The 72,089-nt window shown below is 43.3% G+C and overlaps 1 protein-coding gene across 1 annotated transcript; it reads left to right on the forward strand.

The window, feature by feature from the left end:
* The first annotated feature begins 23,835 nt into the window (after window positions 1–23,835).
* Window positions 23,836–53,759, forward strand: LOC134558131 (E3 ubiquitin-protein ligase PDZRN3-like). Its single transcript, XM_063411697.1, has 8 exons — window positions 23,836–23,948; window positions 36,265–36,506; window positions 39,461–39,548; window positions 46,672–46,770; window positions 47,308–47,370; window positions 47,625–47,726; window positions 48,792–48,908; window positions 49,811–53,759. The coding sequence occupies exons 1-8, from the start codon at window positions 23,880–23,882 to the stop codon at window positions 51,359–51,361; spliced, it is 2,331 nt and encodes a 776-aa protein (XP_063267767.1). The 5' UTR covers window positions 23,836–23,879; the 3' UTR covers window positions 51,362–53,759.
* The last annotated feature ends 18,330 nt before the right edge of the window (window positions 53,760–72,089 follow it).

Raw genomic sequence — 72,089 nt, forward strand, 5'->3', positions numbered from 1 at the left:
TGCTGTATCCTCAAACATCCCTCCCAGTCCAGAGAATCACAGCACTACAGAGCTGACTCAGCACAGAGGTGACACTTGATGACAACATAATCAGGACATCTGTGCCAGCATCTCCCAGACACCGGTGGGTGTGTGGTTTTTTACCAAATAAAAGCAGTGTCAGGCACTCAGGTGACACTTGGATGTGTTTGCAGCCAGCACAGCGTGTTACTCCCAGCACTGTGCCCGGATGATTTAGGTGTCTGACGAGGCACAGCTCCCCAGCAACACCCACAGAAAATCTCAAACACTGTGGTGATTCTTGCTCAGTAGCAGCTGGTGAACTCAGGGAATGGATTTATCCTCCTCCATAAACACTTGGACATTTATGAGTGAAGGCTGGATTCGCTCTCTGAGACACCCAGTGCTGCTGTGAGATTATTGCAGTTATTATTGTGCTGCCAACTCAAACACACCCAGCTGAAATGTTTTCCATTAGCTTTACTGTTCCCCATTATACTCTTTATTTCTCCGTAAATAAACAAAAACAGAAGAACTACCAGGGGGAAGTGTAGAGAGCTGAACTCAAACATCTTTACTTGTTTGAGTTCTGACTGTTCCCAGTATCCCCAAGCCTGTGGTGTTCACCCTCCAGCAGCTGCTCCTTACAGCCACACCACGAGGGATGTGTGGCTGTTTCAGGAACCATTTCAAAGTGTTTTTCTTGCAAGGGGGCAGGAAGGACCATGTCCTGTGAGCTGATAACAGCCTGGCCATGCCTGGTGCAGGGTTCCCATCTGCTGCCCATTACCCCGCGGCTCTGGCAGCGCGAAGCTGGGCGGGATGTACGTCAGTAGCGGCTCTTAAAAGTGTCTGCAAAAGCTAAACAAAGCTCAGCAAAGTTAAACATTTGAGAAGATGCCCGGTCATTGTCACTCCTAACCAAGCTCAGCTGTCTGTCCAAGCTTCAGGCATCCTGAGACTGAAGGAAAAGTCCAAGTGGACGTGACTTGGTGTTAGAGAGCCTTCAGTCAGAGGTTAAATAACACATGTTATTCCAGGGACTGGGCTCAGCTTTAATTCTTCAGTCCTGGCTGCAGCAGCTTTGCAATCTTCATTTAAAAGGAGTTGTCTGCTCCTCACTGGCTGTTTTCAATGCCTGAATTACTGATGCCATGATATTCTGGGATTTATAACATCTGCTAAATATTTTGGTCAAAATAAAGATTCAGAACTTCAGATCCAAGCCTCATGTATGAAGTTGGATGCAAAGCACAGGTGTATGACCTAAATAGTTTATTTGTACATGGAATACAGGATCAGGCTTAGGTAATTAACCCAGAAATACCTGTTTGCAACAGGATTCAAAACCTCTGGACTACAGACAGTGATGTGGGAATTAGTTCAGACTACCAACAGAATCCTAAATTTATATTCAAGCCTGTTAATGCAAATACACCTCATTAGGCTATCAAAAGATGTGTTTTACATATTCTGGTTAAGATCTTATTTTGAAAAATAATGAAAACAGACTTTGTCGCACCAGGGTTTGAGATGTCAGCCCTGGGACGTGATCTGCCTAGGCTGGGGCACTGGTGATGTCAGCCATGCCCTACACAAATTACATTTATATCACTCACAGAGATAATCTCTGATGCAGTGTGGTGTGGTCATAAAATAAACTTAACTGCAAGCATCTGAATTTCGAGTCTCTTTGATACTTTCTCCAGGTTCCCATGGGACACGTGTGCTCCCCAGAGCTTGATGTGAACATGTTTGAAGTCTACAGAATTCCTTCTGTTGACTTCAGACACTTTGGGACTTGGCTTTTAAAGCTGTGGGTGTAGAAATGTGCTTCATCCCTCTGGATCAGTGTCATCAGCTTTCCTTGCCTTTTAAGGGCAAGCTCTGTTTTTAGAGGAACACTGTGGGATATGAGAGCCAGAAACAAAACAAACTTCCTCCCCCATTACTTCAATATGACTTGTAAGCCTGTGTATTTGGAGCAATAGGCTAATTCTTTATTTTTTAGCATCTTGGCTGTGTTTGAAGGATACTGATTGCTGTAGGATCTTAATGAGATTCCCCAGATCCTGATCCAGGCCCACCCAGCTCCTTCCCATGGGACAGTGACGCTCACTCAGCTGGAACAAATTTCAGCAGCCACTGACCTGGGATAAATTGAACCAGTAGCCTTGAGATAAAACACCTTTGCCAGTTCCCAGCCCACAATCAATCCATGGTTTAATATTGTTACAGTTAACATGTGTGACTTCACTGCTGATTATCAGAACTGGCTGGTAAGAGGAGCAGAACTTCCCAAAATCAGATTTGTGGAAGTTTAATGACAGCCCTGTTGTGCACTGAACATCCATGGAACACACGTTTCTCTGCCTGGGAAAAGGGCTTTATGTATTTCACATTAATGACTGAGATGTGTTTGGTGACAATTCATACCAAACTTCACTTTAGCTGTTCAAAATATGCTGTATTTTTTCTAAATACTCTTTGGAAATATTCTAAATCTAAACATTTTACTGGAATAATGTATCTCTCAGATAATGGAAGGAGCTGGTCTAGGGCTAATTCGGTACACACAAAATGTAATGTTAATACTGAATTTCAATGAGGCAAATATTTCACTTTGAGATCTGCTGTATTAACATCCAAATGTTAGGACATAAACTTATATTTTAGATTAGTGATCCACAGACCAAATGGATCTGTGTAATAGCTAGCCTGGGTGACTTTTTAAAGTTATTTTAGCAGTAAGGGAAGCTTCCAAAATGAACAGAATGGTTTGCCCAGTTTGGATCCTCGTGGGAAGGTCAGGCTTTGACAAAGATGGTAGGAAAATTGAGTAAGGGAATTTTAAAGGACTTTGGAAGTTGTTTTAAAATAATTCAAATAATTATATAAAACATCTTGTACTGAAAGAGGAAAAGGGGACCCTCTCCTGCATGTCTAAAGGAGCAGGTGGAACTAGAAACCCTCTGAACTTCGGGCAAAGGATGAGAGTGTGGAGCCCATGGGAGAACCTGGGATTTGGGCTGGCTGTAAAGAAGTGTTTCTCGTGTTTGAGGAGGATGGAGGGGTGACCTGTTGTTCAGCTCTAGCCCTTAGGCTGCTGGCTCTGCCACTAAATTAGACCTTTTAAATGAGTTCAATGTTAGATACCAACTGGGAGATTCTTATTGGGCTTTTAAAATTTTTCAGTCTTGAAGTGGCCCCAAAGTTCAGAATTTACAACCTGCTAATAATGCCACAATATATGTATTTTTATTAGACTTCCTATTGTACACTAGTCTAATACCTTTGCTGTCTTTATTTATGAGGAGATTGTTTCCAGCTACTGTTAATGTATTTTACACAGCCCATGATGTAATTGTTAAGCAGTTGTAATGAAGATTGAAGGTTTAATAATGCCAAGTGTTACAAATTTCTATTTAATCATTCCTAAATCGATTATTCACTTTCACCCAAATGCCGGGCCATCGAAACAGAGAGAGCTAAAGATCTGAACTGCTGTGGCCAGGCTTTGATAAATGGTATTTTGGTGCAGTGGTAATTGGGTTATTGAATTTACTCATCTTCCAAATGATGTTTGCATTGTCTCAGCATATGTGTTTAGGGCCAGGGGAAAGTCATTAGGCGCTTCAGACCGGGGGCATGTTTGGGTTAAAGTGATTTTGAACAGCCAGAGTTGAGGTTAGTCAATTAAAGGAAATAGCACGGAGAAATGCTACAGAAGGCCATGTTACAGGCTGGTCACCAGGGAGGTCCCAAAGGCCTGGTTAAAGTAGTCTAAAGATTCTTTAAGTAAATGTCTACCCCCTGCCCCGGGCTCTTTAGACACAGACAAATTGCTGTGAGAAATGCCCTTCACTTAAAACACGTTTTACCTGTAAACAAATGTCACACTTTGAGAGGCCAAGCCTACAAAGGCCAAGGAAAAACATGAAATGATGGTAGCTTTTGTGTATGCAAACACAGCCTTGAATGAGCTTCCATAAGGGCTGGGACACAGGAATGTGCCCAGGCTGCCCCCCTGGGCTGGGGTTTGAGGCAGGGACACCCTGTGCTGGTTGGGGATGTCCTCACTGAGCCCTGCCCAAAGATCAGCTCCACCTTCAGGCCATGATTCCTTTGATGTCATTAAGCTGTTCCACAGACATAGTTCAGCAGGTAATTTGTTCAGATCCCCATCCTGCACAGAGCTTGTCTTGGCTTTGTCCTGCCAGGGAGCTCAGCATTTCTGTGCCAGCACCTCTGCTGAGTGACCAGCCAGCAGCTCCAGTAGAGTCCAAATACCCAACCCGTGACTGTTGTCTGCATTTCCAATGAAAACCAAAGGAGTTTTGTCAATTTTCTGACTAATTGGACTGTTAGAACAAAAGAGGAAGAAGCAGGAGAAGAAGCCTTTCAAGATTTCTATGTTCTCACATTAATTCCAGAGATTTTCAGAATATTTCAGATATTCTCTAATACTCTGAACAGAGTCACAGGGAGGAGCACCCTTGACATGAAAAATGAGCCCTGTATTTTTAATACTTGGCTAATTGTGTATGGAGATCATTCTCTAGTTTCAAAGCACTGGAAGGAGGCTCCTGTTCTACAATATTTCTGTTGTGCAATTTTATAAAAGCCTGTCATTTTATAAACACACTGGTTTATATTTGATTTCTGTCCTCTAAACACTATTTAAATCACAAGTAATAATTTCTAATCTTGTAAAATGCCCAAAGCTTAAATCAATAACCATTTGATGAATACATAACCCGAGGACATTCTGTTTGGCTGATAAATGATAATTGTGGGAGTGCCTGGCAGCTTTTGTGGTTAAACCTTTGCTTTCATACGATTAAACAGCCGATTCCTTCAAACACTTGTCACACTCTTAATGATAATTGCACAAGGAGCTTAGTGGGGACAAGTGAGACAAAGACCTTTCTCCTGGTGCCTGGAAAGCCAGGGTGGTCTGGCACTTCTGGATGACTTTTTGGGTCACTGCTCGTGCTCTGTTCCCTCTGCTGGCCTGCCCTGCTGCTCTGCCAAGGGTCCTGTCCCTCAGCCACCCTCAGTTCCTGCTGCTGCCTCAAGTTCTGCCCTGGCCTGGAGCTTCTCCAGCTGCCCCAAGGCCAGGCCAGTGTTCCCTGGCAGAGCTCAGCCGTGTCAGGGGACACAGCAAACGGGCCAGGACACTTCTGTACCAGTGGTTCAGTGATGACAGTGGAATCTCTGCAGTCCTTCAGGGTCAGTTTATACATTTTGTGAGATCTGAGCCCAGTAAAGGGACTTTAAGAAGACTGCAACAGTGTGCAAACCACAGCGTTGCCTCCTGGAGGCACAATGTCTGACCTGGGAATGTCTCTCAGTCATGTGTTAATACAAAAAAACCATTCCCATCCCTCCCTGTAATGGTCCTCATCTCCAGCAAATTCACTCTGGAGCAGAGGCAGTTCCTTCCTCCCCAGTTCTAAACCCAACCTGATGTGCAGGATGCCCAGGTACAGAAGGAGTTTCATTATGTTCAGAATGATGTTCTTCCCTGTTCTTTATAACTGCTGAGCCACTTCCAGCCTCTGCAGTTGCTCTGCCATATGCCAGATTTGTAAAATCTTGTTCACATTTCTTTCCTTGCCTTCACCAGAGAGCAGCTCTTCAGGGGAAGGACATGGAGCTGACAATTACAGCACTTCCCGCTGTGAAGGACCTGTAGGACATCCCTGGCCATCAGGCTTTACAGGGACTCTCAGGAAGTATCTTTAGCCTCTCTTCCCTGTGCTGATGAAGTTACAAAGTGAGGCACGAGCAGTTTGACTGTAAAATTAGAGATCAGCCAGGAAAATGGTTTAATGTACTGCCATTCCTTTATGTTGACTCCTGCATCAGTCAGAAGTGTGGGGGGAAAAAAAAGGGAGAGAATAAAACACTAATTATTTTTTCTTTAGCGATCACTGGCAAAATAAACAGAGCATTTTAGAGATTCTGGCATGGAAGAGATAGTGAGCATTTATTTTCTGTATTATCCTAGCCACAGTGTCACCCAGGACCACATCTCACATGACAAGGAGCAATTAAAGGAAAATGTGTCCAGGCTATGCCCCTGCCAAACTGAATCATGACCCTTCTTTTGGCAGCCTCATGCATGAATCCCTCCCCTTGGGGAGCACCAGGCAGGAGCTGATTTGCCAACTGCCATGAGCTGTACATTTTTTTGTGCATGGATGTCATGTTAGTGACATTACACAGTGGTTGAGAACAGGGTTTATACATCAGCATAAAGGGCTTTTTTAAACTGTGCTCAGATACTCAGAGAGGAACAGCAGCATCCAAGGAGGGAGGCAGTGTCCCTTCACAGGGTGTTTGCTTTGTTCCAAGTCAAAATTCACAGCTATTTGATTTTAAAAGACACTCTACAATATATACAGATAAAAGTGTATTAAATTACCTAGTTTGAATATAAGCAACTGTGGATATGGTAGCTGAGAGCACCTGGGGAGTTGTATACCACAGACACAGGATTTTCTGTGCAATTTATTCAATTAAAGTGTGAAAAGTGTCTAAAAGAGTTATTTGAAGGGCTTTTGTTCTTCTGCACAATCTCTGCCTCCCACTCCTTTCTTTTGTATGGGTCCCAGAATACAGCTCAGGAAGGAAATAATGAAGGGAGAAGTATCTGGGAAGGACACACAGCTCCTCAGCAGGGCTGGTTTAGCAGCATCACTCCCAGTGTGTCTGCTTCACAGGGGAGATTTGAATAACTGTCCTGTATATTTAACATAAACCTACTCATTAGAATTCCACATGCTTACATTGCCTCCATGGCACACACTGTTTTTATTTCAAACAAAGACATCTCACCAGCTAAAAGAACAGTGCCATGTCTTACAGACCAAAGCACAATAAACAGAGTGAGAAACCTTATACAGAATAGCATCTAATCTGTGTAAATGTGTGTTTAATTCATCTGGATGTAGCTACAACTCACCTTGTTCCAACAGCCTGATCAGCTTGGCAGTAGCATTCATACCATGCCAGAACTGGGATTTTGCTGCCTCAGCATCCAAGTTTAGTGGCATTTTAGGCACTGTGGAATGTCAGGACTGGACTCAAGATACTGCAGGTCCTCCTGACCCCTGCATGCCACCTGCCAGGTGCATGGATGTCTGAAGGAATCTTGGATGACTCTGGGTTTCTGTATCTGCATTTCCATTTTAACACTATGCTAGGAGAAATGTGGTATTTCTTTACAACAGAAAGCAGCTTTGTTAATCTGAGTTTGTCAACACAAATCACCCAGAACTCTCTTCATATCAAGTCTGCTGAAAAAGGAGAAGATCAAAACAGAGCTGGAGATGCTGTTCCAGACACATTAGAAAGCCCTGATGCTTTCTCTTAGTGCTCTTAGGAGCTGAATAAGGTTTTGGGGATCCCATCCTCAGTTCTTCATTTCTTATACATCTGTCACATCACTGAGGTTCAGGTTGTGAACCTCTTCCTTATTTAAAAACCATCTCAGATCCCTGTCCTGTGCTGCCCTCAGAGAGAAAAACCTTCTGAACCCAGCCCTGGTGCAGTGTCCTTGTAGGTGTCCTGTTCCTGTCCTTGCTAAAGACTGTGGTACAGAATTACACAAGTACAGCCAATAAATGCTATTGTAAAATGTTTCACACATGAGAGGAATCCTAATATACCCTTAAATTTATAATTGGTCATTATAGTCATTAAAGTCTGATAAAATTCCCTTAACCTAATCCACCCATTTTTAAATTGTATTAATCAGTAAGAGAGATTCATTAATTAGCTGGGATCATCCTGTGAACATGAAAACTCCTCCTGGTGATTAAAGTTTACTGTAAGAATTCCCAAGCTCAAGTACTTCTATAATCAAAAGCTCCATTAGTATTTGGAAAAATTTGCAATTTTTCCAGAGTAACCTTGATACAGTGAGTGAGACTGTGTCTCAATTTTACCAGAATCTTAATACCCAAAGTGAAAGAACAGAGCAGACACAACTGATAAATACTTTCTAATGATAGAAAGTAAAGCATGAACCAGGTCCTATACTCATGAAACTCAGCCTCCTTATAATTACCAGAAAGCAGAGAAAATGGAAAAAATTCCAGACTTTCAGAGATGACAGCTTTTCCAGAATTGTACTTTTCATTTCCAGCAGTGCTTGGTGCTATCATCACAGCTGGAGAGAGAAAGGATTGGTTTGTACTCCCTGCAGGCTCCCAGTGCAGGAATTCCTCCCCTCTGTGTTCATCCCTCCAGGAAAGGTTTCCCCTGATGTTTTTTTTTTTGCTTTGGTGATGTGTATTTTCCACATCTCAGCACGTTCCTGGAATTTCTCACTGCCTGATCCGTGTGCAGAGCTACCAGCAGCACTGGAAGTGCTCAGATCCTCAGCACCCCTGGGAAGGGCAGGGGGGCATTTCAGACACCTGACAGAAGGGCAGAAATGTTTCTTCTTTTCAGCACAAGTTCATCACTGCGGATCAGGGCTTTTCAGGATAAACTCACTCAAAGTTGAACAGCTTTTCAGAGCCAACACATCATTCAAAGACATTTACTACAAGCAGTTGTCCAATTTATCACATCTTGGAGTGCCAACATTTTTGACAAAATTAACAAATAGGCACCTCATGGCAAGCAGGGTGAAATTACTCTTTTTTTGTAATTAGACTTCAGACAATATTGTATTGTGTAGTTAAGGGAAAAGAACTTTGCCTCAAATTTCAAAGTGGCGAATTCCAGTTTAATTCTGCTAATGGCACTTAACACAGATGGCTAAAAAGAGTAATTATCTTCTTTAAGTCTCTGCCACCTGCCACAAACGAACTGTTTTCTTTAATTGCTCAGAATTACTCTTAATCACACATAACAGTTACTTAAACTCTAGTCACATATTGCAACTCAAGAGCAAGACTTTAACCCCAAACACAGGACTTAAGAAATTACCCCCCTGACCAAGAGCACAATGCCAGGGTGTGCTGTGACAGTGGGAAAGATTAAAAAGATTAATCTTTTCTCTTCCAGGTCAGAGCAAAGTTTGCAGGCTAATCACACAAGTCCTGTTGTCTGATCCCAGTAATTACCAGAGCAGCCAAAAGGCTACATCCACAGCAGCAGGAAAAAATTCACACCATTTCTTCCTGTTCATTCACTTTCTCCAGCAAATGGTCAAATTTAAAAGCCACACAGTCAGACTGATCTGAAAAATGACTTACTGAAGAAGTGAAAGGTGTAACATTAACTATACCTGATTGATGAGTCAAAGCTTTTTAGATTCCTGGAGATAAGTTAACAGATAAAATAATCCCATTTTCCATTGGGACATAATTTTGAATTAAATTGATGTTAGACATTTAAAAAATCCCAACATGACACCTTTTGGAAATTTCTGGCTGCATTATATTTTATAACAGCAATTCTTGCCTCCCACCACTCAGAAGCCATGTGTTTGTTGGAAGAACAGTAATTCTTCCCTTCTTATTTACCACTGTTCTTGATGTCTGAAGCACACGTTCAGATTGCATGCAATAATTCAGAAGCCTTCCCATTAGTTCTGCCTCCTGATCACCACAGTGAATTGAAAACCACTGCTGCCAATCCTGAGTTTTAGCTAGATCTCTGTGCTTAAGAGAAATGAAAAAGCACCAACCTTAGTGTTCCATGAATTATCAAGTCAGTAACTCTGTCACCATTTTCCCAAGTTTGTTAGAGAAAGTTCACAATAGAATTCCTACACAAGGGGGTATGAGGAAAATTAGGGTGGACACTACTAAGAAGGGCTCTTTAAGTGAAAACAAACACCCAGCAGTTTCCCTTCTCGATATAAAACAGTCTGCAGCAGAATTGATCTGTATTAGAACCTTTCAAAAACACACAGTGGTTTTGAAAAATTACTCTGTTCTTTTGAAATTAGATGAACTTATGAATACTGCAGTTTAGCATTTTTTTAATGCTACACTTCATATTTTTAAATGTGTGAGTGGCAGAGAGAAAGGAAATCATTCAGAAGCACAGACCTGGAAAACAGCTTTAAGAAGCTTGTATGTGTTCACCAATCTCAGGATAAACAGAGCTCTAAACCATGAAATGAGCAATGACTCAGAAACTCCACAGAAAAAAAAATCCTGAACTTGATCTTTAAGGAAATTAATTATCTATGACACTAATATTGTACACCAGGGCTTTGTACTGTGCTCCAACTTGGTGAGAGTTTCTATTTCATAAATTCCTTGAACCAGCCTGATTAACACTTCTAAGAGAGTCTCAGCTGTACAAAAAGTCCCTGAGTAGGTGTGAGAAAGAAAAGGTCTGACAGCACTGTTGCCCCTGTGTTTTCCAATACATCAGGGAAGGTTGGTCTACCAACAGTATTTACCTTTGTTTCTTGGTAAATAGCAAACTATTATTGAACAATTAGACTAAAGGTCAAGATCCATTTTTTTTTCCCCCTTTAATAAACATTTTTACTCCTTATTTAGGTTCAGCTAAAAAGTGCTTTTTGTAGAGTAATATAGTGCAGCATCATTTGAATGCATCAGACCTTCTGACACTGACTTAATTTAATGGTGGAAGATAAGAATTTTCAGTGGAGCCTGCTCAGGTGTCCTTATTGCCATCCCGCTCCAGCTTCCATCTGGGTTTGTGACAATAATAACAATAATAATGACTCATAAAATGTGGCTGTTTTCATATAAACATTGTCCAAGTGACAATAGATTTTTATAATCAGCTCTGTTGGCGGCCGGTGAATGCCCTGCTGGTGTGTTGGTGCTGGGAGGGCACAGGGCTGCAGGAAATGAAAACAACTTCAGAAGGAGGAGAGATTAAATACAATCAATCCATCACAGCACGATAAGTAATGGGCTCACAGAGTTTTAATGGACTAAAGAGTGTAATGTGTTTGGGTTGGGAACCGCAGAGTTTAATCAAGTATTTTTACATTTTTAAACAGGAAATGGCCCTTTCTGCAAAGGATATACACATTTGCAGTGCATAAATCAGTTCCTGAGTCCCAGGATTCTGATCTCATGGTCTTTACCATGCAATTAACTTTAACTCTTTCTCTGAGGAAGGCCTGCTCATTCTGGCAGTGTAATGTGATGTGATGAGTTTTTGCTGTTGTTTTTCCCTGTATCCCAGCCTGGCTGCTGGGAATGGGAGCAGGGAGGCTCATGCAGAGGGCTGGGCCCAGTGTGGGGTTTCTTTAGCACTGCACAAATGTCAGGTTTATTTAACACTGCCCAGGTTTCCTGCAGGACAGCAGGTAGCTGTGACAGCTGTCTTTTAAATTATGCACAAAAATAAGCTGAGGACAAATACAACCGAGCAGTGGCTCGTTAAAGGAATCTCCTGGATACAGCCATGGGTATTGCTTCAGAAAATCATCACTTTGCAATAAAATCAGGTGAAACTGAGGGTGCATGTGCTTCCTGACATGCTTGCTAGGTACCATGGTATAAGTAGCTGTTGCCAACATAAAATATGCACAGCCCCTCACACAGAAATATCTCTCATCTGAGATTACTGATAACTTATCTGGACCCAAATGAGATGGAAAATTGACAGAACATCTATAGTTAATACACCCCCTCACAGACAACTTTGGAGAAACCTAGCTCATGCATTATACATTAATTTAGCCAACTTCACATGCATGGACAGGATATTATGATGATGAAGGTGGCCACCTTGTCAAAACATAGGGGACACATTAAAATAACTCTGAATGACACCAGGACTGGGAGCCCTGCAGCAGAGCTCAACCACAGACTCTCCTGGAAGCTAAAATCCCATGCTCACCAGAAAATCCAGTGGCCCTGAGTATAATCTGTGCACAGATCCCCCAATTTGCAAGCAGGGGATCCTCACAGACCACTGGCTTTGCTACCTCCTGCACAAGAAATATTTTCAGCATTAAAGCTTGGATTTAGGGAAGTCTCATTTTCCTAAGTTGGTTTTTTCCCCCTTTCTAATTAAAAACTAAATGCTACAGTGAGGAAGAAGATATGAATGCAGAGAAAGCAAATGTTTGAAACACTTTCAAACAAACACTGGAACTAAACAGAAAATGTTTGAAGTAAGTGTTCCTTTGTAAGTTATGGGAAAGGTGTTCTGAAGTGTTCTTTAAGGAAGACATACCAGATAAAGGGATGTGCCCATGCCTGTGATACTGAATGGAAAAATACTTAGAAATACTATAAAAGAAGAAGTCTTCCTCTGCTTTCAAGTAGATTTTAAGAAGTGTGTGTTCTACTTCAACACCTCAGTTGAAGGATTGCAGTAAAACTGCACATGAACAAGACACTGCTCTGCTAAACTGCTTGGCAGAAATGCAAAATAAACCAACAAACTACTGGAGAAAATGCATTGCTGTGATTCCAGGTTCCTGCTCCCTCGTGATGTACCAATGTGAATAGACAGCCTCATCCAGACAACTTCCACAAGAAAAATTATGGACTGCTTGGACTGATATAAAATTATATCAATAAAATGATAGCAGGGAAATAGATAGAAATTCATATCTGTCCCAAAACCTTGAGAACTTCATTTTTTAAAAAATGGGAAATGCATTAAGAAACCGCATCCATGGGTGAAAGCTTTTGGCTGTTATTTTAGATTGCAACCCCCTTTTCCCTCTTTTCTTTCTTTCACTGGCATTTGTTTTGTATTCATGTGCTTCCTTAGCCCTGTCTTGTGTGGTATCATGGCACCATGACCAAAGTGACAGACTTTTGTCTCTGCTGGATTAATCAGTGTGTTCTTTGATCCATAACATATGCTCCTCGTAGGCATTTAGCGTCAACATATTCAAGATTTGTGGTCTGGCAGTTCAGTGCCTGATGTTAACCCGGCTGATAGACACTTTGGAGTATTTAATTTTATTTTTTTTCTTTAATGGAGCCCGCCTTTCATCCATAACAGAGCTTAAACAGCAGAGTTAAATATGTGATGTTAAATATTTGGGTTGAAAGCTTTGCTTGAAGATAAATTTTTTTGGTGGGGTGAGAAAGCGCTGAGCAGTTCCCAGACAAATCCCAGCTCTCCATAGGCACGGTGGGGATGTTTAGATGCAGATCTTGCCCCAGGGTTTGTGTGTGCATGGCCAGGGAAGAAGACAAGAACTCCACAGCACCAGTTCTGATGTCTATCCCAGAATACTCTGACATTGCTCCAGGGGCAGAGCCAGCCTCCACAGCCAGTGGAAAACCAGGGAAAGTTACTTCAGCTACCAAAAACTGGGCTGCTGTGACCCAGGGCTTTGTGGTGAGAACCCAAAATCCATTTTCAGGGAATGCCACTCCTCACCCAGCAGATCCCCAGGAACAGGGACCCACTCAAGCTCTGCAGTGGGTGGCTGAGGTGGAAATATGGCCTTTATTTCCTCTGTGTGCTGTGTCAAACTGCAAAAAGTTACATCAGAAGAAACTGGCAAGGGCAGGGAAAGGAACAGAAGAAATAGGGGGTAAACCAAGATATTTTTCCTTTACTGTATCAATTAAATAAAGGATATCAATTAATGAGATTCCAACAATTTAATTATTTTTCATTGAGAGGTGCAGCATGTGATTTATGGCTCATCTACTCCTTTACTGATCATGCTGCTATAAAGAGCTGCATAATATATTGCTTTCTACTATGCCATGCACAGCTAGAAATGGCAAATATAAAACGGGATTAACTGCCCTCAAAATAGTCTGGGCTTGAAATTAATTGTAAAAGGCTGATGTTGAAACTCCTTTTGACTTCAGAAGGTGCTGAATTACCTCTTCATCCCCATCTCCTAGTGCACACAGGCACATCCCTGTCTGTGGCAGACTGGGCCCCAAAATAGTCCATGTAATTCAGAGCAGAGAGGATTTTTATTATTTTTTTAAAGCATTGTCCTGCCATGAAGAATTAAACAGAAAATGAATGGAGAAACCAAATGTCAGCTGCTCCCTTAGACTTCAAGGTTCAGGAAACTGCTTAGTGGGAGTAGGAAGAGACTGGCAGGCTGAAATGTAAGAGAATAATTGCATTATAAGAAGATTATGGAAGATTATTTTTCTTGCGGGCCCCAGATTTCTGCAAAAACAATCCTGAATTGCATCCTACATGGCAAAATGAATTCCCCCCTTCCTCCAAACAACCAGGGTTTATTAACTGCATATTCCTTTGGTGTGGGCAAAATTAAAAATGGGCTTATACTGCAGAACATTCCATGCATCTTTCTTTCCTTTGACAACGTGGAGCTTAATGTGATTAACAATGTGGCAGCTCGTAGCAAGAGGAGAAATAATTGTGGGGGTTTTTTCATATAGGACCCCCCCTAATAATTCAGGAATCAATTTGCAGCCTGGGAGGGTTCCCCCAGCAGAGGGTTGGGGAGCAGGGTGGCCTGACTTCATTTCCCTATCAATGTGAAGCTCCTGCAGCCCTGGATAGCCAGGCTTTCTTTTTTTTTTTTTTTTAATGTTTAACTATAACCACTGGGACTGGAATCAGAGCTTCTCGTGGCCCAGTATGAATATTAATAAGACACTGGGCCATGGAGTTCCTGGCTGATTTTGACAGTTTAAAGGATCAGTTAGTTAATTAGAGGATGACATGGCACATCGCATCCCTTGGCTCCGTCCTGCCTTCTGTCTCCTCTTTTCATTTTCTTTTTTGACATGTTAGATTACATCATTACTTGTAGTTTCACTTGTTAGCCACACCATGAAATGAGACTATTTTAAGCTGTAATTATTGTGATTTCTCTCCTCCGCTAAGAACATGAAACTCAAAGAAAGCAGAGAGCAACTTGGATTTCAAAGACTTAGGAATACATGCCTGGCAGTTTATAACCTCCTAACTACAGCCAAGAAACAGAAAAAAAATTAAATAGCACAGAAAATTGTGTTGATGATCATACTGGCAGCCACTGTGGTGTTTGAAGTAGGCAGCCCCATCATCTGGGCTTCCTCTGTGACTTAATGAATGTTTTCATAGGTGTATTTCTCAGAAATCCAGAGTCTCTTCCCCCCAGCCATGTGATTCTAGATATGTATGTGCAGTCCAGTGCATTTGTGTCCTAAACAGAGTCTGAGTTTTCTGTCATCATCATGGTCAGAACAGACACAAATAAATTGAAAAGGAAACTCTGCAGAACCCTCTTGTCTGGGGAAACAACAGAAGAGAGCAAAGATAGGCAGGGAATAAGAAATATCATGAAATCTTATTTCCCATCTCTACCTGATACCCTAAAACAGTCAGACTGCAACCCAAACCATAAAAATATTTACAATAAATACAGTCACACCCTAAATCACACAAATATTCAAGTTCTGCATCCAAGGTTCGTGCTGCAGTCAGCCACCAGGGTGAAAATTCTGAACACATAATACAACTTTGAAAGAAACACAACCACTTATTTTGTTTGTTACTAGGTGATCTCATTAATTAATATTTGTGTTCTAACTTCCATTCTGTAGGTAAAATCCTTATCAAGGACATTGGTCTGTTTCTGCAGAGAAGTGCAAAGAAACACCAGGAAAACTGCAGTTTCTGGATTAGGGAAAACCAACAGCTCTGAGGCTTCACTGGAAATTACAAGATTAGTGGGTGGATGTGTCTTCTGATAGGAATTATCATTTCTAGGTTATGGTTCCCTGTGTACTTTGCCTTTTCTTTTATCAAATATTTATATCTATGTGTTCATTTCAATAATTCCTGATCAATACTGCTTATCAGAATGTGTATTTTAAAGCAAGAAATGGCAGAGGGAGCCCAGCTGTGGGATAACTCCATGCAGTTGGCCAATACAAGAGCCAATGTGGGTAATTTATGTCTTTCATTAAGGTAGACATTGATTCACAGGGCTTCCCAGAAAATACAGTGCTAATAACAGGTGGAAATCACTCCCATTGCCACTGAAGATAAAGCCAGGTGATGTGACCTAGAGAAGGAACAAAACTGGGAGTTATGTGCCCTCCAACAGGGATTAATGCTTGGATTTGACCTCAGAGGTCTTTTCCAGCCTAAATGCTTCTGTGACTTTCCCCATTAAACCAGAATTTCTTGTTCATGACGAGCCAGGTTAAGCATAAAAAGTGTCCTTCTTGTGTCAGAGAGGCATTAATACTTAGAGTGTCCTTTATCCAGTCAATGTTTTTGCAATAGGATTGATTTTATAACAGAATGAGACATGAACCAGCACTGCTGAAATTCCATAGGCTGCTGAGATTACATTGCAAAGAGGATAAAGAGGAAGCAAATATTGTTGTGTATTTTTGGTGTGTTTCATGAGCTAAACAATGGAAATCTGCACTGGGTCGGACCTGAGCCACCTTCTGTATCCTCCCATAGTTCCAAGATTGGTGGTGCTGGGAGAGCAGAGGTGAATTCCCAGCACAGGCACAGCCTGGCTCTGGGATTTTCCCCATTTCTGCCCCTCTCCTCTCACCCCACACCCCTGATCTGCTGTTGCCGTACTTTTCCTGCAGCACCGACTCTGCTGCTGCCTCACGTCCCCAGCAGAGTCACTGCTGTCCCCTCTGAGAGCCCTCAGTGGGATTAATCACACACACCAGCTCTGGAGCTAATGCCAGTCTCCTTCAGCGAGAACACATCTTTCCCAACTTCAAAGACAGAAATGAACACTTACATTTCCTTTGTTCCTAAAAGACTCAAATCCCGTCTCACTGAAGGTCTGCTCGTCTCCAGGGTCTTCCCTGCACAGGAGCTCTAGCTGAGAATTAGCAATCAAACCCCTCATTGTCCACCTGAACCTGGAAATGAAAACAAAGGCAAACATATGAGCAAGTCCTTTCATTCTGACTGCCACTTACCATTAATACTTAATATTCCCACATATTCTTTTCATCGGGTGGTTAATATAAAACCTAATGAAGCATAGATGGCATTCCTGTTTTGCTCTGTTTCATATTAAGTGTGGAGCAGTAAAAACTGAGAAATGAAAGATAATATCTTTTCAAATAGAAATGGCTTAAAATTCTTAATATGAACAGAAGCTAAAACACAAAAGTGAAGACTGTGATCCTTAGCAGGTCTTGGCAGTTTCTGGCCATAGGTTATTAAGCATTATTCAGCTGACCCTAAGGGGAGTTCATCTGGAGACATTAAGGTCAGAGAGTAGAAGCACTTGGACACAGTCAAATGGATTTTACACCTTTGTATCTCTCTGACATTACTGTTTTGCTTCAGCAAACTGCCTAATATCAGATATATCCTACTGGGTACCTTTCTAAATCACTTCAATTTTCTTTGTCCCTGGGCTACAGTTATATGATCAGGAGCCAAAGCTATCACAGGCTATGATATACTATTTTACTTCCTCGTTTGTATTAGAATGAACTTTATTAGCTTTTGGGGCACGTGTCTATCAGTTTTAAAGATGAAGCACTATGTCAATAGTTTTTATGCAGCATCCACGTCCACCGAATCGTTTGGCGTGCTCTGAGATTATTAAAAGTGCATTATCACTTTCACAGAAAACGTTCTTATTTTGAAATAGCCATCACTCAGAGCAGCCTGTGCTTACCAATACTGTCTCTCTAAAGTGATATTTCACAGCGAAATCAAAATGAGGATTGAAGCTCTGTAAGTAATTTCAGATTTCAGAGCATGTGAACCTCATAAACACAAGTGTAGAACTAACATTTGACTCCACACTCCTGTACTTTCATTATCCACTTTCTTCCTTTAAATCTTCCTAATTTGCTGTTGTATACTGTTGTAACTGCTAACAGTAACCATAGCACTTTCACCATGCAAAAAGTGACAATTTGTGCGAGCTTAAATTTAGCATTCTTCTTAAATAGTTAAATAACCTGTAAAAAATCACTGAGATTAGTTTGGCTGTTGCAGCATCAACCAGGAAATCAAAGATGCTTTTTTGTGAGGAAGCTGCGGTTTCAGCTAACAGGGAAGAAGCTTTTAGAACACAAATCCAGCCTATAATCAGATTTTCTCATTTCCTTGCCAGCCTTCCGTACTTTTGGTTTTGTGGTTCACAGTGGCTGCTTCCATTGTGTCATGGATGGAAAAGGGACGAGGGATTCGAGCTGAAGGATGAGGAGTGTGATCTGCCTCCCAGTCCTTCCCTCAGCTGGGCATTGCTAGGCTGGAAGTGTCGCTGCTGCCAGAGGGTGATTTTGGAGCTGGTTATGCTTAGGTGAAAGAGCACTCCCTTTTTGATGAGTTCATTCTCTGGTCTCCACTGCTCAAACGCTGTTTTTCCATCACAGTGTCATCACTGTAAATCCAGCCTGAACATCCTCAGGTTCAGGGATCACCTCCTGCCTTCAGCTTTGACCAAGACCTCTTGGCACTGCTGTAATCAACACCCAGACAGGCAGCTCAGGGGAGGAGGAGTTTCTTGGTGCACAGGTCAGCTCTCCTGGTTCTCCCCATCACAAGGTCTCAGGGGCATGTTAAACAGTTATTTACCCTATTCTGACCTCATCGTTCTGCTTCATGGAAGGCTGAATTAACCCAATAGTGCTGTATTTGCTGGCCCTGCAGTGCTTACAGGGATGGTGCTGTGATGCTCCTGAAGCATCATTGCCTTCCTCAAGTGGCATAAATTACAGAGATATTGCACTGTTAAAGAGCTTCAAGGACAGAACAGTTCCTTCGGCGGTTTAACAATAAGTATCATTTCATTTAAGTTACTTCTGAGGATTGGAACTCTTTCAGAGATGCTAAGTGGAGCAAATAAGGATCTCAAGACTTCAGCATTAACTGATGGGAATAAAGCCAAAGTTTTACATTTGCTTTCACATCCTCTCTTGTGGTATGTTTTAGTTTAAATATTTTGGCTCAGTCTTGAAGCTTCCAATGCATAGGCAGATTGCTATGCCCAAATGCAAAAAAAACCCACCAGAATTGAGATCTTTTTGCTGTTATATTTAGAGTATGTATTTAATTATTGTGCCTGCACGATGCCATAGAAAATCCTGGTTTGCTTTCACATATTCAACAAAGAACTTTTCAGAAGGGTGTTTTTAAATTAGATCCACACTAATTACATGTATTATTGGGAACCCAACGCTTCACAGCTATCAGTGGGTTGTATTATTGAACATTTTCAAATAAACACAGGGAAGCAGAACTCAGACTGAACACATTCCCAACAGAGGCACTCGAGCTTTAATAAAGGTAACCCAATGGTTATAATTAAAAAACACCTTCTCACACTTTGAAAAATCCCAGATACTTCACTTTGAAGTATGGTTGTGTAACACAGTTCTCTTTCACAGCACTCTGGGTAACCATCATTTGTACAGTTCCATGACTTCTGTTTATTTAACACACCAAAGCAAGAATTATTTATAAAGTCACAGCTGCTCTTTTTCCTAGCTTTTGTTTCTCACAAGCCTTAAATATTTGTAAAAACAAGAAAAGTAATTAAAGTATTGATACATTAAGCAAACGCTTCCCTAATCACGCTGCTTAAATAGGAATCACTTGTTTAAACAGAACCCGCTAAGTATATGTACAGAAATACAATGTTAAGTAGTTACTGCAGAGTAGGAAAGCCAACTTGCATTTAAAGAAACAAAATAAACAATGCCAAGCCATCACTGGTCTCGCAGGCAGGCATTTATAGGAACTCCCGGCCCCGAGCTGGGTTTGGTGTGTGGCCAGCTCTGTGCAGGAGCTGTGTGCCATCTGCTCTCACACAAAGGACACGAGTTTATTCTTGCTGGTGGGAACTGCTGTCCAAGAGCCAACCCTTGGCAGCGCCCGTCCCTACCCTTGAAAAGCTGGCAGAGAGCGCTTTTTAGCCTCTGCGTTCCCTAATAATGATCCTCTCCAGGGTGCAGGTCCCTCATGAGTGCTTCATTTCCCCCTTTATTCTGATTCACCATCCCGTGCAGACAGGCAGGACACCTGAAGTGCATCAGTCTCCTGTGGATTCCTCTTACCTGCCGGCACCTGGCAGACTTAATCAGGAAATAAATCAAACGTTTAAACAGCAAAATTTATATTAGGTTTGTAGTTGCAAGCTGAGAGGTTGCAGATTGAACCTAAGACACATGCAAAAAGCAAAACCAGCCTGTGGTCTGTGGCACCATTCCCTCCTTGTCCATCCAGGACCTCCAGCTTCCCGGGGACAGGAGCAGCAGCCTCCCCTTTGTGGTGGCAGTCTGGCTGCTTGTCACCTTCTTCTGTTCCCTGGGAATTAGCTTTTGGACACAAAAGCGAATGCCTGCTAGCCGGAGCCAGGTATTGTGGTGCAGGGGATTTTGCGGCTGCGGTCGCACGCAGGCGGGTAGGCAGTGAGTAATCTAGATAAAAGCTAATGAAAGCTCTTGCTGGCACCTTGTGTATTCAAAGGCCATTTCCTATTGTTCGCAGTCAGCTGGCTCGCTGACTTCCCATTCAGCCCGCATTGCTCACATTCAGCTGGGACCACTCTAACATCCCCATTACTCGTGATAAAACCCCGCACTGCTGTCCATTTGGTTAAACTCATTATCTGTGGCCCTGGCGGGACCACACAGGGCTCGTTGTTACAGCCGATCCCAAAATGAGCTCCCTGATCGGGACAGCCAAGGGTTACCTGCCCCAGGTACGGCGGGTGGGGATGAGGGTTCCTGTAGGGCACTTCCTTGGTCAGTGTGTTATAAAATAAATCATAATTAACATCCAGCCCATCCCCGCATGGGTCCAGCAGTGAGGAGCACAGAGAGCATCCCTTTGTTTGGTATCCCTCCTCCCACCTCACAAAGAGCCACCAGGAAACGGAGCTGGCCTCCCAGACCTGGCATCACTCACTGAACTCGTTTAAAGCCTCCCAGGAATTAAACTGGAAGCTTGTGCTGAGAACACACAAATTGCAATAGCTTAGGAGGAGCTGACCAAATTTAGCAGATTTCACAGGGACAACGCAAACCATCCCGGTGCCAAACTCCAAATTCTTGTTTCAGATTCTGTTGGTACTAAAACTCTCTTAAAGAAAGCATCCAGAATTTCAGAACATAGGCAAACTTTTTTTTCTCCCTGTAATCTTACTCTTGGAAATGACTGAAACTTCAGCTCAGGTGTACCATTAAAGGCAGAAATCAGCACTGGACAAAGCCCAGAACACAAGTTTACAGCCCAAATGTTTAAAGTTAGCCAAAGTGCTGTAAAAAGCAGTCTGTACTGACCCGAGGCAGTAGTACCATTTTTGCCTATGAGAGGAATAGGGGAGATGCAAGTTATATTTCAATAATGGAAACATCTCCAGTGAGATGGGCACTGGCGTGGCTCTAGGAGCAGCTCATTTACCAGCTTGAGCTTTTCCTCTGCTGAGGCAGTGGCATCTGGAGAATCCCAAATATCACATTTATGGGACCCTCCACTCACACATCATAACAAGTCTTTTGCTGGGCTTACTCTCCTGGCCTGACTTAGGGATTATCTCTCAGAATCAGATGAAACATTATCTCCTGCAGTCTATCATATTGCTATAGGGAAATAACAAATAGGTGTGTTTCCGTTGAAACTGGAAATTAAATATCCCGCATGTTTCTGGTTTATTTCTAAGCAGATCCAGCTGCGTGCTATTCCTAAAAAAAGAAAATTCCGAACTGACCTCAGCCACCTGAACAGAACACTAACATTTATTTAAATGGCATCTAGTGTTTGAGAAGAAACTTAATTGCATTTAAGAAGAAAACCAAAATCACAAACAACATTTTTGGAAGCTTTACCTTAACTTCTTTAATCAAATTACATAACCAAAAAATTATGTAATCAAAGCCACAAACTTTTTTACAATTTCCATAGAGTCTGAGGTTTTTTCATTTAATTCACTTATCATCATCATCGTTTTCTGCTTTTAGGGAACACTAGTCCCATCATGCAAGAATTTTCCAGTTGTTCAAGATCCACAGCTTTGCAAAAGCTGCAGTATGTGAGGGCATATGTGAGCAGGGATAGCCTGAATCATTCCTGGAGGGCAGCAGTAAAATCCAGGCTTCCTCTGCCTTGCCCCAACCTTGCAATTTCTGCAGCAGTTCTCTCAACAGGGAAGCAGCACAGTCACAGCTCAGGGGTGAAGTTCCCACTTGATTTGGGGTATTTGGCAGGGATTTCAGTCACAGGTGGGATTGGAAGGGACCCCTGGAGTCCATCCAGTCCAACCCCCCTGCCATGGCAGGTTGAACAGGATGATGTCCAGGTGGGTTTTGAATAACCTCAGAGGAGAGTCCACAGCTTCTCTGGACACTGCTCCAGGGCTCTGCCACCCTCACAATAAAGACGTTTTTTCTCATATTCAGATAGAACTTCCTGTGTTTCGATTTGTGCCCGTTGTCCCTTGCTGGACACTTTGTGGTCTCCTTTGTTTCTGTTCTTTGTTTCTTTGTGTAGGCAGGCAAATTTTGCTACCAAAATAAAGCCTCAGAGTCAAGGGACCCCTTCTTGTCATTCTCTGTTAACTAAAGTTGTACTAAAGCATGAACTGCATTGCAGTAACTGAACATTTTAATGCAAACCATGAGTCAGTGCCATTGTAGCAAGAGCTGAGTATTCTACAAGATCCCACAGCAAGCACCTGTGTACAGAGTTTGGACAGAAAAGATGGTCCTTGCACAGCATTTCCCTTGTGATCCACAGAAACTCACTGAGAAATAGCCAAAACCAGTTAGATAACCATGGCCCAGCATCTATCCAGGCTCTCCATGCAGTGGCACCCTTGGTCTCACTCCTGGCTGCTCTGTCCTCTTCTCTTCTTCATGGCACAATGAGTTGCAGTGAGGTTATAAAAAGGCACCCCCTTCTGAATGCTTAAACAACCAGGAAAATTACAGTCAATCCACACTCCCAACACAAGGCAGAGCTTCTCCCAGACTGGAAAAGATCCATAAAGCCTGTGAGTTACGAGTACTTTTCTAGCTCATTGGGCAGTTCACTGCTGTCTTATCCTTTACATCTGTGGTACAGGTTTAATGCAGATCTACGCACTCAAATGTTGAGTACTCATAAATGCCATACTGATTTTATTGTACTTATTTTTATAATCTCATAAAGTTTATATTTTTAATATCACAGATAATATGTGGACCTGCCATTTACACCACTCAAATACACAATGGGAGTCGGTAGCATAAATGGCCATTTTTCACTTGGAATACATATTAATCTAAAACTAATCTATATTAATACAAGACACTTTTTTGTTGGGTTCTTTTTTTTCTGTAAATCCACATGCATTCACATATATCTTCTTTGCTTTGCAGCCAGGTCCTAAGGCTGTGGAGGCTTTCAGGGACAGGGATGCCTTTCTCTGCTGTGCTTGTGAACACCCAGTTCAGTCAGCTGCTGCTGTAAAACTGAGGCTCTCAAATAGCACCACAGTCCAGGAGGGAACTAAATGCTGCTGAGCATATTCAACTTCACCATGGCTGAGTTCTGTACCATGGCACTCATTTCTTTGTGCCTTACATTTAAACCCCTGCTCCCAGCCTGCCGAAATGTGGGAAGAATTATCCTGAGGGACCGTAGTAAAACGCAGTCGTGTTTATTTGTAATTGCTACAAAATGGTTTACAAAATTGTTAGTGTCCTTTATTATGCCTGCTACTGAAGCACTTGCCTGTTAATTAGAGAAATTTCAGCTGTCATAGCTGGCAATTATAGCCTGTGTATCGCTGTCTGTTATGAATAGTCAATGAGGGCTGATTAATATGCATGAGTGGCGGTATATAGCAGTGCCCGGGCGCCGGCAGCGGCAGAGGGAGCGGGCTGCGAGCGCCGAGAGCCGGGGAAGGGACGGGCACGGCTCCGCTGCCCCCTCCAGCCGCCCCACCTGCGGCTCCAGCCCCACCTGGATGTGCACCGGCCGCGGGCATCGCGCTGGCTGCTCGGGGGAATAAGGAAAAGCCTTCCTGCCGCTCGAATTTAAACATGGGATGCAGTTTGTGCACGCTGCAGAAGCCCGAAGAGCAGTACAAGTTGCTGTATGAAGTTTGTCAGGTAAAGAATTGGATTTCGTTTCTAAAAGCAGGTGTTCTCTTTTAGGCTTGTGACCGCTGTTAAGGGCAGGGAAGCTGGAATAGCAGGAACTGGAAATGAAAGCGGGTTTGCCTGTTTGAAATCTGTGTGATCGTGGTTATGTTTTTAGCCTGTACCATCCCATTCACGTGTGCAGAACATCAGATGTTTAAACGTGGTATTATACATCAAACTTTTCACAAAACTTTCATCACAGAATAAGACTGTGCTCATTTCTCCAGTGTATGTTAGGTTAAATTTCATGTCAAGGATCGTGGCTTGGTCACACACTCCTTGCACAAGTGGAAAAGATGCACAAGGAAGGGTTTGTACCTGTTTACAAGTACCTAGAGCCACTTGTTAATGTGCACTGATGCTCAGTCTGGTCTGTAAGTGCCTGTCACTGACTTTGGATCTAGTTCTTGTAGGTGTTGCAACTTGACCTGTAAAAATACCAGCTAACAAACAGATTTGACAGCAGATTAAAACTACTGCCCTACAGATCTTTAGGTACCAAATCACTCATATGAACCTTCTGAGAAGTTTTCTGTGTATGTATTAACACGTCAACCTCTATTACAAAGATTTTGTTTTGTGTTTCTGCTTTTCCTTCTGCCTGCCTCTGAAATGCCTTACTCTGTCATGTCTAGAGTACAGTTTGGACTGAGGGAGCCCTGCAAAGGGATGGCCAGGTGTCTCAGGATGTATTCCTGCAGATCTCCCTGGAAATACAGGCATATACACTCATAGTACTGAAAAGGTGGATTGGGTTGTCAAAGGCTCTGGTGGACAGACACTGCCCAGATCCTTCGAGCTGCACTTTCCCCCCTTGCCCTTCCTGGGGTGGTTTAGGATGAGTGACAATTGCTGGGTGACATTCCCAGCGCTGCTCCGTGCTGCCGGCAGAGGGAATTGCTCAGCAATCCCGTGTCCTGCTGCCTTCCCACCTGCAGCTGATCCCAGATACTGATGTCACTGACAACAAAGTGAATAAAAGATGTGGTCTGTATGTTATGCTGGTAGGGAAGTGATTAAATTTTAACCACGTAGTTGTGATCTAATTCTTGCTCGCTCGCCCAAAGGACGCTGACGCTTTGCGGAATAAAAAAAACCTGTGGGAGCAAATAGAAAGACATGTTGACTGTCATTTCTATTTATACCAGCACACTTCCACTTGCTAAGCTGCTGTGCATGTGATGGGGGCAGGAATTTTAGAGGGAGGCAATCGGATTTTTCAGGCAGTGTTCTGAACTGAGCAGCAGTTGCAGGTGCTGCCAGCAGCAGCACACCTGGGGCCAGGTATGGTTTGTGTGAATGCCCCACTCAGATACAGCAGTGGCTGTGGGGATAATTCCTCATCCTGCCAAGTTTTTGTGCAGTCTGGGTCTGGGGACTGTCAGTGAGTCACATTCAGGGGTGCACCAGCCAGGACAGACTGAGACAGCACCCCAGGATCACAAACATTGCGATTGCTCAGGAAGCTTGCTCAATTTTTGTGGTGAAGGGAAGGTGGCAGAGAACCTTTGCAACTTACTGACATCTCCCAACAGATGCAGGACAGCATTCTTTAAATACATGTCCTGAAATCAGTCCCAGGAACAGCTCCTGCTGATATCTGAGACGACTGAACTATCCAGTGCTGGCTGCAGGTGCAGATCCCCGGCAGGAGTTTGCTTTTAGAATTCTGTCAAGCTGCAGAGGGCTGCAGCCTGGTTTCAGCAATGTGTCAGTGCCCAGTGCTCCTCATTAAGTAGGGAAGTCTTTTGGGAAACTGTTGGAATACCCTCAGTTTCCACAGAAGTGAAAGGTGCATGTAATCCTGTAAAAGTGGGATTTCGAACGTAGTAAAACCTGAATTATTTAAGACCATAATCCCCGATTATTCTAGAATATAAATAACTGTGCAAAATTATTTTAATAGAAGTCTACGCTGATTTCTCTCTTTCTCGAGATAAGTGGGAGGGATTTCTATAGCTTATGGAGCACATCCAGATAATTATATGTCACTACAAGTATAAAAATACGTCCTCATGTAACCTACACACAAGAGCAAGCACTTAAAATTTAACGGTGAGGGAGATGAAGGATCACTGCCATTTAAAATTACAGAACATAAAAGTTTCAAAATCTGCCAACAGTAGAAAATGTCTCTTACAGTAGTTTTTGGTGTCATCCATGTAACCCTAATATCATGTGATAAGAAGGCATTGCTATTTAAGAAAGTCTGAGTTAGACAAAATTTGCATAACTTAATTTTAGGGAATATTGAGCATCATTCCAAATAAATCTCCTTAGCCTTGTTTTTTAAAAGTTCATGACTCCGAGATGTAGGAATTCAGAAAACACTTGAAGGAATTAATAATAGTACATAACTGCACTTTCTCTATTAGGCCAAGAGCTTTAGTGTGGCTGGGAAATTAATGCTTCCATAAATTACAATTCCAGAAGGTCCGGTCCGGCCGGCTCTGTAAGTCCTCTAACAGTGAGCACAAAGAGGATCAAATATACCAGGGCTCAGGCTTTATCCCTTCCTCATCCATAGATAATTCAAAGAGATCCTCTTCATTAAGGGCTTTGGCACATTGCCTACAATTTCTTTTTGGGCCGCTGTGAGCTTAATGATGCAGAACAATGGTCTTCCCTCTTGTTGAGCACTTACCTTATTGTACCTTTAATCACATAATAAAAACCAAATTAAGACACCTCGTCATTAGAGTGTGTTGTAGCTGTGCATATCAATGCTTTGTGCTACAAATACAAAGGGGACTGTGGCAGCTTGGAGCCTTGATGCAGAGCAGTGTCACCACTGCTGAGTGTGACAGCAGAGGGGTGCATATCCCATCTTAGATAGATCCCAAACTTTATCTCCCAGCTGAATACAGCATATTAAATGAAGTAATATACACTATTAGATTTTTGGGTGTCTGGATAAATGGAAATTTTCTTCACAAGACATTAAAAGTTGTGAAAATGGATGGAGAAGGGGGAAGAAAGAAAACCAGAAAACTGGGAGGATGTTTAATACCAGGTTTCTGATGTGATTTTCTCAACATCATCAACTCCTGCATAAACAATAACAGAAATAAGGGCTTTTCCCTTTGTATGAAAATTCCTGAGGGACCAAAAAGTAAACTCCATTGGAGAAAACTTACAGAGGAATGAGTCATCTGAGATAGAGCTTTTCAGCATGTGAAATAGAGTAAAAGAAGTTTAAGCCTGCAAGTTAAGGAGCTTTCTCAGTACCTGTTTCACACTAAGCACACTTTGCCCACAGTATGGGAGATAAACACACAGTGAAATCATTTCCTAAATGGACAGAGTGTTTTACAGAATCCTCACATCATCACAGAATGGTTTGGATTGGAAGAGACCTCAAAGATCCTGTAATTCCACCCCCACTGCCATTGGCAGGGACACCTTTCACTGGAAGAATTTCAAGGGATGTCAGTGTAGAATTTTAAATCACAGATAGGACTCTAAACTTGCATGGGCGATTCTCAAAACTCTTCCCTGGGATTTAAGATGATGGAGTTCACCCAGTGCTCACAGTGGGAAGATCTCATAAGAACAGCCCATCAAACCTGGCCCTTGCAGCTGAGAAAGCCTGAGCTGAATGAGCACAGAGCCCCTTCCTCCGGGCTGTCCCTGCAGGGTCAGGACAGGCTGGCAGGAAACAAGCTCATGTTGCCACTGCCCTTGGTTCAGCTGAGCTGAGGTCAGAAGATTCTGCTCCATGATTGTTGAGCTGGCACCCCTCACAAATACTAAAGTTCATATATAAATAAACAGTGGTTGCCATGATCTTCCAGCGTGTCGGAAACTTGAAAGCCTCACTCGCTTGCTCCTGGCCTGGCATGTCCCTGAGATATGGAAAAATGACAGTGTTGGTAAAAAACAGCAGTGGGCAAGCTGGATTTGTGTTTTAAACCAGACTGAGATGCTCTGTGGCCAAAGTTATATAAGCAGCAAGGTCAGATACACATTTTGTGCTAATGAGAGGTCAGCAGTGGTGAGGAACAAGCCAGCACTGTTTTCCATTGGCAGGTTCCAGTGGCGTTGCTTGCAGGGCTCTGTTCTCCAGCAGGACTCTCACACAAACCTGCTGCACTGAGCTAATCACCAGAGCAGGGCCCTTTGCCATCAGAATTCCATTCACACGTTCAGACTTGAGAAAATGAGACCAAAGTAATCAATCACTACGAAAGCCTAATTCAAGGAAACAGTCTAACTAGACTTAAACCTACTGAGCAATGATGTTATCCTAAAGCAGGGCCAAAGTGAAGCTTGCCAAAATAAATATTCAGCTCAAAAAAAAAAAAAAAAAAACCAACCTAATCAAAACTGTAAGATTTGGAAAACAGAAATAATTGCCTCTGTACATATGCTTTTCACACCCTCAAATTTAATTGGGCAGCCAGAGAATTAGTTGCTCTACATTTCAGTAGTTTTCCATGTTAAGACCAAAGTGGTGGTGCCAATTATAGGGAACTGCTCTACTTGAAATACAGTGTATGGCTTCAAGTGCTCTGTATGTGCAGCCTATGCTGCAGCTGAAATTAAAACTAGTGCTGAAGTTCGATTCTCTCACTTCACTACCATTAAACTTGACCTCAATAACAGTTGTGAACCTATCACACTTACTTCAAAGTAGGCATGTGTTTGCTTAAACAAGATGTTAATTCCCAGGGCTTTGTTCTAGACAGGGTTTTCTACTGCAGAATTAGTTCTGCTGTAGAAAAACTCCGCTTGACAGACTGGAGACTCATAATCTTCAGAAAAGTGCCCTTTAATGATCGTGGCGCCTGTCTGTGGCTCACAAGTCCCCTTTCCTAATTAGACATTTACCAGAAACTGGCAAGTGAAATTTTCCTCTTCACTTGATGATGAATAATGCAATGCCTCTGTTAGGATTTCTCTGGAAGATATTCTTTATTGTAAAGTTAGAGGAGTATTTTGGCCGTTAAAGGAACATAAACGAGATCTGATACAAAATAAACAAACGCCTAATGGTCACCTGTGATATAAATGCATAATTTGACTCACTTTGCACATGAAATGTCTCACTGCTGCATAATCTTCCTAAAATCTACAGTGCCTTTCATCTTTACAGTATGCTCAGCCATAGCGTGGATTTATTAGGATTTTTTTTAAATGATGAATGATTGAAGGGATGAGTTTTGTGATGCTTTACACTTACACATCTGTTTAATGTTACGAAGCAGGTGGCAAGAAGTCACAAGGGAGAAGGCACCAGGGACAATCACTCTGTTCTTTACTGTCACATGTCAGACATGGGCTGGGAAAAAAGGAAACATATGGAGTAATGAAAAAGTTCAGATTCAATAAGTGTGTTTTGTTGTGTTCATTAATAATGGAACAAAAGGTCAGGCTTCGTTTTCACTGGGACAGAACTCTACAGTTACATGAACACTGGGATTGGTCCTGGCAGAGATTTGGTGGGTAAAGAGAAGCAAATCCAAGCAGCCCCTTGAAACTTGGTCACAAGTCAGGGATTTGACAGGAGAGGGGCAAATTCAGCTTGAATCCACATAACATTGCACCCTCAACTAAAAGGGGTTTAATTTTTTCATGCTGTTCACTCTCATTTTGTGTTATTTTAAACATAAATATAGAATACACTGCTTTTTGAAAGTTGTAATTCATAAAAATCTGTAATTTACTGTACTGAATGGACACATAGAAATAGGTTTTGGCTCTTGGGAAGAGCACATGTGGGAAGGGCAAGAGCATTTCCCAAGGAGCCACACTGGAGGTGCAGTGCTAGAGGTGGACAAAGCAGAGGATGTGAGAAAACGGGTAATTACACTTGCTGAATCCCAGTCATTAGTAATTCATGGTTATTTATGGCTCATTTGTACCTCGCTCAGAGATCCCATGGATTGGCCTCCTCTGCAGAAATGGCAGAGAAGGGTATTAAAAGGGGAGGCCTGTAAACTTGTGGCTGTGTTCTAGATGGCCCTGGGTTATTGAGCCATGAAAAGATACACAAAAGATCACTTTAAAAAATAAGCAAGAGCATTTCTGCCCTGATATAAAGTCATGTAACGTGATTAAAGGAAAAAGGGCACCAAATAAACTTTGCTTCTATTGAAAGTCCAAGAGTCTCAGAAGCCCCAGCATTGCTCTGTGTTTTCATTGAAGCAAATGATAAAATTCCCTGTGGGGTTTTTTTTGAGGAGTGATCCAGAGGAGCAGAGCCTGAGAACCCAACCAAGAGCATCTCAGTATGCTACAGACAGTCCTGGCACTGCCTTGGTAATACGTAAATGTGCTAATTACTAGCAAAATAAAAATTCCTTTATTTCCAGGGTCTTTCTCCCCAGATTTTCCATTTGCAAATTAACGGTGTGGAGAACAAATGTATTCTGTGCTCTTAAGGAAAAGAATTTTTCCTTGGTCTGAACTGTTTTGTCGTGGATGGCTCGCAAGGCAGAAGGGAAATGCACACACATGGAAACAGTCTATTATTAAACAATATAATTCTGGGTTTTCAAAAAGAGGGAGACTGTACATGTGAGGGAAATAAAAGAGGGATTAGATGGAGCTGCAAGAAGAATTAACCTATATTTTGAACTTTTTTTCTCCAATTCCTGAGGAAAAAGGGGGGTTATAAAATAGGCTTTTTGCTGCTCTTGCTTCTGTAAAAATCTTTAAAGTTGTGCTGCTTTTTCTTAGTATGCAGACTCCTTAAGAACTTGCTAAAGAAGTGAATCAGACCATAAAGAGCATTTTAAATGCAGCACAGACGTCTGTAGTCTAACAGAACTAGCATTTTTATAGTGCACTTCCCAAGGATTTGCATGAATTTCTACAAAGAAAAGCTGCTTACTCATTCTTAGGCAAAAAAGTTTTTTTCTCTGTGACATTTGTGAGGCATAGAAGAGCCAACAAGCTGTACAATGCATACAAATGTTTATCATTCATGGCATTAAACCCAGAGAAATCAGTCTAAATAATGGAAAAGAATAATTTACTGAAACCCCTCTGGTTTCTGCTGTGTGCTCCCAACATCCAGAAAACAATGTTGCACACTGTTGCTGCAAAAATAAAATAGAAAATAATTATAACGAAACTGTTCTGCACAGGGATTTTGTGGCTTTCTCAACCTTTCAGTAACTATTTCCACCAATGCCTAAGGTCATTCCATCTGTATTATTGCAGATGATGTTTGCTCGAGCCTGAGTGCTCAACTCCTCCATTCCCTGAGCATCCTCCCCACTTTCTCTCTGCCAGCCCTTTCCTGTCACAGCCCTGTCCCAATGTCCCCTCCCAGGGGCTCCGGGGTGTGCTCCTGCTGTGGCTGCAAGTGGGAAACTGGGGATCAGCTCCAGGAACATCCCTGTGCAGAGAAAACAGGTTTTTCTCACAGGAAAAGAGAAACCACCACTGTCATGAGCACTGTATCAGAAGGAAAAGAAAATCACAATTGGTGGCAACCAGGAGGAAATTTTGTCCACTTGTAAATAAGTGACGTAAATGAGATACCTGAAAGCCTCCAATTTATGTCTGCCATTAAAAAGTGGCAATTAATTAGCCTTCTCTTCCCACCCAGAGGAATAAAGCATGTAAATCACTTACCTTGCTCAATAATTAAACAGCACCTATTGATAAAATGACATTTATGTAGCAGCACAACCTGCCTCATACCTCAAACAAAAATAAGAATGTGTTTTCTAGTAACAGAGAACAATTGTGTCATCCCAGCCTTGGCTGCAAATCCCCATTGCCTTGCACAGGAGGCCCAGCCTTGTCCTCACAGTGGGCAGGCTGGAAGGATCCAGCCTCTGCACCCTGTGCCAATTGTGACCTCAGGAAATTAGCATCTGAACAGTGGCACTTGGCTCAGGGATCGCTGGAGGATCCCAAACCTCTCAGTAGAATAATTGTCAAAGTAAAAGCACATATATAAATATAAAAACGTGAGAAACTCTGTCTCTCCTAAAGGTGTTTCACTGTGACATAACCAGAATTGATAGAAGATTTCAACAGGAGGGATGCCAAGTGCCCTGCACAGCTCCAGCAGAGAGAAGCCATTGTATATCCAATCCCTTACACACTCACAGACTGGAAAATGATATGGAAAGCCACCTAGTGAGGTAGAGCACATTCTTCACGAGCCTAAAGAGATATGAGGGGGTTTCCTGTTGGGGTTTTCTTTTTTTTTTTTTTCTCCTTGTTAGGAACATCACTGATAACAAATCGTCACTTATTTGTTTTTTCTACTTAATATATAGCTGCCAGTTGAGAGATATTTGAAAACAGACTCAGGGAGGCACTTGGGTCTTGCCAACCCTACACCCCCCCAAGATCCTGCTGCCTGTTTTTACCTTTTTATCTCCAAGGTAGCACTCAAACGTTTCCAGCCTTTTTCATGGCTCTTAGGAGTCAGATCTCAAACTATACCCACATATTTGCTGCATTCACACCTCCTAAGCTGTCATGGGATGTTCCTCAGCAATTGCACATGTTCTGCTGCTTCCATTTGGGGCCAGATACAGCATATTAGCTTTTTTCATTCTCCTTTTCATTAATTCCTGTTTATTTTTCTGACCATTTTCTTCTTGGGTATAGGAATTAATGAGAGCTCCATGATCAAAATGAGAGTTTAAGACATCTCTTCCTTCTATTTGTTTGCTGGGATCACCCTTTGGATTTGTGCCATGGCTTCCCCTGTTGTGCCCTTGGGCATCATCTCTCTTTTTCTCAAGTACAAATACACATCACTTCTACCTTAATTGACCACGGCAGCATTTTCCTTTCCATTATCTCAGTTTGGCCATGGAATGCTGATGGCACATTTGGCTTCATAACTTCTTGATTCGCTGTCAGTGTCCTCTCTCAGTCACAGCCTGAGCTGAGGCACTGGAAAAGCAAAACTCTCCTTGACTCCAGTGAGCACCACATCAAGCTCAAGTGACTATTTCATTCTCATTCCAAGTATTAAAACTTTCAGGAGACACAGACCTCCCAGACAGGATTATGCCATCTTTATCTATAGATTTCTTGCTGCCTCTATAGATTTCTTGGTCCTCTCTCCAGCCTACTTTGGCGCAGAAGAGCATACAGTACATACTATAAAATAAAATACTGTAAATGCTATTCTATTTCCTAATCATTGCATAGCTTCTATTAAAAATGTATCTATAAATTCAAGAATTCCTTCCTTATTCGCTGTCTGGTCCTGATACAGAATATTTGTGTCCCTGCCTCATGCAGTGGCTAAACCCATTATCTGGCTGCACCACAAATTTCATCCAAGTCCATGCAGCTCAGTTTAACTCCAGTCACTGCACTTTATCTACAGCTTGCTCCATATTCAGTATATTTCCAATGCTAAGAAGGTCCAAAAGCTAAGCATTTCACCCTTTCAGACAAGTTAATTTATCCATCTTTTGTGCCATGAAAGATCCCATTGTCTCTGTCACATGGTGTGTTCCTCAGAAATTATGCATATTTTTCGTTTTTGGCAGTCTTCTGAAGCGTTCATATGCATGGATTTTTTTTTGTGTGTGTGTGTGTGTGTTATTTCAGATGAACTGTTTATAAGGAAAAAAAATTGCTGAACACAATTCAGCAGCATTAGGAATAAAGTCTAGGAATATAAAGCCCCTTTTTTTTAAACAAAGCTGTACAGATATATTTATTTTATTTATTATGTATTTATTGGTTTTTAAGCACTGGGTATAACTATTTGTCAATTGTAACAAATTTCCAGATAGAAACTAAGCATATTAGTATCACCTATTTGCTAGATTTAGGATTAGCCACAAGTACTGACTCTACACAGACACTAGAAATCAGGCTATTGAGATCATCCCAGTATATTTCTCTTCTGCATGATTTTTGTGCTACTAAAAATAACACACCCATACCTGCTACTTTTTCTAGACTAAAAAGCAATTTATCTCTGTTATGCATAAGCAGACTTGGGAATTACTGCTTTTTATAATCCAGATATTTAGCTCTGCCATCCTCATTTCCCTTTAATGGAAAATGGTATTATTGGTGTGCTGAGATGGGAAATGCTTAAAAAAAAAGTAATTACAGACTACTCACTGCTCAGTATTTACCACATATTATGGCACTTACTGCAGGTGTTTTAGGAACCAGATTCAGAAATGTAATTCCCTGCTGTAACGCACTTTTAAGGATATTTTTGCGTCACTGCATATTCTTTCATCATTTGTTAGGGCAGTTCTGACCACGTCTCACAGATCAGCAGCCACCACAGTGGCCAAGGCTGCTGATCAGAACAGGAACCTGCAGAGCTGAAAGGATTCACCCAGCTGGGGTTTAGGAACCAGGGATCCACAGGCTGACCCCAAAACCATTCATCATGTGGACAGCTCCTGTCCAGAGAACTGTTTGCCTGACATGATGTGGGTGCTGCCACAGTTCACAGGAATATTAACTTTTAAACACAAAATCCCCAGCCATATCTTTAAAGTGGGTTAAGAAACCCATAATAACAGCAGTATAGTGACTTATGCTTTCATTTCATTGTAACCATTGCTGTCTTATCAAACCCATACTTTAAAATTGTATACCCATCAAATGTAGTTCTGCTTGTAGAGTTATCAATTTACCAGCTGAAAGCTGAATGCCACAAAGTCACAAACCTTTTCTACACAAGGTCCCTCTGCAGCAGGAGAGGGGTTTAGATGAAAATTTAGCTGGCTCATCACCCCAGTTCTAAAATCTGGTCCCATGTCCCTCTGCAGCACCTTTTCTTTCTCATGGCATTATCAGCTTGCAGACAACACAGTCAGGAAACTGCTTGGAAATAATTCCTGTAGTAACAATTTATGACACAGTCCAGCTTCTACCGCCTGGTCCCTGCATGACATCAACCTGTCCTTGAAGTTATGATTATTTATGTAACAATTGCATAGGAGAGCACAAAGAGGATGCCAGTCTGTGGATTTGCAGAAATAAAAGTGTCCTAAGGATCCTAAATTAAAATGCAGGCCTGTACTAAACTGTCTGTAATCCAGGTTTCTTACAGCATTTGGGAATGAACTGGAAATCTGTCCTTTGCAGGATTTTACCAGGTTTTACTATAAAGATGGAGAAAGGATCTTTGTAAATAGTTTCCTGCTCAAGAGTTATTCTGAGCACATTTCTGAAAAACATTATGCACTGCAATTTCGATTCTTTTCTTTTGATTGCTTGTTGGGTTTAGTTGTACCAAGAAAATAAAAAAAAAAAGGATGCACACAGTAAAATGTACAACGTTTAATTTGCAGCAAATAATAAAACTCAAACCATAATCAGCATTTCCTTTTTCCAGAGAAAACATTACGCTGAACCTAATTTTACAGCTGTACAAACTGTTTGAAAGTAATCTGCTCAATTGGGCGAGTTAATGGTATTTAATTTGACCAGGCCAAACTTTACATTACTGGGAGCAATCGTGTGCAGTGCAAGTGTTTGTGTGATGTGAATGTCGTGCTAACACCTTCCCCTCTCAGCTGGCTTGACAGAAATCCTGGTGTCATCACCTCTCTAAGGCAAACCTAGGATGACATGGGTGGGGTGGTGGGAAGTGTTAGTTGCACAAGGTAATTCAGCAGGAATTTTGCCTTTTCAATCTATTCTGCACTCAAGTTAACCCTCTTTATATCAGCCAGTTTTTAGCCTTGGGCAATATGTTAAGTATGGGCTAAATTAAGTTATTTTGCTGAGTAATGTTCTCATTCAGGTGCCCTGTTTACTTTAATATGACCAAACATTACAGTGTGTACTTAGTGCAGTGTGTGAATTCTCTTCTCAGCCCAGTTCCATGGCCTGGCATATCTCCTGTTATTTCTATCCACTACTCTAAAATGGACTTTTTTATTGCAGTGACTGAGTACTACCATCATGTTTCATCTGACAAATTGTTTATCAGACACAAACACGTAGCTTTGTAGTTTTGGTTTTGTTCAGCAAAAAGGTGAAGAGTCTAAAAAACAAACCAAAACTAGAAAAACCACGGGAGAATCAATAACGTATCGTGTTTGAACGAGGGCTGAGGGATTTCTGCAAGAAACAAATGTGGTGCTGGTTTGCACTTCACCTCAAAGAGCGAGCCCAGTAAAATCTATCAAAATCAAAGGTGGGGCAAAGGATTTGTAAAGTTATTGTGGGGAAAATGGAAGATGAGAGATGCGTGAAGTGGCGGGGATGATTCCTGGCACACCTTGGGATGGCTGCAAGCTGAGGCTGGGCCACTGATGACTTTGCTGTCCCTGAGGGCTTTGCTGTCCCTGATGGCTTTGCTGCTTTCTCCCCACAGGTCAATGGGAAGGATTTATCCAAAGCCACCCACGAGCAGGCGGTGGAGGCGTTCAAGACAGCCAAGGAGCCCATCGTGGTGCAGGTGCTGAGGAGGGCCCCGCGCGCCAAGGCCCACGAGCCGCAGCTGGTGGATGTGGGCACCCAGACCGACATCACCTTCGAGCACATCATGGCCCTCAGCAAGATGGGCTCGCCCGCCCCGCCCGTGCCCGTGCTGGACCCCTACCTGCTGCCTGAAGAGTAAGCAAAGCTTTTCTGAGCCTCAGAAATCCTGGTGTGCCCTGGTGGCCAAGAGGGCCACTGGCACCTGAGTCAGGAATGGTGTGGCCAGCAGGAGCAGGGAGGTCATTCTGCCCCTGTGCTCGGCACTGGTGAGGGCACACCTCGAGTGCCGTGTCCAGTTTGTCCCCTCAGGTTAGGAAGGACATTGAGTGCCGTGTCCAGCTGTGTCCCCTCAGTTTAGGGAGGACATTGAGTGCTGTGTCCAGCTGTGTCCCCTCAGTTTAGGAAGGACATTGAGTGCTGTGTTCAGCTGTGTCCCCTCAGTTTAGGAAGGACATTGAGTGCTGTGTCCAGTTTGTCCCCTCAGTTTAGGAAGGACATTGAGTGCTGTGTTCAGCTGTGTCCCCTCAGTTTAGGAAGGACATTGAGGCGCTTGAGTGCATCCAGAGGAGGCAGCGAGGCTGGAGAGGGGCTTGGAGCACAAACCCTGTGAGGAAGGGCTGAGGGAGCTGGGGGTGTTCAGCCTGGAGAAAAGGAGACTCAGGGGTGACCTTCTCAATCTCTACAGCTCCCTGAAAGGTGCCTGTGCTCAGGTGGGGTTGGGCTCTTTCTCCAGGCAGCACTGACAGAACGAGAGGACACAGCCTTAAGCTGTGCCAAGGGAAATACAGGTTGGATATTAGGAAAAAGTTTTTCACGGAAAGAAAAATAATAATATTATTTTATAATAATAAAGTACTGGAATGGTCTGCTGGGGGGCGGTGATGGAGTCACCATCCCTGGATGTGTTTAAAAGAAGACTGGATGTGGCACTCAATATCATGGTTTAGTTGAGGTGTCAGGGCTGGGTTGGACTCGATGATCTTGGAGGTCTCTTCCAACCCAGTGATTCTGTGAACATGGCATGTTAGAAGGGGTTCACAGCCTCACCTCGCTTGCTGGTAAACATGTACTCCCAGAAGTAGCCAGGATTCATCCACCACTGAGCCATAACTCACAGCATTTTCGTTTTTCCTATGCATTAGCGAGACATTACTCACATGAGTAATGCCACTGAGTCACAACATGGCCTCATAAAGCTCATTTTTTTTGCTGGCATTTGATGGATAAAGTTATTGCATTTTGTAATTCCTCTCACTGCCTCTTTGGGTTGCTTATGTTTTAACTTTATTTTTTATGGCTGCCATAAACTGTGTAATGCTAAGAGCTGCTACGTTCTGTTCCAGTGTATTAATTACTTTATTATAACCCTGCAGCGCTGTTACTCGAATAAGTTATTTTCTGGGACTAAAATTACTTACCAGTGTTGTCATGGATGTTTTAGAATCAAATTTTAATTATTGTTAATGGTAATTTGATGCTTTTGTACTTACAAATACAAATGACAATTATCTCCTGGCGCGCACACCCCCCGCCCTCACATGCTGTTGGAGAGGAAAACAGCTCCCCGAGGAGCCCCTGCAGATTGCCTGTCATCCTGCCACGCATCTCCATAGGGAACGGGGAGGGGAAAGGATTCTGACCCTCTCACTTGCTGTGTGGGAGAGACTGATCTGGTCAAGCCACAGAAATTCTGGTTTTGAGGTGATCCTGCACGCGGTGAGGGACAGGAGTGGTGTGCGCCCACCCTCCCTGTGCACCTCTGCAGGCATCCCTGCCAGCACTCCTGGGAAACAGCGTTTGGCTGAAGCAGGCACTGATCCTGCACTGCCCCTGGGTGACTTTCACAGCACATTAACTTCCACACATTGAGCCAGGACCTTTCCATCTGCACTGTCTGTTCCTCTCATGACGCTCTCTGCTGATACCTAAAGGATGGTTCCAGCCATCCAATATTCCGGCATGGGCACCTATTCCCACCCCACTGAAAATTCAAGTACAGCAGCACAATTTAGTGGAAATACTTGACAAAAGGCTGGAGCTTGGAGCTTGCAGTGAACAAACAGCAGGGCTTGGAGCCTGTGGGGAGGACATGATTATTCCTAGGGCCTCGACTCTGCACCTCCCAACCTCATCTGCAGTAGGGACTTGTAGTACCTCTGACTTGCCAATTGCAAAACCAGTTACACTTAGAAAATGGCAAAGATAATTCCTGATGAATCATTTAGGAAAAAATTCTTCCCTGTGAGGGTTAGTGAGGCCCTGGCACAGGTTGCCCAGAGAAGCTCTGGCTGCCCCATCCCTGGAAGTGTCCAAGGCAGGTTTGAGCAACCTGGACTAGTGGAAGGTGTCTCTGCCCATGGCAGGGATGGAATGAGATTTTCCTTAAGGTGCCTTCCACCCCAAACTGTTCCATGATTTCACCATTCTATGACTTAGGCTGCAACATGCCTGCATTATTTCATCTTAGCCCTATCAACTTCTTATTGTTCCTTAATCCTTAGACAGATCCCAGCTGCTGGATCACCAGTGCCCTTCCTCTGAGCTGGGAGTGTTGGTGTTCCCTCACAGCCCTTCCCATGAGAGGGTCACGCTCAGCCCTCTGGGTGTGCTGTCACCCAGCATGTGAAAGCAGAGTCATTTTTTCTTAGTGTTTCCTCTCACTTCTCCCAATCCCATTCAGATTAATCTCGCCTGCTCCAACAACTTGACTATTCTAGCCAATTAGCAGATGCTGTTACATAAATAGCCTCAGACATGTATCTAGTTAACAGAGAATTAAAGGGAGTTTACTTTCACTGCAGATAAAACAATCCAGCACAGAAAACAGTGATCACAAGAGCCTTACACTGCTTTCAACTTCCAAAGTAAAGGCAGTGGAAGTGTGGGAGAGCTCAAGCAGTAAAAAGCAGCAGGCTGTCCTCCTACAATACATGGAATTTTCATTTAAAACACTTACTGGGGTAAGTGGTGTAGCTTATAGAATTAACCACACGCAGCTCCTCCATCATCTCCCCTACAAGCTTGGAATGCATTAACAAGTTCCACTAAAGTCCTGAGTGCTGTCCTAAAAAATACCTTTTTTTTCCCAGCCATCCATCCGTGCATGAATACTATGACCCAAATGACTACATGGGAGGAATTCATCAAGAAATGGACCGGGATGAGTTGGAATTAGAGGTACTTAATCTGAGTAACTATTTCATTTCCATGTGCACCTCAAGGTCTCTGAATTGTATAAAGTGAAAAGACTTTTCAAAGCAGATATTTGTGATAACATTGTTCACTATTTGCTGATACCTTTATCACACCATTGAACTGAGAGCCAGGCACTGATGAACTTCAGGTAATGAATTAACATAAATAATGAAGTCATTGATTCCTTTAATTAAATTCTGTGTAAGCGTTCTGATTTAGGCTTTCTGAAAATCTGAAAGGCTCCGCTGAGTGGCAGGACCTGTTCCACATAAGCACAGTAAAAATGTGTGAGTTTCCCTTAAATATTTCCTGGCTGAGAAACAGATGTTCTTGATCATATAATTTTGAAATATGTTAAGTTTACAAGACAAGGCCAGGATAGATTTGCCACTACACTAAGCTGTTCCTCCCTTTCTCCTTACTTAAGTGACATATGTATACATATGAAATTACAGATAATAAAAGTTGAATCAGTCATGAAGGTATGCAAGCCCTTTTCCCTGCCAAATCTTTAAAAATCACTTTTAGTTTTCATGCTTGAATAGCCCATCACAAGTTCATCTTGAGTTTTCCCATTCCTAATTTTAATAACCTGCTGCCAACCATTCAAAGTGCAGCACAGGAATTGTGGGGTTCTGTAAGATGCTTAAGCAGGACTGACCCAGTGAAGTGTTTTTAATTATTTGTAATAAATACAGCAGCAAAGTATCCCAAAGTTCTAAATACTGCCAGCAAAGTCTGACCAGCTGATCCACCCAAGATCAGTAAGAGAATATTTTATGCCCTTAGCTGGCTTGCTCTTCTGATTTCTTAGCTCTCCTGGTCCTGCTAACACCTATTTGTCAAAGCACGCAGTGCTGACCTGCCTGAAGCTCTGCTGAAATCAGTGCAGATTTATCAACAGCTTCAGAGGGAGCAGAGTTCAGTCATTCTATGAGCACCAGGTTGTTTCCTTCTATAAAAGTGTTTGCAGGATCAAGGACTAAAACCCCATAAAAAGTTTGCAAGCTGTTCTCAAATTCTGCGGATCTGGTAGCAATTCATCTCTGTATACAAACGTAAATCAAAGGCAGGATAAATTCAAAGTGCCAGTAAAACAAATGCTACTTAGCAGACTTCAAGGCCTTACTTTTCAAACAAGGGCCTTTTTTTCTCTCTTAAATAAAAACAAATACAATATAGATTTCAGTCTCAAAGGAAAATGTTGAACAAATCAATGTTTTCTGCCAGCATCTTTCCAAAATCTACTTTTTAGGAAATCTAATATTGTGGATAAATTATAATGCTTCCATTAGAAGGTCAACCGGTTGAGCTGAAAACAGTTTAAGCACACCCACTCCAGTAGCCAAACCTTAATATGCCTTAAACCACAACATTCATAATTTTGACATTGATATAGTACTTGATGGCAAAAGGTGATCAGCTCAGTAACACAGGCAGATGAACATTAGGAAAGTCTCTGTAGCCTAATAGTATTTCTTAAAACCCACTAAAGATTCCTGTTCAAATTGTAAAGACTATGATCAATGGTAAGGTCAAAGTGCTAACAGGGACTCAACTGGCTGGTTGCTTTTTTGTTTGCCTTTTGATAGATATGTTTTAAAAGACCACAAAGGCACTGTTTCATTGACTGCAGCAGGAATGTCGAAAGTAAGAAAGCCATCAAGTCAGCCTTCTGGGTTTCTGTGTCTATAAAATGTGCTTTGAATTTAAATCAGAAGCTCCTCATCTAAACTTTTATGGTCTATAACTGACTGGTTAGTGATTTGTAACAAGCAAACAAGACAAAAAAAGGTGAAATAGCCAAGTTCGCAGCAAACCTCCAATGTAAATATCCATAGGAAGGAATTTATGCTGGCAGTATTGCTGAGGTGCCAAAATTGTATTCTCGGTTTTATCCCAACATTTGTCTTAAAATTGATGACTCAGAGGTAACTGCCATATATTCTCTGCTACAAAAATAAATAAATACCATTTCTTTTCTTTTGAAGTTGCCGTGCCACAAGTAAAGAGGAACTAAATCGTGAACTCCTATTTTATTATAAATTAAAAGTACATTCATTCTTCACGGAGGCCCAGCTAGAAGTCATTTCAGGCTCATAAAGGAAGAATAATGTCACTCCAGGATTCCCCAGCAGTGTTATGCATTAATATGTTTATTCAAACAAGTCTGTCCAGCTGTCAGACACAGCCCAAGCCAGGGCTCTCTCAGTAGAACTTTCTCACATTACAAAGGAGAACATTCAACATCAAAAAGGGGCCTGTTCCCTCCCATTTGACTTTCTGTCTTCACCCTTCCCAAATGCCAGTTGTATGTAGGTCTTTCTTTGCAAGGAAAGAACTGAACTCAACTGAATGGTTAGTTGAGAGTCAGTCAAGCTTGGAGATGAAAATTACATTAAATGTTTGCTACTGCTGAGAAATTTCCCTCTGATACTCTCACTCAGTCTTGGACAGAAATGAAACATTCTTGTCCAAAGACCAAAGGAGGACACCAAATTCGTTCAAAGAGCTTTTTGCCCACCCAGTGCACGGCTCCCAGTGTTCCCAGCATGAAACCACAACAGCTGATCAGCAAAAGATGAACACACTGAACACAAGGAACGTGCTTCACAATCTGAAATCAGTACTCCACTGCTTTTAGGAAACCATGAGTAAAAGCTGAGTACCAGGGTTTCAAGCTCTCCCCTCTGCTGTACTTTGCTACTTCTCTTGAAACTTTTCTTTCATTTCTCCAATAATCTGTTTGCAAGAGAGGCAGCTCTCTGAACATGCAAATCTGAAGGCTCCATCACAGGCATTCTGCAATTTTTATTCCATCCTGGTTTGCAAAGGGTTTCAAAGCATCTTTTATGTGAATATATTTCTCCTCTATGAAAACTCCAGCTCTGCAGGGAGCTGCACTGATCAGGAGCTTCTCAAGGCATTGCTGTGTCTCAGAATACAAAGAGCTGCAGCCCGAGCAGGCCTGCTGGAGGCAGTGATTGAATATGTAAAGGTTTAAAAAGCTTCACAGCTGCACTTTCTAACACAAATATTTGTATGTTCCTTGTTTGGAACAAACGCAGAAGTGGTAAAACGTTTCATCTGGCACTGAAAGGTTGTCCTCCCTCTGCTCCCTGGAGGTTTCCAGCCTGGCCTCAACACCTCGTGCTGTGTGAGAAAGGTCTGATTTATGGAGCTCTGCCCATCTGCTTGGCAGAGAGCCTGGGCATCCTCCCCGTTATCTTACTGAGGCATCCCAAGCCTCCTTTCATCAGGGTGAGAAACACTTTTCTTCAGCCTTCCCCAGCACCACTGGTGACTAAAGCTGGTCCAGCCTCTGTGGTCTGACAGAGAATTCCCATCACAGAGCTGGGCTGCCACAGAAATCTCCAGGTGGATTTCTGCTTCTCTAGGGCAGAGAATTTTGGAAAGAAAATCTAGTTTATAGCACTTTCTCCTTTGAAAAGGGACGGGGTGGGATTTTTTTCCATTCACCTGTGCTGAAAACCACTTTGATATGAAAATACAAATGTAAAGATTACTTTCTTAAGTTCAAGAAAGCATGAACAATATTTTTCCTCCTGCTGTAGCAAGATCAGTTGCCAAAAAGTAGCAAGAAGGCTCCGTACAGTAGTAAAGGAAATAGTTCTTTATATTTATTTCCCTGAGTTTCTTTTCTGTATGAAACCTATTAATGCAATAGCAAAAAAAGGGGACCCTGCTGGTCAGGTATGGCAGAGGTCAGCACAGAAAAAAAACAGCACATCTTACAGAGAGAGGGAGGAGGACAGAGCACTTATCATGCAAGCTGTGGATGAGACTTTCTGAGTGACTGAACTATTTTTACCCATGGCTGTCATTTCAGATCTCTACTGCTCATTTCTGTCTTGTTAGAGAAAGGACTCTGATTTTTATAAATTTGCAGGCAGGCCATAATTCTAAATCAGCAGTACAATAATTCAATAATCCTCTGCAAATGAAGGATCTTCTGAGCTTATAGAGGTTAATTTACTATTATCACTCGCTCCTAATTCATTATGATGAGTGGTTGCAGGTATAATGTCACAGGGCATGTTCATTTCTTCTTGTCTTGCTGCAAATGCCAGATGGATTTCAGCAACCAGCTCTGTGAGCCCTCCTTGGCTCTGCATTTGATGAGGAGCCAATAATCTTTCAGACACTTCTCTTGCACAGACTATTTCGAAAGAGCATCCAAATCCTCTTTTGAACAACTCTCAAAATGTCACTTTTACCTGATCTGAAGAAGCAGATTTGAATTATCTGCGAGTGTAAAACTTCTCATCGATGGAATTTTACATTTTTCACATTAACCCACACTTTGTGGGCAGCACCTCTGCCTGCCAGCTGCTTTCTGTGGATGTAGCCCAGGTGTGGAATAACCTCAGTGTGTCCCTTCCACTGCCCAGGAATGCAGCCCCCGAGACAAAACTGTAAGAAATGGCAAGTCCTGTAGCATTGTAAACACAGGAACTTACACCTTCAGAGTTCTCCAGGCCCATATTAATTTTCCTCTGTTTAATTAATTCCTAGTACAATTACTCAAGCTGCCATAAGTCCTGTACTTGCAGGTACCAGTTTTCTATTTTCCCCTTTCATGTATCTCTGCATTACACAGACTTGCCTCTGAATATGGAAAATAACCTTTGCTTTGAAGACTCTGGTGTTGATTCTTCAACTCCAACTGGAATTGCACACTTTTATCTCTCAAATATTTCATACCTTTATGATTATATTAAAACTTCACTGATGCAAAGACCCAGAGAAAGCAGCTGTTCCTATGTTTAAGTTCATAAAATTATCATATTTGGGTAGCATCAAATCCACTTTCTCTCTTCCTATCAAAGACTAGAGGGATTGTACCCAAGAGTGAGTCTGTCAACTAACTACTCATAAAAATTCAGGTTCTAAACACCTGCTCTATAAGTTTTTTTCTGCTCTAGCTTTTTTTTCTGCTTTATTTCTGAGTGTGTTTTTAAACAACTGGTAGTCCTTTCCTTTCGAAAATATATATTATTTCATTTACCAGATGATTTATTACCTTCCAGTATATCACAGGTGATGTCTCAGATGAGAAATAGAAACCCATGCTTTATTTTTAGTTATGATACCCTTTATAGTTGAGCACTGCTGGGAAAACACCTATTGTTAGTCAAAACATGTGGCAAATAAGAATGAAAATAACAGCTTGCTCCCTCTTTTCCTTCCCCTCCAAGTGTTTGTAGTTACACAGGATCTATTTAAGCAATGGCCAGAGTCACCATATATTTCTGTTTGGTTTTGTGGGGGTTTTTTAACATTTTATATATATACATAATACATATATATATATTTACTGCCAGTATGGCAAGGAGTAGAATGAGCCCCAATACAAATTTCTTGCCATGTTTTCAAATCAATCAAGTATATAAAAGCATTCCTGAATGAAACTTTTTTGTTGAAGTATGCAGGGAATATGGGAATCATTCTAGGCCTGAATTAAGCTCAATCCAGAAATTCCCACCTCACCCCCAGTTCACCCCGAGGGTAAATGCAGGATGAACCCATTGACTGCAGTGGATTCTGGAGGATCAGCTGAGATCACAACTGAATCCACTTTGTCTAATCTTTCTTGTGAAGAATCTCCATCTCCCCTCTAGAAAACTCCAAAGCTTTAGAAATGTGAAGAAAACCCTGCTATTAAAGCATTGTGTTCAAACCTTTAAGTGACAAAAGAGGGGGGGAAAAGCACAGCAGTTCACCATGGATACTATTGATTGAAACCACTTAAATACCAGCTGAAATGTCACTGACATTTACAGCTACGCTTCTTTAGGGGAAAAAAAAAAGAAATTACACATGTTGACAAGTAAATAACATGAGATTGCTGATCTTGGCAGCTGTCAGCTAGACACACCAATAAATTATTCATATCAGCTTGTTTTATTGTCTTGCCCCTTCCAAATGGCACAGCAAGAGAGATGTCAGAAAGGAGCTGTGTTATCAGGACTTTTCCTCTGGAATGGCAGGTCCCAGCACAAACAGAGGCTGGGACAGCCCTGGGATCCCACTGTGTCCCTTTTTTCTGGTCCCACTTTTCCCTTCTCAGCAGAGCCCAGATCTGCCTCTGTCCTGCCTGGCCTGAAAAGGAGCAGGACCTTGCCCAGCCTCAATCACTCCCCTCACCCGAGGAAGTAAAACATCTCCAGGTGCTTTCACACCTCTGTCTGTGCAGCAAAATCCTCCCTCCCCTTGGCAGCATTCTCAGGACCAGCACAGCAGTCACAAAAAGTTGGTTAAACACGTTAAACCCCCGGGATATCCCTCAGAAGCAAAAAGGCAGGACTGAAGGATGCCACAGGGATGGTCACCAGCCAGGAACACCCCACAGCCTGGGGGCATCTCCGTGGATTTTACAGCCCTTCCCACCAGCCAGTGTCACACAGCAGAGGCAAACACAGAATAAAAAAAAACAACCCTCAGGAATTCCTCATGGAAAGAAGCATAGAGGAAGAACATGCATTTTTAAGATGGGTTAAATGTCTGTGAGATTAACAAGACCACCGTGACCTGCTGAAACCAAACAGTTGCAAGATACTGAAATGCTTATCATGTTTCTATTACCAATACCAAATGCTTTGCTGACAATATATTGATCTTCAGTCACACTTTTGAGAAATTTATTAGGTGACTCCATGAAAATTATACAATTTAAAGTAATAGAGTATTATAGCTTTTTTCTGAAAAGCCAGAGAATTACCCTGCTTATTAGGAAATATGTATCAGCTGTGACAAATATTGAAATCATACTTTATAAGTATTTTAGCCTTTGAAGTCTTAGCACTACATGAAATATAGGTAATTTTTCTTCCTTAAGATCAATAAAAGGTCTATTTTCAAAATTACTTCCTATTGATTGAAGGGTCAAAAATGTCCCAGGTATTGATTGTCTGCATATAATCACGTTTTGCTCAGTAAGTTAACCTCGTCTACAAGTGAAATGAAAAGACATCCAGTATATCACTTAAGCAAAATATTTTCATTGCATTTGAAAAATTGCTTCCATCAGTCACCGGTGTCCCACTGACAATGTATTTTCCTTTTTTTTTTTTTTTAACCTCAGGAAGTGGATTTACACAGAGTGAACAGCCAGGACAAGCTTGGCCTCACTGTCTGTTACAGAACGGATGATGAAGATGATATGGGTATTTATGTGAGTGAGGTAAGATTGAGCTGCTTTCCATAAGATACCATTTGTCTTTTCAGCTGCATTATTGGGCAGTTAAAACATTTATCCTCTGTCTGTTCCATGTTGGATAAACACCCAAAATGCAGTAATTGGAAGAAATCTAATTATTTTCCTTTTCTCCAAACTTAGTGCAGCCCTGCTCCCACTGAAGTTAAATTTCATTATATTAACAATGATGCCTTTGGAGTATTTTCATATATTCCCCCTTTAATTTTTATTCTTGATTATTCCTGAAACAATATAAATTATAAAAAAAACACACACACTTTTATTTGCAAACATCCGGGGCCCATTTGTCTCTCTTTGTCCTCTCCATGAAAAGAGTAGCATTTTCTACAGCAATGTTTTTTCACCATGCAGAACCATTTCAAATTCATTGCATCAGTTTGGGGAAAGAAACTCATCATTAAATCTATAACTTTCCATCAAAATGCCCCACTCAGGAAATAAGGGGAAGTGAATACTGAGCTCCCAAACCTGCAGAGCACTCAGAGTTCTCTTATTTTGCAGATTGACCCCAACAGCATCGCAGCGAAAGACGGGCGGCTCCGGGAAGGGGATCGCATTATCCAGGTACGTGTGGGAAGGGCTCCAAGTGTCCTAAACCCCAGAATTCCACTTTCTGCCCTCAAAACAAGGCTCTGCACGTTCCATGCAGGGAGCTGGAACAGCATCACATGCCCAAAGCACCACATTGTCCAGCGCTTCTCTGCACAAGGCTGGGGATGTGCACATGGACCCATCCAGCCAAGCACTTCCATGGAGCTCGGCACAGCAGCGTCCAGGTGCCCCTGAAAACATATCATGGTGTTTTTTTTTCTTTGAAGATCAATGGCATCGAGGTGCAGAACCGAGAGGAAGCTGTGGCACTTCTCTCCAGCGAGGAGAGCAAGAATATCTCCTTACTTGTGGCAAGACCAGAAATTCAGGTACGGCGGCAACAAAAAACCCTCACTTGAGTCTTAATTAAAACAATTGCTGTTTTGTAGAAAGCAGTTCTTTCAAATTGTTTAAGCTGTCTAAATCTACCAGATCTACCTAAAACCATATAATACGCACATATATATGTGGTCTAAAATAATGGAATTCAGTAGTCATGGTACTTACATATATATTTTATATTAGAATTCAATTTCTAAGACATTTGGTGATTTATTTGTGCTGCAATGCTATTACAAACATCAGTGCGAGGTATTATGAATGGTTTTAAGCCCCAGTTTTGAAGAAAATGCTGAACTCTAATTCCCACAGCTATTGATTATTCATTCATTAAAACACCTATTATTTAGCCCTTCATACACCGTCTCTTAAAGTACTTGAATACTGTCAAGAAGCCTCCTCGGCTGTAATAAAAGGTTGAACCAGATCCCTTTGTAGAGCAGGGATTAGCACAACAAAGGTGTTGAACAAACAGCCGGGAGCAGCATTGTTTGATCTGTCTCTGCTCCGATGCTGGGAGAGCAGCCCTTGCCAGCGCACCTGGAGACACAGGGTCAGCGTCTTCACTGTCCTCTGAGCCTGGATATTTCTGATCTTTCCTGAGGGGATAATTGGGAATGAGAATAAAAATGTCCTACAGACCCCAGCCAGGTTTTCCTTCTGGAGTTTGATGCTGCCTCACAAGAGTCGTGTCCAAACTTTGGGCTCTGGAGTGTTTTTATATGCCCTAATCAAGTTGTGCACAAACCAAAACTGCCCCAACTCTTACAAGTATTTATTTCCACGGATCAAAAGGCTGAGTTTTTTCATATGTAGAGGGCTGTTGAAGATAAAACCCTGCTGCTGGAGATGGAGGCAGCTGTGAGAGGAGGTAGCACAGTCAATACCCACACTTAGCACAAGGACAGGCTCCTTCCCAAGACACGGCAGCACTGTCACAGGGAGGGATCTCCTGAGATTTCCCAACCACTGCCCACAAAGAAAAGCTGTAATTTATGTCAGTCTTCATTCTTTTGACAACGATTGGTTTGTTTTTTCCCTCCCTTTCCACACAGCTGGATGAAGGATGGATGGATGATGACAGAAACGATTTTCTGGATGACTTGCACATGGACATGTTAGAGGAACAGCACCACCAGGCAATGCAATTTACTGCCAGCATGCTTCAGCAGGTACTGCCCTTCTGGTGTTCAGGGCTGTCAAACTTCCCACTGCACTCAATATTCAATATTGAGCTTGGCTGAATACACTTGGTGTCTCAAGTGACTCTGAGATCAAGGCAAAAGGACTTTCTGTAAAATCAAGATTTTACATGACTGTCCACAACTTCATCTCAGGGACCAAGATGTTTTAAAATAGTACCTTTTGTGCTTTGCCTCTTACAACAACATGATCACAATTCTTGGAAATCCCCTCTCACTGTGGTCACTGAGAGGAGTACTGGGTTTGTGATGGGTAGAGCAGGCAGAGAGCTGATTTACAGAGTCTCCATTTGATGTGCACGCACAGACTGGAAACAGCCTCCCAAAACCTGGAAACCCAAATGGACAACTCAGACAAATGACTGAAGTAAGATCTATTCAAGGGGGAAAAGGCAAAGAAAAAGTTTTCACATTACAAATTTTATGCAGGGCCACAGATACGGGCTTATCTTCTCCATCATTCTACCATGATTAAAGCAGTTTCTCAATTTTTGCCTAGATTTTTTTCTAAAGTTTTCTAAAACTCTACATCCTCTGTGGCATCCCCATGTTGTGAGGAGCCATGCTCTCACTTTGGCACTGCAGGATATCATTGTGCACCTAAGTGGGAGAAGAAACATTTTGAAAATGTGACTTCTACTACTGTTGCTGCATAGGTGAAGCTCAGACCTCAGGTTCTTCTGAAAAGGACATCCACAGCAGGCTGTGGGTTGGGTCACCTTTTCTCTGAGTTCTTGATAATACTCTTTCCATATAAGATGCAGAAAGTGTAAAAAGTGACAGATTAGGAGAACTATTTAAAAATAAACACCTTGAGATATTTCCTGTGCTTGCAATAATTTTTCTTTGTGTCCTGCTGTTTCTGTTGTTAGAAGAAGCACGAGGAGGATGGAGGCACCACAGACACAGCCACTATTCTGTCCAACCAGCACGAGAAGGACAGCGGCGTGGGGCGCACGGACGACAGCACTCGCAACGACGAGAGCTCCGAGCAGGAGAACAACGGCGACGATCACACCACCTCCTCCAACACCCTGGGGAGCCAGAAGAAGCTGACCTACAGCCACGACACCCTGGGAAGCGGGGACATGCAGTTCAGCAACGAGTCCTTCATCTCAGCCGACTGCACCGACGTCGATTTCCTCGGCATCCCTGTGGACGAGTGCGAGCGGTTCCGGGAGCTGCTGGAGCTGAAGTGCCAGGTGAAGTCTGCCAACCCGTACGGGCTGTACTACCACAACAGCATCCTGGAGATGAGCAAAAGCGACCAAGAGAGCGTCGACAGGGAGCTGGAGATGCTCAACGAGGAGCTGCGCAACATCGAGCTGGAGTGCCTGAACATCGTGAGAGCCCACAAGATGCAGCAGCTGAAGGAGCAGTACCGGGAGCCCTGGATGCTGCACAACAGCGGCTTCCGGAACTACAACACGAGCATCGACGTGCGCCGGCACGAGCTGTCGGACATCACCGAGCTGCCCGAGAAGTCTGACAAGGACAGCTCCAGTGCCTACAACACGGGCGAGAGCTGCCGCAGCACCCCGCTCACGCTGGAGATCTCCCCTGACAACTCCCTGCGCAGAACTGCGGAAGGCGTGAGCTGCCAAGGAAACGAGGGGGCAGCGGCATACAGCGTCTCCCAAAAGAATCTGTGCAGCGGCTCAGAGAGCCACGAATCCAGCACTGGTAAATGCCACGCCTCCGCTAAAGAGCCTGACCTTGGAAAGCAGGTGGAGAGCAAGGAGAGGAAAGGCAGCGACGGCAGTAAAAGCCCCACTCATGGCCAGAAGCCGTCGGGCTCCTACGTGTCCCCCTACCACCACTCCCCGTACAAACACGCTCACATCCCCGCCCACGCCCAGCACTACCAGAGCTACATGCAGCTGATCCAGCAGAAATCCGCCGTGGAATACGCACAGAGCCAGATGAGCCTGGTGAGTATGTGCAAGGACTTGGCCTCGGGCCAGAGCGAGCCCAGGATGGAGTGGAAGGTCAAGGTCAGGAGCGACGGGACGCGCTACATCACCAAGAGGCCGGTGAGGGACAGGCTGCTGAGGGAACGGGCCATAAAGATCAAGGAGGAGCGCAGTGGAATGACCACGGATGACGATGCCATCAGCGAGATGAAGATGGGCCGGTACTGGAGCAAGGAGGAGAGGAAGCAGCACCTGGTGAAAGCCAAGGAGCAGAGGAGGCGGCGGGAGTTCATGATGCAGAGCAGGTTAGAGTGCTTAAAGGAACAGCAAGGCGCAGAGGAGAAGAGGGAGGTGAACATCATTGAACTGAGCCACAAAAAAATGATGAAGAAGAGAAATAAAAAAATTTTTGACAATTGGATGACGATCCAAGAACTGCTAACCCATGGAACAAAGTCACCGGACGGCACGCGGGTGTACAATTCCTTCCTGTCAGTGACTACTGTATAATCAATCCCCAGTGCTAAATTATGTACATAAAACACTACCAGTGGGGTAGGAATCGATGCCTCGTTCAATGTGGCAAGGTTTTTGTATATAAGATACAGTCACCAAGTTTATAGTTCAAATACTGAACTCTACAACCGTGGGTGCCAGGATCTCCATTCTGCAGTGGAGAGGAAGCTTGCCCATCTCCTTCAAAGGCAATATTAGCAGTGCTTTTTGGAATACTGATTGTACTTTTTTACTTGTTACCTTTTACATGAAGTGTTTAAATATCAGAAATGTATTAATCATACTTACACAGGTAATTTGCTTAAACTATATTCATATTAAAAGGTACCCGTGCTTTTCTTTACCTAAAAAAAAAATGCAAGAAACCCACAAGAGCAACTGCACATATGTATTTTTTTTTTGAAACCATATTTTGTGATATTATTTTGCTGTTGTTCACTTCTACACAGAGTGCTGTTTATCAATACTTAGCTCAAGGTTTAAACTCAGAATTAGAATCATTCTCTTCTAATATTTAACATTTATCAAACAGCAGTTTTTAGAGTTATGCTCAACATTTAAACATTTTTCTCTTTAAGGTTTCTGAAGAAAGCATAGAGGTTTCATCTGAAAAGCCTGAGGCAAAGTACACTATTATGCAGCTTTAAAGGATTTTAAAGCATGTTTGCAAATGTTGCAACCTATTGAAGAAACGTGCATGTACAGCTAATTTGTTTATATAAGACAGTTTGTGGAATTTGAAAAGCCCATGGTAGTAACTGTTTGCTTTATAGATTTGAATGTATTGAATTATAAAAGCAGTTTCATGAAATCATCATTAGCTACAAACGTTAACAAGTAAAATGAAGTAAAATAAATTATTGTTTTATATTTCAAACTACTTCAAATTCTTTTTATTCCCTTCTGGTTTCACCACCTAGAATACAATTTTCTGGAGTGCAGCTCCTGTGCTGCAGAAATGCCTGGACAGCCACTGGAGCCAAACCTGAGGAAATAATTGGCATCCTGACTTTGGGGGGAATTTGGATTGAGGTTTTTCTTGAGGGAAGAGGCGAGGGAGAAGCACAAGGAATATCAAGAGTAAAATCAGGCAATGCTTATCTTCAGCTCACAAGGCATTTAAGGTGACTTGTAAGAAAGAAATTGAACTTCTGCTCTCCTGCTTTGCTTTGGTTTGTGGTTTCTTAGTGGTGTATAAACCCCACCTACAGCCTTCAGTGGGGGTTTGCATTAAAATCAGACAATGCATAAATTAAAACATATAAAAACTAAAGCAAATAAATATACAAATTAAAGGAGATGGTGAAAAAATAACAGAGGTGTCAACGAGGTATCACAGTCCTTTTTGTGTTTTCTATTTCTGATTAAGAATTCAGATATAAATTGGAATATTCTATTGGATTGAGTGATGTAGACTCATGAATAGTTCCCAGATTCTCCATTCCCTCTCCCTTTTTCCTTGAAAACTTGCTCCCAAACCTTCTTAAGGTTTTGTTCTGGACTTCTCTGTCATAACTCAGATGAGCAAAAATTGCAGTCTTAGTGACAGAAGTGCAAATTTGGAAGGGGAGAGATATTAACAGCTTCTTGTGCCTATATTGTCTGTCATCGAGAAGCAAACAACAGATTTGTCCAGGTTTATTTCTGTTCCCTCTGTGGGCTAGCACTGAATTCCTTGGAATGTGTCTGCCACACTCCACAGTGAACTCTATATACCTGGAAATGCCCCTTCAGCCCGTGTAATCTGGCACTCTTGTCAATAAGCCTCTGCAAATTTACCTTCAAACCGTATTTTCCTCCGGGATAAAGAACTAGTCCTACTGCAGTCTGTGAAAGGTTTCTCTATTGACTTTGTCAGAGCTGGGATTTCACCTGACATGCACCAGCTGTTACCATCACCAGTGGTACAGCAGGAAAAACACCAGAATTTCACACACTGCTTTCAGTGCAAGGCATTTGCCATCTCTGTCTCAGATCTGCTTCACCCTGAGGTCACGTTCTGTTCATCCCAGCTGCAGGTGTGAGAGACACAGCAAAATTCTTCCCCTCCTCAAGCCCACACACTCAGAGCTGTGATCAGTGTGGAATAACAACCCTCAAACCAGGCATGAAAAAGCAGCTAAGCCACCTTTAGTCTGCCTGGGAATATTAGAGTAAGATTTGAAATGTTCTAATGAGGAATAATTATTATCAAGCTGCTCCTCATAAAAACAGACTCCTTTGGAATAAACTCACATGCAGTGGTTCCTTTGGGCACCAGTGACATCAATGCTGAGCATTTTGTGCACTGGGTAGCAGCAGGAATATGTTTGGGAATTCAGTGTTGTGTGCAGGAATTACAGCAAAGCATCCACAGTATAAAATTTACATTTGTTAAGATGGTGAAATAAAATTATTGGCCAAGAATTACTCTCACACCTTTGAGTTTTTTTCTCACTAAGCACTTGTTATTTTGGACAGTTAAAAATCACCTCTCTCCTTCAGTACTAGGATTTATTAATTAGCATCAGTTCACAGAATCCATCAGTTATCCTGGAAATCTGAACAAAAGCTTTGCAAACTGCAGATTTTCCTTTTCCTTTTTCAGTTGTCATCCCACTTCTCATTGCCCTATCAAGGTACTTAATGAGGTGTTGAAAAGGGAGATTTGGGGTCTTTTTATTGCTTGCAAGGAAACATTGGAAGTTACCATAACGTCAATCCAAACCTGACATTACAGAGCAATGAATCCAACTAAAAGCAGCCCTGGATACCTACAAGGAAATATTTCATCCAACAGTTTTTCTAAAAATGACATTGTAGTACATACAAAGAGAACGCTGGAAATTGTGCTGTTATCTAAAGGACATCTCATAGGAGAAATCTCCAGGCAGCAGCAGAGGTTTTGTCCCCTGGGTTACTACAGGTTGTACCCAAAACCCAACATCCTCCACCCTGGCCACACTCCTGTACAACAGCGTGGTGGGTTGGTCCTGGCTGGACACAACTTCAGCTCCACTCAGAATCCTGCAGGGATCAGCACTGGATGCTCATTCCAAGTGGTTTTTGAAGCTCATTTAAACCTGGAAGTACAAAACTTCATCCCCAGCTTCCTCCTCAGCCACTTTACTGAGCATAATCTCCAGCTTGGGTGCAAAGGCAATCCCAGGATAATAAATATGCAGGCAGAGATCCTAAATACACAAAGAGAGAACGAGGAATTGCCAGGCTGAGAGGTTTAACCAGAATCTGTGTGTGCAGCTCCTGGAGATTCTCCCACAGCCCTTGCACATTCCTGCTGCTCCACACTCTGTCCCTGTCCCTGCCATGGCAACACCTCAGTCCCCAGCCCTTGGCAACTCCAGCCCCACCAGAGGTGACAAGGGGACACCCTGGATACAGGTCTGGGCAGAATTTGGCTGGCTCTCTGCAATGCAAACAGGCCCTGTGTCAAACTGGGGTCAGGCTCCCTGAACTGCACAGTGTCTCCCAGATGTAAAAAAAATCTATAAAAATGTAAAATACTTATTTGCAAATAGGTCTGAAAGCGGCATGGAATCGCCCGGTTTAGATGTGCACTGAAATGGGAAAGCCCTGAACCAAACCTAACAGCATTTTTTTGTAAATTAAGAGAACTTGCACAGTAGGGATGGCAAATAAAATGAGGTAAGACTACATATTGCCTAGGGACTACTGGTTGGAGAACTAATTAGGATTATAAACTGAAAGTATGTAAATTAACCAAATATAATTATCTGCTAGTGGCCTTTGGAAATAGGTTACCGGATACTTGTTAGCAAAATTGCTCAAATGCCTGGAAGCCATACAAAGCAAGCCATAAGCAATTTAAATTCCTCTCTTTGTTTTATTTTCAATTGTTTTAAAGCAGTTTTTGTGTTAAGGATTTATTGGAACATAAACTAATTAGAAAACTAAAAAACCAAAAGTGAGACAGAGACTGACACAGCAGATGCTGTACCTCCATCCCAAGGCCCATGGTTTTATTGAATGTAAATCGTTTGATGTGACAAAATAGCAAAGATTCTGCTTGGGGTTTCACCAGAACAGCTCTGGGAGCTCCCAGGCAGAGCTCAGCTGGGAGAGTGGTGGCTTCTGCACGAGTGCAGCACCTCAGCCACGCGGGCTTTGTGTTCCCTGTCTGAATGCAAACGTGCAGAATTAACCTCCCTTTTCTCCAGGTGTCTGTCATGGCACAAAGCACCAGACTCGGGGGTTTCTGTGGGGAGATCTCACCATCAGATCATGTGAGATGAACACAGGAGGAGCTGAGGGTGGTGGAGACAATGGTAGGTATTTAACATGATAAAATATAAGGGCTCACATGTAAAGGGTAGCTGGGCTGATTTCATGCTGAAGCATGAGGGCTTTAATGCACAAAGCCCACTTCTGTGAGCTGAACGGCTCCAAGCAGCCCCAGAGGATTTAAAACACTCTATTAACTCCCACAGTTAATTACCCTGCACTGGACCAGTGCAGGATCTGAAGGGACAGGCCATCACAGCACCAACTGCATGTCCTGCTGCTCACCACACCTCCCACAGACCTTCTAATGGGCACTGCTTAAAAAACCCATCCTGCAGCCCTGCCAACACACTGCCACCCCAACCTGAGCCCTCCTCCAGGAGCTCTGTCCCAGCTCATGGGCAGAATGAGCTGTGCAGCTGCTGCAGGGCTCACAGCAAGCACTGCTCAGTGTTCCTGGATCTAAGGCTCCTTGGTGGAATCCTAAAATACCCCAAAACACTAGAAACATCCTCATTTCTACAGCATAACAAATGCAATTGCCTGCTCTGAGAACTAGGTAGAGAACAAAACCTGAAATTAATTTAAAAGCCACATGTCTATTCTGCTGGAGTCAATCTGCCACTTTTGAATGCTGGGAATTAAAACTTTACCTGATTTCTTTTACCTAGATTTTTACATCAGCATCGTGGATCTAAGTGCATAATTGCAATGCTTTTTACTAACCAAAATGAGAACAAGGTTCTACCAGTTTCCTATGAAAAACTCATCTTCTGACACAGAATGTTTCTTAGAGGAAATTTAATCAAATCAATTAATAATGACTTGGCAACAATGGTCCAATTAGGGTTTTAATTTACAAAAATATAATGCCAATAGCATAAAAAAAAATCAGTGGAGCCAAATCAGTGGAGCCAGTGCCCAAATAAACATCTGGGCTGATATTATTTCTCCCTTCTATGCAAAATAGAATAATTTCAAAAAGATAACTACATTTTTCCAAAATCTTCTTCAATCACCTCTAGAAATAATCAAGTTAAAGCAAGCCCCAAACAGCCCATTCCTAAATTCTCCCAGCAGATGGTGTTGGCTTCAGGTCACACTTCTTGCACCCTTCTTGCATCTCTCTCCCCCTTCTGGGAAAACTGAGCCAGCTAAGGCAGAAAGAGATCAGAAGGAATAATCCCCACAGGCTTCCAGAGCTGGGTGTGGGCCCAGCTATGACTGGGGATCAATTACATGTGCAGGAAATTACATAAATAACACACAGAACAAGTGCCAAGTCTGCCTCTGCTTGTGTGTTTTGATTTTGTGTTTGGTTCTTCAGGACCAAAAAAGGACTTAGTCCATCTCACTCCCCATATGAGAAGCACATAATAAAATCCCCAAAGGACTGAAAATGTCTTTATTTGCACAGCATGAAAAGATTAAATGGCTTGCTCTGGAAGCAGGCAGGAGATTTTATTATAAAGCACAAGCCTAGAGAATGGCACTTGCCCAGCAACAAGGGCTGGGCTCAAACTGCTGACAAATCCCAAAGTGCAAAGAGGCAGCACAGCTTGTGTGGCTGGGTCAGGGACTGCTCCTCTGGCCAGGACACAACACTCAGGCTGTCCTCTCTAATCAGTTTGCCAGAGAGGAGCTTGAAAGGTAATTTCTTTGACAATCCATCCTTTTTATGTGAAGCAACTGCAGGACCATGCTACGGGGAGCCCCATTAGCCGAGAATAAGAAACTTCTCTGTAAAAGTGAACTTTGGGTGACCTTCTCTCAAAGAAAATACTTTATCATATTGGAGTGTGGGCCTCCCAGGTGCCGTGGTGAGGCTCCATTGTCCTGAGGAGGAGAGCTAGCTTTGATTTGCCATAATCCATCCTCCGGCTTAGCTGGGCTTTGTTACCTTTCAATGCCATAAACAAAGGCTCCCCAAAAGGCAAATCCAGCTATAATTGTTGAATAAAAGTAAATCAAAAGGCTGCAAATTGAAGGCACCCAAGGTTTATCAAATTGCTGCTTTGCTCCAGTTCAGTGTAAGCACCCAACATTTTTATTCCTTAGGGTTCGAGGGGTCAGCCCAAATAAAAGCATTAAAGTCACATCCAAATTTCCACAAGAGCCACGACTTGTTTACACCATGAGATCCAGCAAAAACAAAGGCAAAATGTAACAAAACACAAAAACAAACTTACAAAGCTATCCCAGAAACACCTCTCTGCTCTGCTGTATTTGAACTCACAAACTGAACTCAAGCACTGCATGACTGGTAATGAACTGATGAGCCTTTTTCAGTATTTCCATCCCAGAATCACAAGGAACTGTCTCAAGTGAGGGAAGACTGACCCTTTCTACAGCTTCAACCACAGAGCTTTCTCCTGTGTCAGTGTTTTCCAATGAGGCTGAGAGGTTCTGATTCATTTACCCTTTCCAGGAGTCTTTGTAGGCATCCCTGCACATCTGCATTACAGAGCAATTGAGGCTGGGAGAGACCTCTGGAGATCCTCTGGCCCCATTCACCACTCAAACAAGGCATTAGGAGGGATTGCTAAACACAACATAAACACACAGGGTGCTACAGGCTGCAGCTTCGGGGCAAATCCCAAAGGGACAACAAAAACCAGACACTAAAAGGGACTTTAACACTTTCAACACAGGCTCTCTCTCCTCCACAGGCATTTTCTGCCAGACACTACAGCACGTCCTTCATGGGCTGCCCTTGCAGGGCTCTTCATTCAGACCCCAGTGCCTGATTTCCTAAATGCTGACAGAGGCTCAGGGTTTGGACAGGGCAGTGCCTGTACCAGCAGAGCCCTTTGGGTCCCAGGGACATCCCTGGCCCCACGGGTGACCCAAGCACAGCTGGCTCACGAATGACAGCAAGGCTCTAACCTCACCCTGCAAAACAGTGGTAGCACGGCCCTGGAAGTGTCCAGGTGTGAGAAGAAAAGCTGCTGTACCAGGCCCACACTCAATGCACCAGATTTGGCAGATGGCTTTGTATTTGCCCCCTTCAAATCCCTGCACTGGGAGCAGCACACACCCCACACCCCCAGAGGATGCAGAAGGTTAGGATCCTTCAGGCATGTGCACAACAGCAGCCCTTGAATTATTCAGGCTGGGGAAAAAGTCACATTATTAAGAAAAAGTAATAACTACCACATAACACATCTGCCTGTGTTTGTGAGCCACACGTGTGCCAGCTCTTCTCCTTCCTGAGTCCCAGGGCAGTTTCTAAGTCCTTTATCTGAGCATAAAGGACACCAGTCCTGCAGGGGAATCTTTGCTTGATGCTCTGAGAGAAGGAGCCAGCCTTGAAGAAAAGTAGCTTCACCCATCAGCATTAATAGCTCATATATCAAACACTCACAAGGAGGGAACAAAACCAAAGCCAGCAAACCCTCTCACCCTGTTTTACAGTAATGCAGCATCTGTCGTTTCCAAAACTAAGTCAGAATAAATGTGGCAATTTCATTTGCCTGCATGTGGCTGTTGATGAGCGTGGAGAAATATTTCCAGATTAAATGGGTGAACATCCATGTGGCTAAAGTAGTACAGATAGGGCCAGGCACAGCTGGTACTTTGTCTCCTAACATGGAGATTAGTGCCATCAGCAGGGGCACACGAGCCCAAAATGCAGTAATTCTGCTAAATAACAAGTGCCTGCCAAAGAGGTTGTGTATTCCCAGCACAGCCCTAAACCTCAAGCCATCACCAACATCTGAGGCAGCAAGGGTGCCTTAACAATGCAGTTCAGGTTTTCATCTTCTCCAGGGGTGGAGGAGGGGACTGAGGCTGCCCGAGTGTCACCCCACAAAGAGCAGCAACAGACCCCAGCAAAGAACTCAGAATATCTCCCTGAAACTCTGCCAGAACCCCTCAAACCTCTCTCACTTTCCTGGCTGATCAGCTCAGGTAACAACCACCATTTGTTACAAAAACAGGAATGCAGAGTCACAAGCTCAGATACCAAGCATATCACTCATCTGAAAAAGCACTAAAATATATATATTTTTTAATCTATCTGGATCAAACTATAAATTTTCATTCCAACAGGCCTCACAAACAGAGGCAGCACTTTTCCATGTGAGCTAAGTCCATTTTCTTTGGAGACAGACACCAGGTAGAGCTCATGTTCCTGAGGTTTTCAGACATAATGGTTGGGGCAAATAAAAGGGAATGCTCTGATCCCAGGGAAAGGCACCCTGTCCCCCCTACAGAGGTGGAAGGACTTCTCCAAAGCAATTCAAAGCCCATTCAAGCAATGTAGGGCTAAAGGGGATTGGAAATGAGCACCCACAGTGAGAAGAGAATGTAGCAAGAAGCAGAAACTGCAAGGCTGGAATAGCATGAGTAGAGAGAAAAGTCCAGGTTTCATGGATTTGGGGTTGTCCCAGGACTGAGCCATCACACCAGGGTGACACATGCAAATGGGACAAATACAAAAGGAGTCCACAGGCACAGAGAATCCTGAGGTGCTGGATCAGGTGAGGAAGCAGCAAATGCACACAGACAGGGAGATGGGAAAGGCAATCTCCTCCTGGTTCCTCTCTGTGAATTACTACAAGCATTTAGCAGCTTACAAGGAGTAATGCCTTACTGGAAATAGAAATCAAACTTGTCCTGAAGCTGCTAAACGTGCTGCTGCTGAGGAGAGAAATACAATTAGATCTGTATGAAGACTTTTTTTTGGTAAGGATGTTTTATTTTATTTGGTAGTCACATGGGATATTAGACACTGAAATAAATCCTAAAATTCTCTGACACAGAATCATGCTATTTAAAGATTAGCCTGGATTATTTGCAGAAAGCTGGGAAAACCCAGCAAAAATAAGTCTCTGCCAACAGCTGACTGGTTCTGAAGGGGAGATATGAAAGAGCATTGGCACTCTTTGTAAATTTATAATCTGAAATACAATGTGTAAACAAATGTAAATTAACACAGAGTATGAAGTGTCTGGGAATCCTCAGAAGTTCCAAACTCACCGGAGGCAGTGGGGACAAGGATCTTTCCCACCATGCCTGCCAGGAGCTGCCAACACCACAGGAATCAGCACAGCTCAGACCAGATCAGAATTTGCTGTAGAATGCCTTGCTGGTTATTTCAAACTGAAGGAAGCCAGACATCCTCTAGCAGAAGATGAATGATTTATATCCATGAGGTCACCATCTCAATCATTCCTGACAAGTCTCAACCAAGGCTTTATTTGCTGACTGGCCATCTTCAATGGGTGAGTTGGTTCCATCAGTTCATTGTCTTCCCACCCACTCACCTGGGAAGAGGCCAAAGTATTGACAGGAAAATCCCTCCCAGGGCAGGTGAGGAGCTCATGGGCAGGGCCCCTCTGGGGGAAAGTGCCAGGCAAAACCAAACACAGAGGAGGAAAAGGCTTCTCTGCAAAGATTTCCAGTGGAGAAAAAATAACATTGTCCTCCTAAACTATGTGACCCAGGGGATCTTGAATGTCAGAACTGGGGTGGAGGGAAGAGGAGGAGGAGAGGGAAGAGGAGGAGGAGAGGGAAGAGGGGGAGGAGAGGGAAGAGGAGGAGGAGGAAGGGGAAGAGGAGGAGGAGGAAGGGGAAAAAAAGGAGGAGGAAGGGGAAAAAGAGGAGGAGGAAGGGGAAGAGGAGGAGGAGGAAGGGGAAGAGGAGGAGGAGGAAGGGGAAGAGGAGGAGGAGGAGGAAGGGGAAAAAGAGGAGGAGGAAGGGGAAAAAGAGGAGGAGGAAAGGGGAAAAAGAGGAGGAGGAAGGGGAAGAGGAGGAGGAGGAAGGGGAAGAGGAGTAGGAGGAAGGAGAAGAGGAGGAGGAGGAAGGGGAAGAGGAGGAGGAGGAAGGGGAAGAGGAGTAGGAGGAAGGAGAAGAGGAGGAGGAGGAAGGGGAAGAGGAGGAGGAGAAAGGGGAAAAAGAGGAGGAGGAAGGGGAAAAAGAGGAGGAGGAAGGGGAAAAAGAGGAGGAGGAAGGGGAAAAAGAGGAGGAGGAAGGGGAAAAAGAGGAGGAGGAAGGGGAAGAGGAGGAGGAGGAGGAAGAGGAAAGAGGAAAGAGAGGAGGAGGAAGAGGAAGAGGAGGATGAGGAAGGGGAAAAAGAGGAGGAGGAAGAGGAAAAAGAGGAGGAGGAAGGGGAAAAAGAGGAGGAGGAAGGGGAAAGAGAGGAGAAAGGGGAAAGAGAGGAGGAAGGGGAAAGAGAGGAGGAAAGAAACATTATCTACCAAGACTGGAGCTGCTGTTATGTGAACGGGGAGAAAATGACCAGTTCTTCCTAATAGCTGATCTCAGTCTATGAGGGTTGTTTTTTGTTGGTTTTTTTTTTTCTTTTATGGCTCTCTGTCTGCTTTGTGCCAGTGTGAGCTACAAACCATAACTTTAATAGCTTCAACCAAAGAGTTATGATAATATCAGACACTGTGGATGATGAGCAAATAACAGCAAAAATGTAATGAAAAGTATATATTTATGTCCTTGCTATTAAACCCAAAGCCATAAACATTGACAGCCCTAAGAGTAGCAGTTTCTATTGTCATTGATTAATGCCGTGTTTTGAAGAACAAGGAGAAGGTTAAACCAAGAAAGAAACAAAGAGTTCTTTTTTTTTTTTTTTTTTTACTTCTCTCAGTCTGAAAAATTGTCTGTTTTAGGTGAACCTGCATTCCTGAAACATTTTCATAGAAGGCAAAATGCCCCGCAGTGGAAAAGCAGTCAGAGACATCTTTCAGGGCCTTTGAATCGCAGCACAATGCACATGTTAAAGCACTAATTAACAAGGAGTGTGCTCACTAATGTGCACATTTCACATTTGTTCTTGGGCCCTCTCCATTAGCATAACTCTCAGCTGACAGGGCAGCCATAACCACCCCTCACTGCAAAACAGGATTTCTTTTAACTCTTCAACAACTATTGCCTCCAAGATTTTCAGGACAGTCAGCCCAGCCAAATCAATGCAAAAACTTTATAATTAATGTCATTAATCCTGATAATTACTGATGCAAAAGAAATCTTCTGCCCATAATGGCAGCAGGGATGCAAATGATGGTTCAAAACTTAGAAGAATCTTCCATGTCTGCCACGACCTCGAAGACAATGGCTCTGCACCTGGCTCCATCCAGGGTATTGTTTCCCCACCTGGCTCCGGGGTTCTGTTTATCCCCACAGATGGTCCTGAATGGAAAAAAATCAGGTCACAGGCTCTGAACGTTTCTGCAATGCTACCAAGCTCCTCCAAGCTGATAAAGAAGTTTCATTTCTGCTGTTCCTGCTCTGATGAAATGTTCATACCAAACATTTGCACAATTCTGCCCCTCCAGCACTGCTCTCCCTCTGCTCAGCTCCTCTCATAACCTCCTGTCTCTGGCATCAAACACACCTGATAACCACACAGGAAATCCACACCTGCATCCTCTGGAGAGTTCCAGCACAAAAGAGCCTAGAGGTTCTCTTTTTAATCATCTTAGATTAAAAACCAGGCAGAGAATGGAAAGTCTTGACTGAAGCTGTAGGAGATGGAAAGTCTGAGCCTCACCTTTCCTGGTTCAGACACTGCTCCCGAAATACAGACCTGGCCCTGCCTCAGTGTTACCCACAGCACATTCTGGGGCAGTCCATCAATCCTCCTGCAACCCACTGACCCTTCTGCCATCAAAAAGGCAGCAGCTCTTCCCTCCACTGCCTTTCTCCAAGCCCCTCACTGCAGGTGAGGCAAAGCCCCCATGACAAAACTCATTTCTCTTTCCCAGGCAACACCCTGGGCATTAACCTGACTCACTGCCATCCCCATAAGCTCTCTCAATGCTCGTTTTAAAGAGATTAAAATAAATTATTTCATTTTCCTACACAGGCAAAGGTTGAAAAGGCAACATTTTTTGTGAAAAGGCTCATTTTTCCTTTGCTGAAAGGAAGGCTATTTCTCCTGAACATCAGAAATGCTCAGAGTGCAACACTGCTGGAAATTGTTATTTATGTGCAGTATTCTCACCCCGGGAGCAAAGATGCCCAGTCCTGTGCACCTTCACCATGGCTTTGTGCTGCTCCTTAAGGGAACTGCCTGATGCTTTCTCCTTTCTTTTCTTTTTTTAATAACCTGGATGTTATTATTGCTGCTGTTGTTGCTAAAGAGCTCTAGGGGGAGATGTGAAAATAGTCTGGTCCCTTGTGTAATGCCTGAAATCAAAGCAGAATACATCAGGCTGACACTGCCTGCCTGTTATTGCCTTAAAGCTTGTTATTAAAAACAAACAAAAACAATTGCTGCACCACCCTGTGTTCCACCTCCCCCTGAACAGAAGGGGGATTTAGTGGGGAAAGACATCCAGGCTTCAGGACTGCTTTGGAGAGATTCCAGCCAAAGTCACCGTGTGCTTTTATATCCCAACTTCTTTGGGAGAGAGGAAATGTGGAGAGCCCCCAGGCAAAGAGAGCCCCACTCACTCACACAGCTCTTAGGGGCACTGGAGAAAGGGGCACCACTGAAGAATTTAACACAGAACAACCTCAGGAAATGTGCAAACACATTCTTCCTCTAGAAGAACCTCTAGAAAATAATGAATTCTGAGCTCTGAAATGTGCTTTTGAAAGCCTGGCAAAGTAAAACTCTCCTGTAGCATCACAACAAGGGCTGCACCAGTTCTGTGTGAGGCACTGTGATCACCTGAGGTTGGGTATCTGCAGGAGGGGATGAACAAAGCCCAACCCCAACGCTGCCATCATTTGTGGACTGTTTAGGAAGTGGCAAACTCACCTCCCACAGCATGCAGGCTTTCAGGAGCACCACCCCTCCCTCACAAAGCAAATGTCACTCACACCCTGCTCACTGCCCTCCCACAGCACCTGGAGAAACCTGAGCACCAGTGCAGAGATTTGGATCAAACAACTCCACACTTTGGCCTATTAAAAGGAAAATATGAATAATTTCTCTTTGGACCTGACAACTGCTGGCTTTTGCACGAGGGTGCTAAAAGTTCTAAAGTTTTACAGCTGTTTATGTAAAGAATTCTTTCTTTCCCCCAGCTCCTCTGGCTTGGGAAGAGGGAAGGCTGAAGAGCTGCATTAATCTCTGTGAATCGCTATCTCAGCTGCAGCTACTGCTCGATATTCTTAAAACTGTCAGCACTAAAAATATAGGTTTTCTCCACAATAATTGCTTTTCAAAATACCAGTAAGGCCACTCTGGGGAGAGCTGTTATCATGAAATAATTATGCCCCTTTGGGATCTGAACACATGGCCGTGCTTTACGGATTAGAGCAACACCCCCATGAATTACAGCAGAACAAGGCTCCTGTTGTGCTTTTCTCCTAAAGGCAGGAGCTCTCCTGGCCTCTCCCTCCCTTGTTTTTAGGTAGTTCAGGCACCTTGGCTAAGAACGTGTCCCTAAGAATCACAAGAGAGCAAACAGCTGGGACTGTCTTACTCTACAGCCATCTGTACTCATGGATTTTTAATGCATCATTTTGGCTATTCCCACCAAATTGTGGTTGATTTGTGGTTGTGGCTGTCAGACAGGCCCTGCACTGCTGAGAGGGGACCTGATGTGCACCAGCTCTGCTGTTCCAGCTCTGAACCACGTGTGGCAGGTGAGGGGAAGCACCAGGACAAGCCTGCCCTGTCCTTAAGGTCCCATAGCTCAGACTCACAAAGACAAGGAGTACAATCTGGTGCATTTTATCTTCTTTTTGCCAGGGTCAGGATTAAATGCATGAGGTGGTATTTCTTGTTGTTCATTCATTCTTACCTACATTAGCCTCACAAACCATGAGTTCTACAGCAATTCTAGTTAACAAACTAAAAATGGAGCCACATCTATCTCTCTACAAGGCCTTTTAAGGATAAACTGTCCAACTAAGAAATGACACCTAAATTATTTTTAATTTTAACCTAATACCCAGCCATCCCTGGCCTACAGTGTGGACTTTTCTACCCAATTAAAAAACACCACTCAGACCTACGGAGGAGAAAGTGAAAAAGAAGGACTGGCCTCTACCCTAAAACCTCCATCTTGCTTTATATATATTACTATATTCTAAACCCTTAAACTCTTAGTTTTCCACCTGTGATATTACACACTTCTATCCAAACTCCACACCCACAATCCCAGTGCTATCTCTCAATTTTGGAACCTTCTCCAAGGCCTCAGGTGAAATGCAGTGTTTTCTCAAGGGACAGTGCCTGTCAGCGTAGAAAGTTTAGAATTCCCAGAGACAAAGGTTCCAACAACAATCTCCCAAGGAATTATCAAAACACCCTCAAAGACATCATCAGCTACGTGAGGAAAGCACAGCTCCCAAACCTGATCACTTCATCCTTTTAATCACCTCCAGGATTCCCATCCACAAGCACAACAAACCCCTGTTGTGTGTGCACCTACAAATTAATGCAGCATTTATTGTTTCTAATGAGGCAGGGGGAGATGTCACAGCACTGAGACCCACAGAAGGACTTGCCTGAAGTTGGACAAGGCATTTACAGATACTAAAACTCCGAGAGAGCTGCACAGACCCTGAACATTTCAATGACAGTGACAGAGGCCACATTTAGGGACTGGGGCCAATTCTAATGCAGCTCATCCCAGGCAGCTGAGGTCACCTGCATCAGTCTCCACTCTGTGCCAACAGCACCATAAAATACGTGACTCTGTCAAGGTTATTTCTCTTTTTTTTTTTTTCCAATCAAAATGAGGAAAGGTTGCAATGTCTGTAAGGCTTTGGACACGCTCCCAAAAAAGCAGTCATCACCTGGTTTGGAAAAGAGCCTAAGATGAAATAAAAGGGGCTTATTTACAAGTAAAGAGACAAAGAAATTCAGGACAGGACCCAATGAATAAAGCTCAATGAACAAACTCCCATTTCAATCATCATTTCTTCCACAGAAGGAGAGAAGATTACAAATTCATGAAAATAACAAATGCATCAACGTGATATAACAAAACATCTCTGCTACTGTAATAACAGCCATGAGTTTATGAACCATTGGACAGAACAACCAACAGAAAAATTAGACCATTTGGCTGTGGCCACTGGAATGTAATAGATGGCTCTTGAGCAGGGATAACTGAGCACATCCTGCAGTGATTAATGTGAAAAGCTGGGTGGTGAATAAAGTGTTTAGCACAAGAGAGCAATATGGCATGCAAACCAAACTAAAACCCCCATAAATAATTTAGGCACCTTTGCAAAGATTTAAAAAGATTTATTTCACGTATAAATCCCCTTTGTTGTAATATCAGAAAAAAAAAGAATGAGCATTTCCATGCTTATTTGTACAAAACAGAATGGAAATCTCACTTAAGAGGAATGCTCTGAAGGAATCTTCCTTCCCATGACATAATGGAGCAACATCTTGGCTAAAGGTGTCCTGAAAACTTTGAAATCACAGAATTACTGACTGGTTTGGGCTGGAAGGGACCTTAAAGCTCATCTCATCGTGGGCAGGGAAACTTCCACTAGCCCAAGCTGCTCACATTCATCAGCATTGCAAAATTATATTAAAAGAAATTTATTTATAGGGCTGAACTTAATACAGTGGTGTGGGATTAACAGCACAAACCTGGTCACGCTGTGGCTTTCAGCATTTATCCCTGTGCAGGTCAGAGTGGGCTCAAGTGGCAATCCCTGAGCAGTGCAGGGCTCTCACAGCCTCTCACATCCCACAAAAACCAAACAGAGCCTCTCCTGTTGCAGCAAGCCCCATTTCACACCAGTCTGGGTCCAGCAGGGAGCTGTTCCTTCTTGGCTGTCAGACTCTGAGCCAGGGCAGAGCCTGCTGCAGGACGCCTTCCATCAACATGACAATACCTGCCCCAGCCCAGGACCCGAATAACACAGCCAAACCCTCCTGTCAATGCTGCGGTGATTAAATCAAAGCTGTGGAAATTGGGCTGGCACAGCCGAGTTTGTCTTCCAGCCCTGCACACCTCTGCCAAGCACCACACATCCTCCCTGAGCCTGAGCCCAGCTCGTAAACCCTTTGGAATCCTGATGTGCACAGGAGCAGCAAACGTGTCATTGTTTCCCCTGGGTGCTCTGAGGCCGGCCTGCCAAAGCCAGGACAGGTTTTAAATGAATCAGACAGAGCAGAAGGAGTTGAACCTGGTGCCCCCCATCTCCTGGAGCACAGAGAGGTGTGGGATGGTCTGGGGAGCACCAGGCACAGCAGAACCCTCTGCACACTCACATCAAGCTCTAGAGGCACAACCTGTGCACTGAGGTTGCCAAGGGCACGTCCTTTAGCTGCTGCACATCAGAGGGTGCAGCTAAAACCCACAGAGCACCCTTAGCCCCACAGCCACAAGGGCTTGGAAGATAGATTTTAATGTTTTATACAGTGATTTCAGACATTTGTCTCCATCCATCCCCACTGCACATGTTCTGTTCATCAGGAACAGATAATGCCTCCAGCCCCAAGGCAGGGGTGTTCCAATGCTCACATGTATCTGTAAGGGTTCCCAGCTGCCTCGGAAAGCAGAATAAGCCCAAGCCCTGTTTGAGTCTCTTTTAAGTCTTGGTTCGGGAGCAGAAGAACAAAGCCTCAAGATTTTATCCTTTTTTATTGCTGCAAATGCCAAGAAAAGTTTACAATTAATGGCAACCAGAATAAAAGGGAATAAGAAATAAAAGAAACATTTACTGCCTTAGATACAGGCCTGAGCCCCTGACATCTCCATATCAGGGCAGCATTGTCTCTGCTGCAGCAGCAGGGAAGCATAAAACATGCTCTTACTGCAAACACCATGAATTTTTCTGTCCTTTTAAACTTCGTTGGGGAAGGCTGCATACTATAAAAACAAAGAGAATGGAAGACTTTCATTCTACATAAGGCAATTACCAGGCCTGTCAGCAAGAGCAAGATTTACTGCATGGAAAGGGTAAAGAGAAAGGAGTGTGCCAAGCAGTTCAGGAAAATATTGAAAGAGACAGGCTTGCAGGGTATTTTTCCAGCCCCAGTTTTGGTAGAGGCCATGGAGCTGTAAGAACAAGCTCCAAAATCCCAAACACCCCACAGGTCTTTGTGCAGGTGATGCCACCAAAAATAGAATACACTTATAGGGTTTCTCTAACATGGGACTACAAAGCCAAGTTCCTGCATGGTTCTGGGGTTATCCCAAATATCTACCTGCAAAGCTGGAAACTCTGATGGAAAATCAGAGCCAGACACACCCAGGTGGTCCAGGCAAAGCAGGCCACGAGCAGGGTCTCTTATCCAGGGTTAGTGCCCAGCAGCTCCAAGGGAAACCTTCCAGAGCATCCTTGGTTCTGGAATTCTGGCTGGGAATGGGTCAGGAACACCAGCTATGAGCTCTCTCTCTGCATCACAGTCTCAGCTTTGACCACAGTGCTACTGTGAGAAGCAACTGAACATCACCCAGATCTTGCTGAGTTTAAAATTCAGGAGCTGCTGCTATTAATGTGAAATAATGGTCAAGCTGGAAAGATCCCTTGTGCTTGTAAGGCTCTTGGATGGAGAAGAAATCTCCCACAGAGTTCCTTTGCTGGGTTAAAGCTCCATAGCTGTGCTGGAGAACAGCTGAGGATCTGCCCAGCACACTCCATCTCAGAGATTGACTGCTGCCATTTGCTTCAAAATGGCAAGAGATGTGAAAAGAAAATAGGTTTTCTTTTTTTAAAGTATAAAACACTACAGTTTTGACATGAAAAGACACCCAATCAGCATTACAACTTGGAGAATGTGATGCAAACTAAAGAACAAGTACAGAAACCTTTGGCAAACTCCCAAAGAAAGCAAATGTGTTGGAAGTCTCAGCCAAACTCTCACTGGAGTTAAAAAAGGAAGAGCAAGGGACTTGTTCCATGCAGCATGTGTTGGTGGTTTTGGGTTTTTTTCCCAAAGGATCCTCACTCAGCCACAAGGGGAGATCCTGTGGTGCTGGAAGCTGTGAAGAGCTTTAACACCAAATTTTGGGTTACTGCTGCTGGCACCCAAAATTTTGGGTTCTCAGCTGCCTCAGGAATGACTGTCCCTCAAATTGTCATGCTCAGTGTAAAACATACCTGGAGCCCATGTGGCCACTGAGGAAATCCACCTTCTCAAGTGCAGCCAGAGAGGAGAGCTCAGCTGAAATCTCTTTTAAATTGTTAAACTGAAATTGCTCTGAAAGACTGGGGCATAAATATTAACACCACTACCAAGCACTTGTGTTTTGTATTCCTGCTTGAAGCAACTTTTATTGCTGAGTTTTAAGTGCCTGAAATTAACACCTTCTCCTGAAAATGCTGACAGGTCTTTCATTGTAATAACTTTACTAGGCACAGAGCACAGCTACAGCACCACAGCCTTATTTAAATCAGAAAGGAAAGGAAAGCAAAGCTCTGGGGGCAACACCACCCTAGAGCAGCCCCCTAAACCTCCCTGGGGCAACTCAGGTGCCAAAGGAGGGCCTGGAGAAATCCCTGTCCTGGCAGTGGCACTTGTGCCTGCTGGGCAAGGGGGGGCAGGAGGAGCCAGGATTCAGCTGGGTGCCACAGACAGAGCCATCTGCCAGGGACAGCCTCCCCTCCACTGCTCTGGGCTTTCAGCAACGAGATCAACATGAAGTGACAGGACCATCCTGGCCAGGCACTGACTCGTTCTTTTGGGGGTGATAATTTCTTTCCTCTCTTTCCACAATTGATAATGAGGCATCCCCCATCCCAAAACAAAGGGAAAAATAAAGGGGATTCAGAAGGGGAGATATGATATGGGATCCTGAAGTCATTTTGCTTTCCTTCTAGCTCTCACATTACCTTTCCACGCAAGTGCACCTGCAAGGAAATATTATTTCTAATTTTTTAAGAAATGGGGAGCAGAAACTCATGAAAGCATTGGAACAAACACACTGCTTTGAATAAGTAAAATTCCACTTTCTGTGATTCTCTCAAGCAGCTCTGTTGACAGACACAACTTTTAACTTCCTCTGCAGCAAGATGCCCCCAAAGCAACCAGAGCCTTTCCTATTGATCCCAAGTGAAACCCTCCTGCTGGGACACTGCTGCCAACCCCAAATGAAGCAAGATTTGTGCACGAGAACCCCAGCCACACTTTGGACAAACCCTGTTTGTCTCACTGAGCCTGTCTGGATGTGGCCCAAGCCGCAGCTCCCTGGGGATGACCCTTCTGCTCCATCCCTGACACCTCCCAGGCACAGCTCCAGCATCCCTCACCCTCCCTGAGCAGCAGTTCCCTTCTTCTCTCCCCTTGCAGCAACACAGAAATCTCACAAGGCATTGCCTGATTGCTCACCACAAACCACTCACAAACCCCGCAGAGCTGGGACTCTGCACTGCTGCAATTGCATTGCAACATTGCAATATTCCTGTCCAGAGTTTCATTCTCTACTCCCAGGCTGGTTATTCACATTTTTGAGGGGCTTGGAAGAGGTAACACCTGGGATGAAGCCCAGCTTTTCCACAATTTCTGTCTGCCTTTCTTCCAGCAAGTAAATAAATCAAAAGACCTCATAATATTTACGCCCCTGCTCACAGAGTCAATTAAAAGAACTCACAAAAATTATCGTGGCAACTCCAATGCACACCAACACTGGGATAAACAGGAATATTTTCTGTGCTGTGATGGCTAAAGAGACCTTACCATCACTTCTCAGCAATGCTGCTCTCTAATACTTTACCCCAAAAATTCCAAGTTTCCAGCCTCTCACAGAGCACAGGTTCCCTTTCCCAGGCTGCAGAGAGGCACCCAGAGCCCAGCAGAGTTTCCAAAATCCACCTGGCTCTAGCCTCACCCCAACCCCTTCCAGCTTCAGCAGAGCAGAGCTTGGTCAGCACTGTGAGCTACTGTGATAATCAAGGCCTAAATTAACCCAGCCAGTTTGGCAAACTCAGAAGGGTCTTGAAAACCTGTGCAGCTTTCCCCAGTCACAGAGCACCAGCACGCAGAAGAGCTCTTTCATTCTGCAAATCTCTATCAGATTTTGGAAAATGCTTGGGTTACTCCTCCTCACTTGCTGTGGTCTAATTGCATCCCAAAACACCTTGTCTTTAACAAACAAACCTCTGTACACTCTCATTTGTTTTACAAAGAACACATTTCCTCCTAAAGCTGAATTTCTGGTTTTAACAGGGTGTAAAACACACACAAAAAAGCACACGGGTGATCTGAAGCAGAGATTTTCAGCTGTGCACTTCAAGATTTTAGTTTTAGGATCCATCTGATCTTTCCAGCTTCTGAAAGAAGAGAAGGGAGGAAGAGCTTAAAATCTCAATGAAGTACATAATCCATCTTTTGCCTAAATCCTCCAGTCCCAGCACGCTCACCACCTGCTTTGCTTTCACTCCTGCAGCCTGGGCTCAGCAGGGAACAGCCTGCTGCAGCAAGGATTTCCAGGCATTTGCAGGGGCAACTCCTAGAGCTCCATTTTAAAGCAGAGAGGGACAATTCTAAACAAAAATCTACTGAGAGGCAGGCCTGCAGCCTTTAGCAGTGCTATGCAGACACAGCAAGAGCTCAGGGGCTTGACTTGTGGCACTGGGTGTAACAGAGACACCAGCA

Source organism: Prinia subflava, chromosome 14, assembly GCF_021018805.1.
Source record: "Prinia subflava isolate CZ2003 ecotype Zambia chromosome 14, Cam_Psub_1.2, whole genome shotgun sequence".
In the NCBI taxonomy this organism is placed as follows: Eukaryota; Metazoa; Chordata; class Aves; order Passeriformes; family Cisticolidae; genus Prinia; species Prinia subflava.

Excerpts from the sequence above, each read along its gene's own strand:
- LOC134558131 (XM_063411697.1), top strand. The coding sequence starts at position 23,880 with ATGGGATGCAGTTTGTGCACGCTGCAGAAGCCCGAAGAGCAGTACAAG. Across the intron at positions 46,771-47,307 it reads TGGGTATTTATGTGAGTGAG|ATTGACCCCAACAGCATCGC; the intron begins GTAAGATTGAGC and ends CTTATTTTGCAG. Across the intron at positions 48,909-49,810 it reads CTGCCAGCATGCTTCAGCAG|AAGAAGCACGAGGAGGATGG; the intron begins GTACTGCCCTTC and ends TTCTGTTGTTAG.